Raw genomic sequence first — 71839 nt, forward strand, 5'->3', positions numbered from 1 at the left:
GGAAGGAATCTGAGTCTGTTGTGTGGAGTTCCTCATCACTTTCTCCCATCCCTCTTCCACCCTCATTTCTTTTTTCTTTTTTTTTGGGGGGGGGGATTTTTTTTTATTGGAGTTCGATTTGCCAACATATAGTATAACACCCAGTACTCATCCCGTCAAGTGCCCCCCTCAGTGCCCATCACCCAGTCACCCCATCCTCCCACCCACCTCCCCTTCCACTACCCCTTGGTCGTTTCCCAGAGTTAGGAGTCTCTCATGGTTTGTCACCCTCTCTGATATTTCCTACCCATTTTCTGTCCTTTCCCCTTTAATCCCTTTCACTATTCCTCATATTCCTTGTATGAATGAAATCATATGATGATTGTCCTTCTCCGATTGACTTATTTCACTCAGCATAATACCCTCCAGTTCTATCCACGTTGAACCAAATGGTGGGTATTTGTCGTTTCTAATGGCTGAAGAATATTCCATTGTATACATAAACCACATCTTCTTTATCCATTCATCTTTCAATGGACACCGAGGCTCCTTCCACAGTTTGGCTATTGTGGCCATTGCTGCTATAAACATCGGGGTGCAGGTGTCCCGGCGTTTCATTGCATCTGAATCTTTGGGGTAAATCCCCAACAGTGCAATTGCTGGGTCGTAGGGCAGGTCTATTTTTAACTCTTTGAGGAGCCTCCACACAGTTTTCCAGAGTGGCTGCACCAGTTCACATTCCCACCAACAGTGCAAGAGGGTTCCCCTTTCTCCACATCCTCTCCAACATTTGTTGTTTCCTGTCTTGTTAATTTTCACCATTCTCACTTCCACCCTCATTTCTAACACTTTCTGACCCTGTTGATGCAGGTCAGACCTCTGGAGGCCCAGCTTCTGCTCTAGAGGTGTTGTTGTTGTTGTTTTTTTTTTTTTAATTTAGTGAGAATATCCCTTCTAACAACATTTGTATATTTGAAGTGATACTAGTACCTCAGAAACAATCACTTGGGTCTGTCCTGCTGAACTTCTAAAAAGCTGAATTTCCAGCAGTATTCACAATATTGAGAGATGGTTCACCTTGAACAGAATGAATTTCTAGAAGCTTTACTTTGATCGTCTGAATTAGATGAAAAAAAAAGAGAATTGTTATTGAAATTACCAGATTTTTTTCTATTTATGCATTTTATTCCACAAATATAAAACTGGCATTATTTCATCATATGTGATGTTCTTCTCTGAGTGATGCTATCAAATAAACAGCTACCACTTCACTCTTAGCATGTATGCAAGAGAATTTGGAATTAACAAATACACTAAGCAGAGTTCTCCAGAAAAACCCAACCAATCAATAGAAGATCATATGTACTCGTAGAAGAGATGCATTATAAGAGTTGGCTCACATGATTCTGGAAGCTGGCAAGTCCCGAATCTTCACAGCTGATGTCTCAGGCTGGCAGGCTGCCGTGGAAACAGAAAGAGCTCATGTTCCCTTTCAAATGCTGTCAGGCAGGGGGCATGCTCTCTTACTTGACGGGAGTTTAGTGTTTCTATTCAGCCCTTCAACTGACTGGACGAGGCTCACCCACATTAGGGAGAACAATCTGCTTTATTTAGCTGGCCGATCCAACTATTAGTCTCATTCAAAAACACCCTGACAGACACGCCCAGAATAATGTTTGATCAGGATTTTAGACAATGTTTTTAAAGTCACTAATGACCTTTGAGTTAGATGCTGATGCTTCCTGAGCAGCTCTGTGTCTGCTTTTTATGTAGTCAGTGACATCACCGTGGTTCTCAGGGCAGATGGTAAGTGCTGATAACCATTTTGTGCATGTTACGGTTTTGCCATTAACTTTATTGAAAAAGGGAAATGTATTTACATTTTCATGACTCATGCACTTTTTTTTTTTTTTTTTGGAGACCTCGTTGCTACTGAAGGTTTACTGAAAAATGGAAGGCAGTAGTAAACACTAAGATAAATAGCTGTAGATTGATACCACACAGTAAGTGGAAAAGTCACTGAAGCAAGGCTGCTCCCATGAGTGTCTATGAAGCCTGGAGGAAGACGGCTGCCTTCGTGCCTGTCATTCACTCCTACTGTCCCCCACTGACCAGCCTGGTGGCCTGTGGCTTCCTGTACCCTGCAGGCCATGGCACACCTGGCAGCCACAGAAACACTGAGTCTGTATCTTCCACCACCACAGCGGGGGGAATGACTCTTGTCTGTGTGCATTTCAGCATCTAGGGGGAGCTGCATGCAGTGTCCCTGAGAGGGCTGCCGTGGGGTGGGAAAGGATTGGGAAGGCGAGGCGGGTCAGCCTTCCTCCTCTTCCAGATTTAACCCAGAGTTTAAGTGAAAACTCGTTCACTGCACACGTGACTCACACACCAAGAGATGCGACTGGGGCTGAAATGGAAGTACAAGCAAAGGGATACCGATCCGATCTTGGCTTCTTTTAAAGCAATTCTTAATAGAACTCCATTAAACAATGACACACTTGGGACAACCGGTACCATCCATGACAAACAGAATGTCTGGTCACCTTACCTCCAGGTGCTTTATTCTTGGGCTCTAAGTGATGCTTCCATCTCAGCCTGGTTTTAGGGTAGTTCCTCTGTTTGAGGTTTCCACATCTGTGTGGTGTCAGTGTCCTGGGGGCACAGGTGGGGATGCTGCCCTCGCACAGTAGACTTGGAGTCCTCCAGGACTTGCAGCAGAAGGCTGTTCAGTGGTCCTCCCTGGGGTGGGCTTGAGGGAGGGGTTGCCCAAGGGGACCACCCATTTTCTGGTCTTACCTTGATGTAGAAAGTCCAATTTTAGCTCCTGAGGCCTCCACTCCCATGGGCCTCAGGCCTCCACTCCCATACCCTTAAATCCATTTGTTCCTGTAGCTTCTTTCATTTCTGGTCCCTTGTGACACCCTATCTCCTTCCCAAATGCAACTTAGCTACCCATGAAATAGATATTGAACAAGTTCTGAAACCAGGACATCTTTGTGTTTGAGCAGGAACTGGAGGAGGCAGAGTACTTGGGGTGTCCCCCTCCTTCTTGGACACCAAGGCCCCAGGCCTCCTCTGCTTGTCCTTGAGTAATGTACACCAAATGATTTTGGAAGTCAGATGGGTATAGGGTGTTTATATCCCTTGCTAATTGTGGAGAATTTTTTTTTTTTTTTAAAGAGAGTGCACACAGGAGCAGGAGAGAGGGACAGAGAGGGAGAGAGAATCTTAAGCAGGTTCCATGCCCAGCAGGGAGCCCAATGCAGGGCTCCATCTCACATCCCTGAGATTATGACCTGAGCCTAAATCAGGAGTCAGATGCTTAACCGACTGAGCCACCCAGGTGCCCCTAGGGAGAACTTCTTGAGGTTGAAACTTCTAGCACAGGGCTGAGCCTACTGGAGGATTCCATAGGCAAGGCAGGGCAGGAGAGATTCCTATTTCCATCACATGGTCAGACCTACAACTCTGCTTTTGGCCTTGGTAAGAGGAAGGAGTGTTTCATATCTGAGAAGTTTGGTAAGATTCTCAATACCTCTTTGGGCAGAGAAAGGAAGTTTCAGGATTTTCCTAACATTTTTTCATTCATTCATTCATTCATTCATTCATTCATTCATTCATTCTTCCTTCTCTCCCCAAACATTTCTTAACATCTACACCTAGCGTGTGGCTGAAACTCCAGCTCTGACTCCAGCCCTTCCACGTTAGGGAGAAGAGCTGCCCCTGCGGGGAAGGGAGGGCCCTGCAGGCTGACTGTGTGGTCACAGGGCTGCAAGAGCCACTTTATTCCCCTCACAGCCACTACAGGGAGCAGCCATCTCCTTGCTGGAGGCCTGGCTTGTGCTAGAGGAAGACACTGGCCAGGCTGTGGCAGGAGTCCTCCTGGAGAAGTTCCAGGTCCAGTGGGGATGACAACACCTGTCTATAGCTCAGGGTCTGAGTGGCCTGAGATTGAAAGGGTTCAAAGCCTCAGGGGTCCTGCAGGTCTATCTGGGCACTGGCAGGAACAAGGATGGGACCTTGGGTATGGATGAGATGGTTGAGTCCTCATCCACGTGGGAGAAAGGCGAGGCAAGAGGGAGCTATTAATTCTTTTATACTTGATTGACCAAGTCCAGTGTCAACCACTGCTTCCAGCGTCTTGTGGACATGAGAACAGTGCTCTCAGTTTAGCTTCTTCCCAGGCTGGCCAGGGCGCCTGATACTCTCCTGCTCCAGCACCAGGGGTCTCCAGCATACAGCCTAGGCAGGAGCAGTTGCCCCTTCCACCTCCCCCCAAACACATGCACATATTCACTATCCCCACACGCACACATTCATGCGCACATACTTATAAGCATACACCCAGGCATGCACATGTGTGCACACACACATCTCACCCACACAGGCTGGAGGAGTGTTTTATGATCCTGGTCAGGCCTGGGCAGAATAGGGTGGCAGCTCTCATACTTCCCTCTGGGTCGCTGTGGATTCAGCCACACAGGAGATGTGGTTGTTAAACAAAAGTGATGTATGAATACGTTAGTAGGTAAGTGGATGAAAGGACGAATACTTTAAGAAAAATCTGAAACTTCTTTCCTTTCTCCGAAGATGTATGGGGAAGCTTATGGAACTTCTCAGATATAAATAAAGCACACCCCTAGCGGCATCCAGGTAAGATGGGAGAGTGGGGTAGTTCTCGCGATGAGGCCCCTTCCCAGCTAGGGGCTTCCTGTCTCCTGGACTTCTCCCAGAGGGCTGCGGGCGGGTGACATGCCTCCTTGGGGGTCCCTCTCTCTACCTGAATCCAGCTTGGTTTCCAAAAGTAGGCTGACTTCGCCTGGAAACATATGGAGCCAGACACACTTTGGTTACAAGACCCAGAAGGCAAATGTGGCGATGGTGAGGTGATGGGTATGAGATGGTACACTGCACGGTGGCCCATCCCTCACCAACAAGAACACGGGGAAGATGGCAGAGATGGGCAGAGCAGATCTCTGGCCTGGGAAGAGGCAGTAAGTGATAATGTCCTTTCCTCCCTGATCCTAGGGGCCACAGTCTCCTGTCAGGTACATGGCTGTGATAAGCCAACTACAACAGGATTTGTGTCCTTGTCACCATGAGGTATGATGCTATAGGGAAAAGGGCACAGATAGAAGAGTCCAGACACCTGAGTTCTAGTTCCAATTCTCTCCCTGCCTCTTGTGTGACTTTCAGGTGGGTACTTGACCTCCTTGAACCCCTTGAAAAATGGGAATAGCCAACCATGCTTCATCTCTCTCCCAGGGTGGAGGGGACCCTCCCAGGTTAGTGTGGGAGAGAGACCTGACACTAGCCAGCAATGCCCCCACTGACAGAGAGAGCTGGGACCCAGAGACAGAAGAGATGTGGGCAAGATCACAAAGCAGACTAGAGGTAGATCTAGGTTTAAAGCCAGGTCTCTAGCTTCTAGGGCAGCACTGGGTCCCCTGCCTCAGTCTAAGTGATCTAGGTTCTCACAAAAAGAAGGGTTTTTCCAGAGAGGCTGTAGGTGGCTCTGGGTCTTCTAGCGGGGAAAACAGCACGTGCATAGCAGGCTACAGGCCATCAGTCCTGCTGTACAAATTGCAGATTGGAAACAGAATTTCAGGACCTGTTCCCACACTAGCCAGAGAACCACTGTGTTAGCTGGAAGTCCTTCCTGGTGCCTGGTGTCACCATTACTCTTATCCACTTAAACCCGCTGGTGGTAGTTCTATCTTTGGCACCTAAACTCAGGCTTAGTCAACAAGAGATGTTTGCCTACCCATGGAGCACAAATTCTGTGCTGAACAGAAAAAGGCAACTTTCTTCCACCATGCAGGGAAAATCCATTTGGGTTGGATTCTTATGGGGTGGAAGACGGTTTCCAGAAAGAGAAGAGGATAAATCTGAAGACTGATTTGTTTCTTTTAATCACTAGACATCTCTGATCTACTAGGTGCTGACTGCATCACATAATACTTTCATGATTGCCAACGGCTTGTCCTCAATCAGAGTTTTCTGTCAGTGGGCACCAGGGGTTCTCTACTTCTTTGCTTTTGCTTTCTTTCCTTTATTTGCTTTGTGGAGCTTAAAGGATTCATCTTGGCCTGGCTGGCCAGTGATCGAGAGTGGGGAAGGGATAGGAGCCTTGAGGTTCAGAGTCTTCTTCTGTAGTTTCAGATCCAAAATATCAAAAGTTATCTGTATCTCATACTGCAGCAGCTCCTTCAGGCATTCTATCTGAACGTGAATGGCCTCACTGATGAGATTTTCCAACTCCTGGAAGAAACAGAGCATGGCTGGTGATTAGGGCTCTGGGGAAAGCTGAGGCCATCTGCAGATAGGGTCCCTCCCTGGGATCCAGTTCTGAACATATCAGCATCTTTTTCTGTGTTCTAGAATCTTCCATTTCTCCCACCAGCTCTCTTGGCTACCTTTCTCCACCCTACTCTGTGCTTTGAGGGGATGACTGATAAGGGCTGCCTCAACTGGCTACCTTGACTTCTGGCTTTAGGTTGAGTTCAGCCAATGGGAAGCAGTAGCTGGGAAGAGAGTGAAGTCTCTCGTCTCACTCCGGATCTGCTCTGGGTTGGCCATGGCTCTGATCCTTTACCTACAGTCACACCCCCATACCCCATAGTCCTCTCCCACAGTTCTTATTTTAGGTTCCATTGACTTTCTTTCCTTCCCCCTTCAGGCCTTCCCCCCTAAGTCCTTGGGGAGTATTGTACTCCAAGAAGATGCATCGTATTGATCCTATGGTTTTCAGTGTCTCTAGTTCAGGCACATGACCAGGGGCACACAGTGGAGGAGACTCTAGTCCATGAGCTTCACCAGGCAGGGACCAGCAGCAAAGTAATGGGGGGCTGGCAGGTGAGCTGGGAGGGGCAGGGAAGGACAGCTGTGCAGAGAAGAGGAGGGGGAGGGAAGGCAGCCCCTCACATCTGTGGCCCATTCACACATTCTAGAGTAAGGCTTCTCAGGGTGGAGAGAGGCTGTTGCTTGAGTTCTTTTGGGTCCTTCCTTGCTAGACATCTTAATGCACTAAGATTTCAGGGCGGCCAATGTGCTATTTCTCTGGGAGACTTGACTTAACCTTAGGAGAATATAATTTGTTCTGTGGTTTTAATTTCTCTTTAGATTTATTCTCCATATTTTTTATATATTTAAAGGAATAGGGCCACTCACTCCTTGGCTGACAATTTAGAAACATTTTGGAACATATAGGCCCTGTGTCTCTACCTCCACTCCATCCCCAAACCCCCCAACAGATGCACACAGTTGTGTATACACATATGCACACACTTGTCTCTTGTGTTCACAGATGGTGTGGCAGTGGTGATACAAGTGCCTGAGTCTAGTTTAAAAAATGAATTTGGACTCTATCAAGCCCTTAAGAGTTTGGCTGCCCTGGGGACATGCTAATTACCATTTAGCAAAGAGCTGGTCATTGAGACTCTGGATCCTGGAGCCTCAGTGGTCTTAAGACTAGTCAAGGGGGCAGCCCGATTTCTTAGATCCATGCTAGACTTTCCTAGGTTGTTTCTGACTCACCAGCCCCACTCCTTTGCCTACCTCATGATATCATCCACCTTGGGCTATCCCCATTGTCTGCACCTTCCTTCATCATCTTCCCCCACCCCCAGGCCTTGATGGATGAAGGGCCCTGAGAGAATCTGTGGTTCAGAGCCTAGAGTCTTCTTTTTGTGGAATCGGTCACTGATGAATGTTGCAGTGGAAAGAACTTGGACTTTGGGGCCAGCTAGGCTTCAGTTCAAATGTAAACTCTACCACTTGATAGCTTGGTGACCTTGGGTGAGTTAATGAAATTCTCTGAGCCTCACTAGTCTCATTACTGAAATGGGGACATGAATTATACCTCTCAGAAATGTTTTGTGAAACATGCGCGCAAACCCTGTGGCCCCTGCTCAGTTGACTGTCCCCTTCTCCTCCATCCCACGTATGCAGAAAATGGGGTCCTTCCCAGCCTTGATGTTTTCTTGGTAGGGATGGGCATTTATATGTGGCAGGTGAGCATCCTCTCACCTCTCACAGGCACAGCCTTACCTCTCTCTTCAGAACCCGGCTGGGCTGCCCAGGCACCTCTGAGAACTTTCTCTGTAGCTTGTGATCCTGTTCCATGTGCAGTGCCTCCTTCAGGAGCAGCATATTGGTGCGTTTCTGCACCTCTGCCGTACTGAGCTCTGCCACCTGCTGCTCTAGCTGCCAGATATCTCTGTCCATGCCCTCGGCCAGAGGGAGGGGCTGGGGTGGCGCACACACTTCCAGGTGTGTGACGGTCAGGTTGACTTCCTGGTCCTGGCCCAGGACATACTGGTAGAGTTTGTAGTGGCGGATGAAGGTGTTGTGGAAGTAGTCACAGAGGGCCAGCAGGTGGGTGGTGTTGAACTGCCCCTGGTAATCTCGGAGTTTATTCCCCAGAATTGTCACAGCCTCAGTGATGGAGCAGCCTGTGGGCACAGAGGGGCCAGACATTGAGTGTGAACTGAGGTAAAGCTGCATCAATAGCTAATCAATACAGGTGCTGATCCCAGGCCCTATGACACCAGAGCCCACATCCTACCAGCTATTCTATATTACCATTTAGTAGTTCTTAAAAGCTATGGAGTGCATCATGTTCCGCTTTTGCCTTGGCTTCTAGGAAGCTCAGCACCAATTTTATGTAGTAACTTACATTTATCTCATTTTTTATAGGATTATCCCACTCCTTACCTATATTTTGACTTAACTCTCATCTTAAAGGTTTACCTCAGCTGTAATTTATATTGTTTTCATTTCAAACCCTTTGGAAAGGAGATGAAGATGTAAAAAAGGGATTCTAGTAAGTGTGGAGCATGAGATAACTTAGAGAAACAGATGTTCAGGAAACCATTATCCTGGAGATGTGTGTCATAGAGCTAGGCATATATTATTTCTACCATGCAAACTGTCTTCTCCCATCCTCTTTCATTCACTCCTTTTACCCACAACTCCAACAAAAGCTTGGGGTTGTGCTGTGGTCAAGGAGGCAGGACTCTTCACAGCATATGATTGAGTTTTACCAAAGGGGGTGGTTCAATAAAGGGTGATGGCTAAATGATGTGTGTGCCTTAGTGGATAGACATCAGGCAAAGAGAGAAGTTAGACGAAGGACAAAGAAAGAACATGCCCTGGTGTAAGGAGACCTGGGTCCTCACACAGACACCATCCCTGAAGTGCACTGTAAACTCAATCAAGTGTCTCTTGCTCCCTGACTTAGTATCTACATCTGTGGAATGAGAACTTGGGCCAGATGACCACCAAGTCACATGTTTTGGGGATTACACAGTTTTATCTATTTAAGATAGAGACCAAGCACTGGATGCAGGAAGCCTGGCTTTCCTCCTGGAGTGGAGGCCTGAGCTGTATCTAGGTCCCCTTCCTTGTCTCTCTTGTATGATCCCCCCAAGGGACCCTGGTAGAGTCTCCCACCTTCCCAGCCAGAGGGCTCCATGCTCCATAAGGAAGGATAGTATCAGTCTTGCCCACGTAGTTGTTTGTAAACTCTTCCACCCTCCCATTCCCATTCTATGTTCATTTTGGCTCCTCACTCTTGGCTCTGTGTGGGAATATTTACCTTAAATCTCCCCAGAGTACTGAGATGACAGGGCATCACTATCTTAGAAAAGTAGTAGTAGATGGAGCGCTACTTCACTTTGAGCCTCGTTATAATATGTTGGAAAGTGTCACTTGGATTTAGACTTCAGCTCCTCCTTGAAGAGGTGCTTCTCCACTGTGCAGAACTGAAGGTTAGTGGGCTATGTTTTCCTTTTTTTTTAAGGCCAATCAGATGGCTCAGAGCCCCAAGAGAATGCTTCTGTTTCAGAGTGGTGTAGAGGGAGGGTTTGGAGGCTTGGGACAGCTCCTACCCTTTCTAGCTATGACACTTCGACCTTCATTCCCACAGATGTAAAATGGGGAATAATTATATTTAGTTGCTAGGATTGTTATAGGATCGAATGGGATGATATGTCCAAGTGCCTTGCACAAACCCTGCTACAAGGTGGTAATAAATAAATACTATAGGATGAATTAAAAAAAATAAATGCTGTAGGGAAAGAAGAGTTTGTTCTTGCCCTGTGAGAAAAGTCTCTCCTGGCCACATTTATATTTCCTTCCATCCATCTCTCTATCTATTCATCCACCCACCCATCCACCCATCCACCCATCCACCCACCTGTCCACCTATCCATCCAAACACTCATCCACCCATTCATCCAAGATTAATTTGTCAACTGTTACTGAGTGCCTATTAATTAATTACTAGGCACTATGCTAGATCTGGCAATACTACGATAAATAGATCCCTGGCCTTCAAGGTGTTCACAGGAGAGACACACAAGTAAATGTTACAGTACATGTGTAAAAAGAAACAGAATCAGGTGAAGAGGAATGTACAGTTGAGGATAGGGAATCCCCCTGAGAAGATAATGCATGAGCTACATCTGAGAGGTTTAATGGGACTGAGCCAGTAAAGAGGGAGGCGCTTCTTGGGTATAGCCTGAGTGAGAGCACTGGGGCAAGAAGCTGCATGGCATGGGTGGAGAACAAGACTGGGTTTGTTGTTGTTGGCACTCAAAGATGGAGGCAGAATATGGCAAGTGTTGAGTGGAGAAGTAGGTGGAAGACAGATGGGAGGGCCTTGAATGCTGTATTCAGAAGCCAGGAGTCTGCACTGTAAGCAGTGCAGGGTCTGCACTGTGTTGTAGACAGGTTGTACACATGGCTATGCTTGCCTTGAACTTGATCCCACTGATGGTCACGTGGTGCTGGTGCATGGCGTGACCCTGTGCAGATGGGAGTTGCTGTGGCCTGAGAATGCTAGGTCAACAGGTGTGGGCAGGAGCAGGTTTGAGTGGCAGGACTGATTGTCAGATGTGGAGTGTGGTAGCAACCTACATGACTCCCAGGTGCTTACAGTATGACACTCGAAGAGTGGTGGGGCCACTAATAGAACATGATACAGGTAGGACACTCATCTCTGACATGACCACTGCCCTCAGAGAGCATCCAGTTTGTAGAAGAGGTGACAATTACACAAATGCTCAGTCCTCAGCACAAGGCTTTGTGCTCAGTAGGGCCAATGGGTAGCTAGTGAGTAAATGGACACATTCTGATGTTAAGTGCATGATGGAACTATTCATTTAACCATCCAACAGGTGTTAGGGGCCTTTCAGGTGTCAAGAGCTCTTTCAGGTTCCAGGGAGGCCATGAAGGGCTAAGGAGAAAACACACAGAGCATAACTCTGCTCAGGGCTATACAGGCTGGGTGGGCACAGAATAGGAACAAGTGATTTTGTCACGGAAGCCAGGGAGCAACTGTCTGAGGAGATGATGAAAGAGATGAGATGTCAGAGGAGTCACCGGGCAAAGAGAAGAAAGAACGAGTAAAGCAGGCAAGGGCAACATCATGTGCAAAGGCCCTGTGGATGGAGAAAGCATGGCGCATTTGAGGAACCAAAAGGCTGGAGGTGAGGGGTTGGCAAGCTAGAAGTCAGCTGGTGAGAGATGAGATTGAGTTCTAGATGAGGTTGGGAGGTGGGCAGTGGCCTGGTGGTGCTGGGCCTCCTAAGCCCCTATGGGAGGAATTTGGTCTTCGGCCTGAGTGGTGTTAAAACAATGACCCTTTCACAACATGAGTCAGATCATGGTCTTCCTCTGTGTAAAACCTGCCTTTCCCCCCTCCCTCTGCTCCTGCCTGGCATGCTGGCATTCCCCTATTTTTCCACCATACCCTGCATACCCTTGTGCCAGGACTTGGTCTAGGATGCCCCCTTGCTGGCCATGGACATACTCTTACTCCCAGGGGGTGCCACCTTCTCACAGACACCTCCCAAACCACCCCCTCCCACCCCCTCCTGCCCATAATTTTGTTATTTACCGTAAGAAGTAAAAGTCGAAAGTTAAGTTTACTGAAAACAATTAAAAAAAATTAATTTTGTAAATTTTTTTCGTTAAAGAAATGGCAATTTTGAATGACATTTTAAGATTTAATTGCATTCCCCCTCTGGGAAAAATCAGTGAGGGAGACAAAACATGAGAGACTCCTAACTCTGGGAAATGAATAAGGGGTAGTGGAAGGGGAGGTGGGCGGGGGGATGGGGTGACTGGGTGACGGGCACTGAGGGGGACACTTGACGGGATGAGCATTGGGTGTTATGCTATATGTTGGCAAATCGAACTCCAATAAAAAATATACAATAAATAAATAAATAAATAAATAAATAAATAAATAAAGTTTTAATTGCATTGCTATTATCATTATGTACCTATATAAATTGCTTCTTTGATTATGTAATTTGACAATTACAATTTACATAATAAATAAAATACATTAAAATTATTTAGAATTACAGGTGTAACATTAAGTTGGATGCTGATAGCTTTTTATTTAAAAATTTTTAAAGGGCAGCCCAGGTGGCTCAGCGGTTTAGCACCTGCCTTCGGCCCAGGGCGTGATCCTGGAGACCCGGGATCGAGACCCACATCAGGCTTCCTGGATGGAGCCTGCTTCTCTCTCTGCCTGTGTCTCTGCCTCTTTCTCTGTGTCTCTCCTAAATAAATAAATAAAAATATCAAAAAAAGATTTAAAGATTATTACTGAGAGAGAGAGAGCGCGCGCGCATGTGTGTGTGTGTGTGTGTGTGTGTGTGTGCATGGTGGGGATGGGGAGGGCAGAGGGATGGAAGGTAGGGGCTTGCGTGGGGATCAGGACTGGATCAGGATGCTGGGGAGCCGGGAGCCATGGAGGGCTTCCTACAAAGAGAGCATTGGAGCCCAGAATGGAAGAACAGAGATTGGCAGGAGATGGTGGAAAAGGGCACTCCCAGAGAAGGGACTGCAGGGATATAGGCTGGAAGTGGGGTACAGTGTGGCCATGTACATAATCCACATGGCTCAGAGTTTCTGGGAGGAAAAGCTGGAGTCTGGGGGACTCACCTGAGGGAACAAAAGGGCTTGGTGTCTTCAGTTTGCAAAGGGGAAGCTTGTATATGTCATGTGAAAGAGCTAGACTTCAAAACACAAGTTGGGCTCTTTAACCAGAATTCACGGACCCCAAGGAAATCCAAGGATGGGCCTTGGGACTGATCGACACCTGAAATTACATCCAGAATTTCACATGACTTTTTCCCCCCCATGGGGAGTGTGTGCATAGAAAGAATCATCACATTTCTGGAAGGAAATACAGAACTCTGACCGAGAGCTGCAGAGTCACTCAGAGTTCCTAAGCCGAGAAGGGAGGGGTCAGATGGGCATTTCAGAGAAATGGTGGTGGTGTGTGGAGGATGGCAAGGATGATCAGTAAAGGAATCTCAGAGTCTGGGGGACCAGGGTGAGGTCATTGATTTCTGGTAATCAAAGCTGGACCGTAGGTTGGTGTAGGGGCGATTGTGTGTGAAACTCGTGAGGCGAATCATTTCATCTTCTCTGGGCCCCGTGGAGCTGAATGAACATAGTGGCAAGTGCCCTGTCCTTCCTCCAGCCTGGCCTGGCATAGCACAGGGCTGGGATCACCTGCATCCTCCAGATGTGGGCAGCCACAACTGCCTGGTTTGTCAAGGCCGGCCCTTGGTCTTCTAGGTTCGGCTCCTGGTGGCATGCACAGAGCCCAGGTTTGAATCAAGAAGTCTGAGGGCCCAGTCATGCTGAGCGACCTCAGCAAATGTTGGCAAGTGCTCCCAGCTGCCTGTCATCCTGGCAGGTGCTCTGTTATGGGCATGAGCTGTGGCCTTAGCCTCAGGGTCATAAAGCCCAAGGATGGACTTCATCCAGGGTCACCGGAGAAGGAGTGCCTGGGTTGGATTCTAACTTCCAGGCCCAAGACTCTTTTGACCAGCTCTGGTTTTCAGCAAAGATCATCCCAAGCTGGCTCGTGAGACACACTTTCTTGGCACTCAGACCATTGTGTATTTGCTGCAGGTTGAGAAGGTTCCAATGACTCAGAAAGCCAAGGATTAAGTCTCAGAGAGAAGCCTCTGGCTGCCGGGGGGACAGATCTGTACGTGCAGGTTGCTCTTCAATAACAGGGAGTGGCCTTCATTTGCATTGGCTGCTGGGAACTTCCTGAAGACGGTCCCCAAACCCCTGGAGCCCAGCACCTGCACGGAACGCAGGAATGGAGGAGGGCCACGGGGAGGGAGAGAGCGGGGGTGGGGTGACAACACCAGATGCTCCAGAGTCAGGGCAAAAAGGCACTGGGCTTGGACCAGGCACTCTGGCTTCCTGCCTCCCGCTGCCCCTCCTATGTGGGGTCGGGGGCTGGGTGAGAGCAGGGGAGATGTGCCATGTCCCGGAAGGGCTGGGAACAGTGAAGAGGTGCTGCTCCTCCTGGGTGGGAGTGAGGGGGAGGATCCAGGTGCCACCAGGGCCCCCTGACAAACCAGTTTGGTTGCCCCTGCCTTGGCGTGAAGGGGAGGAACCAAGTCAGGCTGCAGCCTGGCTGGCTTAACTTCCTAGCACCTGCCAGGGCTGGCCTGGGCTGGTGGGAAGCAGACAGAAGCATAGGACCCATGTCTTCACCACCATCCTGCATCCCGAACGCTGTCCCCTGCCCATCTTTCTGCTTAGGGGAAGGTTCTGCCAAACTCATATACACCAAGGTGCTGACGATAGGGACAGCTCAGAACCCAGGGTGTGCTTGCCTTCAGGCAGCAGAGGATTCTTGTTTGGGATGCTCCCACTGGGCCCCACGTGCCCTGGGTCATCTCAGGCTCCACCCAACCCCTCCTAGCTCTGTGAGGCAGGTGTACGCATTTTACCCATGACAGAAACTGAGGCTCAAGGAGTCCAGGGATTTGCTTAAGGACACATAGGTTGTGGTATGGGGAAGCCAGAACTCAAACCCCAACCTGACCCAACCATCCACTTCCAGGTAGCTGTGGGTTCTCTCTCTAGACTCTTGGAGGTGGACATTGGAAGGGGCCACCAATCCAGTTGGTCATGGTTTTCCAAAGGATGTTCTGCAATTGGTATCACATAGAAATGAATGTTCTGTAGCCAGAGACGTTGAATATATATTGAATCAAAAGAAATTAAACAGAGCCCTTAGTATGCCAGTGGGCTCGGCGAATGGCCAAAAAGGGTTGAGCGTATGCAATATTTCTCAAATTTATTTGAGGCAATTAGTTTCTCAGACCAAGAAGCATATTTCGGCAACTATTGAACTAGTCTAATCCTCTCACACTAGAGATGGGAAACTGAGGCCCTTTTCTGCCTCTGTGAATCTGACTGCTCTAGATACCTCATGCAAGTGGAATCTAAGGTAGGAATGGAGGAGGGCCATGAGGAGGGTGGCCTTTTGTGGCTGGCTTATGTCACTTAGTGTAATGTCCTCAAAAGTCATCCAGAATTTCCCCTCTTTGTCAGGCCGAGTAATATTTCATTTTGTGCATACATCTCATTTTGTTTATCTGTTCATCTGCTGACAGACTTGTTAACCCATATGAATGGGCTGCTTCTGCCTTTTGGCTATTGTGAACAATGCCGCCATGAACATGGATGTACACTTATCTGTTTAAATCCCTGTTTTCAGTTCTTGGGGGGTTTATACCCAGAAGTGGCATTGCTAAGTCACATGGCAATGCTATGTTTAATTTTTGGAGGAAACTCCCTACTAGTCTCCTGCCCACTAGGTGTTTTGTTTTTGATTTTAAGATAAACCAGTAACCACATTAAAGAAAAAAACCTACCCCAATAGCAGAATTATAAAGATTTTGTTGGTCTTTTAAAGATTTCCTGTGTTCACTATCCTGGGACTCAAAGGGCAAAGACAGGGCCACATATTTTAGATTGTCATTGGCTTTCGCCGAAGCTCTTCTCTTTGCCCAAAATGTTCCCCTCATCCGCTTAGCACATGCACCCCCCCATTGTTTCTCACCCCTATTCCTTGAGAAGTTTTTTTTTCATTGAAAAGGAAGTGTTTTTATTTTGCTTAAGTTTTTATTTTAATTCCAGTTAGTTAATACACAGTGTTCTATTATTTCAGGTGTACAATATAGTGATTCAACACTTCCATACAACACCTAGTTCTCATCACAAGGGCCCTCCTTAATCCCTATCATCTATTTCACCCAACTCCTGACCTACCACCTCATGGTAACCACCAGTTTGTTCTTTATAGTTAAACTATATGCAAACTTAAGAAGTTTGCATGCCTGATGCTAAAGTGTTTTGGCAGGAAGAACAGATGATCTTCTGGGACCAGAAGATCTCAAGGTTAATGACATTTACTGTGTGATAATTTGCAAGTTACCAAACCTCTCTGAACCTCAGCTGCATCATTGTGAAATAGGTACAGAGTACCCAACCACCTGCAATTGCTGTGAACATTAGAGAGATGTTCTGTGAGTATAGCTCAGTGCATAGGGACAGCTGAGTGGATGTCCCATCTTCTCCATCCTAGCATGCCTTGGCCATGTTTGCAGAATAGCTGAGTAAGTGGGGTCTATTAGCTGATTCATGGAGGAGGCTTTGGAGAACAGAACAGAAGTCTTCAGGCAGAAGGCTCAAAGAGACCCGTTTCAGTTCAGCAGCAGGAAGAACTTTCTAGAAACAAGAGATTTATTAGCGGAGCAGTCTAGTCTTGAGCAGGCATTTGGCTGGTGAGAGGATTATCGAATAATATGTGTGTGGTGGTTTAGTGGGGTTTGAATCAGGTGATCTCTTGGGTCCCTCTTTGATTCTAAGAAGTTATGATGATTTCCAACAGGCTGACAATCTTCCATAGCCACATCTAAGGATGCTGTGAGCACCTCGTGGCCAGCTTTGCAGCCATCTCAAATTTAGCAAAGAGAGTCCTGACTTTGGATCTTCATCATCATCCTGTCCTCATTCCTGAGTTACAAATGACTAAGTAATCCCACGGTCTTAGGGACATGGGACTGTACCTAGACTAAAAATAAGCTATTTCATACTCATGTATTATCCTCTTTGATGTTGGGGGACTCCAAGACTGACCAGCATGTCCAGCTGACCCAGGGAAGGACAGGGGAAGTTAGAGGCAGAGCATGAGGTCACTCTAAAGGGCTAGAGGTCAGGTTTGAGGGCAGTGGTACCACCTGCCCACACACAGGTGGCACATCTAGGCCAGAACACATTAGCCAAAGGACACAGCTCCTCTTCTCAGTCAGGTCTGTGCCACCCACCACATTGGAGCCATCCTGCTGGGGGTCAGGATCCCAGGCACAGGCTGTAACTCCAGGTGACCTAGTTAGGAGCCCTGCCTCCAGGTGTTCCACACCTGGTTCTTCCAGGGACTCAGCTCTTCCTGCATGCCAGCAGTCTCATTCCACTCACTGTGGGGTGCTTTCCCAGGCTTCATGCCTCTCAGACTCTCAGGTGCTCTGTGTACAGATCCCTTTGGTCAAGATGGAAGGTCACATGGCAGGGCATGTGCCCTGCTGTCAGACAGACCTGGGTTCAAATCCAAACTCCATCTACTGGAGGTGTGACCTGGGCCAAGTTCCTTCAACTTTGGACCTCAATTCCTTCATCATTAAAATAATGACTATGATGCAAGATCACAGTGAGGATTATAGATGCTACGTGCGAAAATACCAGAATCACAGAGTCCTCACTGAACCTCCCTCTGCAGGATGTGTGTTCTTTGGGGAAGGTTGGGGAAGGTTTCTATGGCACAGTCTTGGTTTCTAGCCTACTAACTGGCACAATCTCATCTGGAGAGCTGTGACTCAGTGTTACAAGCTGAATTAACATAGTGTCCCCCATAATTCATATGTTGAAGATCTAACCTCCTGTTCTTCTGGATGGGACTGTACTTGGAAATGGAGTCTTTAAAGAGATAATTTAGGTTAAATGAGGTCATGTGGGGGCCTAATCCAATATGACTGGTGTCCTTACAAAAAGAGGAAATTAGGACAAAGACACGCAAGAAAGGCTGTGTGAGGTGCACAGGGAGAAGGTGGCTGTCTGCAAGCCAAGGAGGGAGGCATCAGAAGAAACCAACCCTGCTGATACCTCCATCTTGGGATTTCTTGTCTCTGGAACTGGGAGAAAATAAATGTCTGCTGTTGAAACTGCCCAGTCTGTGGTACTTTATGATGGCCTCAGCAGACTGATACACTCACAGAGGAATCTCTGAGATTGCAATTGCCCATTTGCCCCAAGAAGTGCTCTCTCAAGATTTCAATCAATGGCCTTTGTGGAAGCTTCCACTCTCCAGCAACAAAGAAGTTGTAGTCAAATTTCCCTCCTCAGGGTTTAGTGGGAGAGGCATTGGACTCAGTCCTCCCTGGAGAAGGCTGCTGGAGAAGCTACTTTCCAAGAATAGTGATGGTACATTTTCTCTTGGCTTGGGCTGGTCCTGAATTGCTGGTGGCTCCCTGATGTGGGGTGGGGTACTCAGGGGCTGGTGGAGTAAACCCTGGGCATGGCCATTAGTGTTCTGGCAGGAAAAACTGGCACAGGGTAGCTTGGGGGGAAGTAATGCCTCCTGGCAGCCCCAGGCTGCTGGGGGACAGATAGCATGGTTGCATTTTATCCCATGGCTGCCTAGATGACATTTTCTGGCAAATCAGGAGTGGCCATGGATGGAACTACAAATACAGTGCCATGACCCACTGGGCATTCACCTGATTAGCACATCATGCCTTCACCAACTGACCATCAAGGCCCACTTCCTCACAGCCCCAGGATATGTGGCCAAGCCAGAAGGAAAAATGTTCTTCTAGCCCACATGTCTAGGGAAAGCATCAGACACAAAGCCTGAGGCAAGAGAGGCTGTTCCCCTCCCACCCCTCACCTGCTGCAATGAGCCAGTCAGAGACAGGATGCACAGGGCCTTCTGGGTACCCTAAATCTCTTCTACTCCCAGATGTGAAGTTGGAGACCTCAGGGTTCCCATATGCCCTAACACCTCTCTCCTCTCCTCTCCCAGACCCTCAACAGGGTGTGCAAAATCTGCCCACTTCCTGCAATTTCCACCAGGACAGAGCTGGCAGCTTATTGTTTCTCTGTGCTGTGTCTGGTGACTTCACTCCAGGCTCTATGAAGATAGCAGGATGGGATCTGCCCCGGGCTTCCTGCAGACTGGCAGAAGGGGTGAGGTCGACAGGACTCTCATCTGGCCTGGGGTTGAGACCAGAATATCCTGGTGAACCATTTGCCAGGACAGAATCAGCTTATGTTTTTGAATAAAGAGCAGCTCTTTCCCTCCTGGTATAAAGGCCTGATTGGGCCAGGAGATAAGCTGGGCTGGCAGCTGTCCTGTCAAAGCTCTGAATCACTGTTATATAAACATGAGCCTCCTTAAATACCATCTGCCAGCTTTGTTATCTAGTATGCAAACAGAACTCAACCATCCCTAGCCCCAGATTAACAGCAACAACAACAACAACAACAACAACAACAACAGCAACAAGAAATCCCTGGAGAAGCTCCCTTCTAAGAAGACCAACAGTCCACCTATGGACACTAGCCCTGAAACAGAAGCTTGCACGTGAGCTGGCCAACCAGTGGGATCCCATTGTCTGCATCCTGCACCCCACCACCTGTGATAGGTGGGATGTGTACCCCAGAGCAGGGGCAGGGTGGTCTGTGAGATGGGAAGGGCTACAACTCTTTTGGGACCTGACCTGCTGTCTTGCCAGCTCTTCCTGCCCAGATCCTCTAACAAGGGTAGGAATACCTGCCTTCTCCCTTGTGCTGTTGGGCAATGGCACTTCCTCACATGTATGCCCAGGGCAGGTCATGGGCATGGGGTGGCTCCATGAGGGGCCAGGCTCAAAGTTGTCTGGACCTCCATTCTGCTGGCCTGTGATTTGAATACATCTGCAGTCTTGCCTACAAAGAGGGAAAGACAAGAAATTGTGCAGATGGCGAGCCCTCTGAAGGGCAGCACACAGCAGCTTATAGTCCTGGACTGCCAGCACCTTCCGTTCATCCCACCTTACTTCCATGTGTACAGGGGAGCTAACATTTGTTAAACATTTACTATGTGCCTGTCACCACACTGTACATTTTGCAGGCCCTGTCTCATTTAATCCTCCCAGCTGCACTAGGAATTGGAACTATTATGCCCACTATTTTAGAGCTGAGGAAATGAAGGTGCAGAGAGGTACAGTAACATTTCTGACCTCACGCAGTAATTAGAGGAGGTAGGTTTTGAACCCAAATCTTCTGACTGCAGAATTTGGTGCTAATCGCTCTGCTATGCTGCCTCTAACATCACATGGATGTGTAACACTCAACGAAGTCACCCTAATCTTCTCTCTGTATATAGGACCTATCATTTCCAGGAGCACCAAGAATCAATTCATCCATCCATCCATTCCTTCATGCAGCCCTACTGTATGCTACATGCTGTGCTTGGCAGGGGGTTACAAATAGTGGGAGAAAAATTGAAATTAAGGATCTAGATTTTCTTGTTGTCTAGCCATGGCACTTTGGGGGAAGAGTTTAGATCTGAATAGAGAAGGAAAGGGGGCACTCACATGGACACAGGGGTTGAGAAACATGAACAAGACAGCCACTGCTAGCGGCGGGTGGGTGGGGGAGTGCTTGCATGCATGTGGGTGCCCAGAGAGGATGCAGGTCCAGAAATCCAGTTGTGAATGGATGGGACTGTACTTGGAAATGGAGTCTTTAAAGAGATAATTGTGAAGTACAGAGGGCCTTGGGAAGTTGCACCATGGCTGGGAGAGAGTGGGCCAAACCTGGGCCTGACGTGGGAGGCTCTGAGATTGGCTCTGGGTGGCAAAGTCTGGGGACCTAGAGGATGAGCGGATGGCATAGGGTATGGGAGTGTGAGAAGACCCTGGGCTCTGAGATCAGTGCAGGGGGGACATTTCAGAGGTGGTTGGCAGGATGAACAGAAAGAACATTTGGAAACACCCTCCAGCAGATGGAGCTGATGTCAGGTGCCCCTTTGTCACTGGACACTGGATCAGTTAGCCCCCACTAGGATTGGGCCCCAGGTAAGGAGAGGAGTTTAACCCAGAGCTGGTAGGTACAGGAAGGAGCAAAGGGTATATGAGCCTGTGGTCTAGACCTGGGTAGTGTGTCTCAGGCAATACCAGGTGGGAGAGAAAGAAAAGATCAAGGTTGGGTCAGGAACTGGGTAGAATGGAAACAGAACTAAGTAAGCAAAGGCAGGGGTTTGGGAACAAAGCCAAGAGGAACAAACCAGGCACCCTCAATGAACAGTGCTGAAGCGCTGCCTCCTACTGTAGAGGTAAGACCTACATTTGTGGATGGACAGTGGAGACCATGGGAGTGCCTGGAACCCCTGAAGAACTGGGCCAGCTAACTGCACCTCCACAGGGCTTTCCACGTACCAGTCACTGTGCCACGTGCTTTACATAAATGAACTCATCTATCTTGAACGATCTCAGGAAGTTGGTGCCATTCCTGTCCTCGTCTTGTACTAAGAGTGATCTGAAGCACAGAGAGGTTAAGGGACTCTCACAAGGTCATACAGCAGGAAATGGCAGAACCAGGACTTGAACCAGAGCTCCAGGAATGTTGAGGACCAGTCTAGCCAGACACTGGGGTTGACTGTAGAGTGAGGAGGAAAAGCCTAGGGAAGAAGGAGGCTTCAGCTGAAATTCTATCCCCTATCTCAGGGTACTCATGAACTTGGTCATGCTCTTGCAAGTGCCCCTGTACTAGATTTCTGGAAAGCAGCGTGGGCTTGGCTGCCATGGAGATGCCATCTGGGCCAGCCTGACCATCTTCAGGAGCAACAGGCATCATCCCGAATAGCACCCTGGGGGGCCCAAGGTCAGCAGGACCTTGCTCAGGTTCTAGTGTGGCTCTATATGCATGGGCGCTCTCACTGCACCCCCATTGTATACTCTCTGCAAACCACAGCCAGCCTGGTATTGCTCTCAAGAGTCGGCTCTCACAAGTCAGTTACCTGGGGGTGGAGCGAGGAACAATCTTGTCTGCCTCCCCACTTGTGGAAGCATCCCCACTTCCCAGACAAGTCTGCCAATTTCCTTTAGCTCCTGGGCCTGCCTCTGGCTGTAGTGCCAGCCCCGTTGCTCTCAGCTTATTGTCCTGCCCCACTCCCTGTGTTGCAGAGTCAGCTGGCTTAGTGCTGGCATCTGAAGAGAAAGGCCTCGGATGGTCTCTGCTGCCCTTGGAGGGAACTGAAGCTGCTTGTGTACATTTGGAGGCTGATCCCTACTGAGCACTGCCTCAAAGTGCATGCAGCCACATCTGATCATGCCATCTCTGAATCACATCACTCTCAAGTCTCAAGTGTGTGAGGTCCCCTCCTAAGAATAATAGCTAGCTCTCGCTGGGTATTTATTAGGCACCAAATACCATGCTATGTACTTTACATATGTTACCTCATTTAATCCTTAAAGCAATCCCATGGAGTGAGTGAGTGCTCTTGCTTTTTCCATTTTCTAGATGTGTAACCAGAGGCTCAGAGGTGATGTGACTTGCCCAGAACCATACATCCAGTAAGGGACCGAACTAGGATTGGAACGTTCCCTTTGAATGTTGAGCCTCCTGTTGAAATCTGTCTTCAGTGAGTCAAATTTCAGACATGAGGAGCCCACCCAAGAGCTTGTTCCTACTCAGTGTTTGTACCGACTATGTTTCTTAAATTTTGAGATGATTTAAAGGTAAGAGGAAGAATTTGTAAGCTGGAGAAGCCAGGATCAAGATTTAAAAGATGTCAGGAGGAAAGAAAGATTGGGCCAACACTGACAAGATGGAATCAGTGGGGATGATTGTGAAGTCTTGTGTGTATGCTCAAAATTGGCATTGCACAAGGGTAGGATGGGAAAAAATGATTCCCATGTGAGATTGCCTGCTCAATATAAATCAATGTGACTTTGATGTTGATAAAGTATATGCACCCATAGGCTATATAAATAGGAGCATCATCAACAGGACAGAGAAAGTGATAAAATCCCTGATCACTTCACTGATCAAATTGCAGCCTGTTTCATGTTTTGATTTGGATGACATACTTTAAGAATGCTATTGACAAACACAGTATGCCCAGAGAAGGGCAACAAGAAAGAGGGCAGTGGTGGGGAGGTAGGGGAAGAGGGTCTATGGAAATGATGCCATACTGAGAATGACAAAAGTAACTGGGTATGTCTAGTCTAAATGCAAAGTCATGATAGTCAAATTACATAAATCTCATGAAATATCTGTGGGGCCTGCATTCTGGTTCTAGAGGATAGACTTTAAGCATTCTAGTAAAAAGTACAGAAGGCAGTTACAGCTAGGTATAAATAGGAACTTCCAAATAACAGGCATGGTTGTACAAAGGAAGAATTGCCTTGGAAGGAAGGAGCACCCTGTTGCTTGGAGGGTGTCGGCGGAGGCTGGAAGAACCTTGTTGGCTGGTTGAAGGAGCTCCCTGCAGTAGAGGAAATTAAGTTTCTAGATCACTCAGATCTGGGTCATCTTCCAACTGCAAAGTTTTAGAAGTCCATAAAGTATAGGTTGGCTGTGTTGGCAAGTTATGTGATAACCAGAAATGCTGAAAACTCCAGTATGATCTAATCTCTGGGGTTTGAAGTTGGGTTTGCATCATCATTGACTGTTTTTCACGGGCTCAGCCTGTGGAAGGCTCTGATGGAAACTTGAAAGAGCCCGAGTTCCCACCTGCTTGGGGCTGACATTCTTTTTCCCGCTCGTCAGTGTTTGTTCTGGCCATGAGCCACTGCAGAGCTCAGCCCATAGGGCTGAACTCTGGTACCTGTGCATTGCTGTGAGCAGCAGGGAGCGGGACCCAGAGGGATGCCAGGAAAGCCCCAGGGGTGAGGGCTGGCTTGGGGAGGGGGGCTGAGGCTAGGCTAGGATGAAGTTTCCCAAGTATCTCTGAAGCCAGCTCAGGAGCAATGCCATATCTGGCTCAAGACTTCAGAGTTGGATCACTGGTTTGGAGGAGAGAAGTGGAAGGAAGGGCACATGAGCAGCGTAAGAAATAAAAAGAGGCTGATCCATGAGTACATAAAATGTGAGATTCGGTGCCAGCCACTAAATGGCTTGAAGCAGAGTGATGGGGATTTTATTTGTGTCTGAAGAAAATCACTGTGCAGTTCAGTGGAAGGATGTAAAAGTACAAGATTTGAAAGCAGAAAGAGGTGGGTTAGAAATGGTGGTAGACAAGTTGCTAGTGAAAAGTTGTGAGATTAGGGAGGGACATTGAGGTACTCCTGATAGGATTGGTTGTTGAGCTCTGGGTGCATAAGGAATGAGGACATTATATATGAGGGACAAGGCACTGTGTATTCTATTTGCTAGGCAGCTGTTGGAGACCTTGGTCAGAATTCCAGAGGAGGACCCCAAATGTGTCACATGTTTAAAAAAATGTACTTAAACACTTCAAAATAAAGAAATACAGAAAAGTTTCAAAAAGAGTACATAATCAAGGCAGTGTGTGGTATTGGCAAAAGAATAGACAAATAAATGGGGCAGACAGAGAGAGAACCCAGAAATAGACCCACACTAATATGGGTGACTGGCCTTTGACAGAGGAGCAAAAGCAATACAATGGAGCCAAGATATTCTTTTCAACAAATGGTTTTGGAACAGCTGGACATCCACATGCAAAAAAATGGGATCTAGATACAGACCTCACACCCTTCATAATAGTTAAATGAAATGGATCACAGATTTAAATCTAAAATAAAATATAATTAAACTTCTAGAAGACAGAATATAAAAAAACCTGGATCACCTTGGGTTTGGTGACGAGTTTTTAGACGCAATAGAAAGACATGGCCCATGAAAGAAGAACTGATAATTTGGACTTCTTTAAAATTTAAATTTTCTGTTCTGAAAAAGACATCGTTGGGAAAATGGGAAGACAAGCCACAGACTGGGAGAAAATATTTGCCAAAGACACACTTGATAAGGGACTGTTATCCAACAGAGTCCAAGAACTCTTAACATTCGACAAAAATAAAACACCCTTCTTGAAAAATGGGTAAAAATCCTAACAGACACCTCACCAAAGACTTCTCTCTTTCTCTCTCTCATATATATATATATAAATAAGCATATGAAAAGATGATCCACATCATATATCTTCAGGAAAATGCAAGATACCACTACATATCTATTAGAATGGCCAAAATCCAGAACACTGACAACACCAAATGCTGGTTAGGGGAGCAATAGGAACTTTCATTCATTGCTGGTGAGAATGACACAGCTACTTTGGAAGACAGTTTGGCAGTCTCCAACAACACTAAACATATTCTTACCTTATGATCAAGCAATCTCATTACTTGTTTTTTATGCAAAGGAGTTGAAAACTTATGTTCACATAAAAACCTACACACAGATATTTATTGCAGCTTTTAATTGCCAAAATGAGCAAGCAACCAAGATACCCTTCAGTAGGAGAATGGATACATAAACTGATTTATCCAGACAATGCAATATTATTCAGTGCTAAAAAGAAATGGACTGTCAAACCATGTAAAGACATGAAGGAAATTTAAATGTGTGTTACTAAGTGAAAGAAGCCAATATGAAAAGACTCTATGGTTTCAACTATATGACATTCTGGAAAAGGTAAAAGTATGGAGATGGTAAAAAGTCGTGGTTGAAGGGTTGGTGGAGAAGGAGGAATGAATAGATGGATCTCAGAGTATTTCTAGGGCAGTGAAACTACTCTTTGTGATACTTTAATGGTGGATACATGACATTATACATTTATTGAAATCTGTAGAATGCACAATGAACCCTAATATAAACTATGAACTTTGAGTGATAATGATGTATCAATTTAAATTAATCAATTGTGACAAATGTCCTCCTCTGGTGGGGTATGTTGGTAGTGGAGGAGGTTGTGCATGTGGGGCAGGGTTTCTGTGGGAAATCTGTATCTTCTGCTCCATTTTGTGTGAGCCCAAATCTATGCAAAGAAATACTCTACTAAAAAAATAGCTAACGAAACCATTAAACTCATACAAGAGAACAATAGGAAACCTCCTTGATATTGGTCATGACCATGATTTTTTGGATATAGCACCTAAAGTACAAGCAACAAAAGCAAAAAGTCCAAGTGGGAATACATCAGAATAAAAAGCTTCTGCACAGTGAAAGAAATTATCAAGAAAATGAAAAGGCATCTTACAAAATAGGAGAAAATATTTGTAGAGCACATATTCTGATAAGGTGTTAATATAAAGAACTCATACAACTCAATAGCAAAACCCCAAATAATCTAATCAAGATGGGCAATGGACCTAAATAGACAATTTCCTAGAGAAGACATTCAGATGCCCAACAAGTCCATGAAAATAGCCTCCATATAACTCATCACCAGGGGAATGTAAATCAAAACCACAATGAGATACCACCTCACACCTGTTAGAATGGCTGGTATCAAAAAGACAAGAAATAAACTTGGCGAGGATGTGGAGAAAAGGGAACCTTCATGTGATGTCTGTGGGAATGCAAACTGGTGCAGCCACTGTGGAGGACAGTCTGGAGGCTCCTCAAAAAATTAAAAATAGAACTATCATACGATCCAGAAATTCCACTTCTAAGCATATATGCAAAGGAAATGAAATCGCTGTCTTGAAGAGGTATCTGTACCCACTTGTTCGCTCCAGCATTATTCACAGCAGTCCAGCCAAGACAGGTAAACAACCTATGGTCCATAGAAGGATGAATGGATAAAAGAACTATATTTTTTAGCCATAAAAATATTACTCATACATAAAAAAGGAAACTCTACTTTTTGCAACAGCATGGATAAGCCATAAGGGCATCAAGCCATATACTGTATGATCTCACATGTGGAATTAAAAAAAAAAAACCTGAACTCATGGAAATGCAACAGACTGGTAGTTGCCAGAGGTGGGTAGGCAAAATGGATGAAGGTGTTCAAATAGTACACACTTCCAGTTACGAGATAAACAAGTCCTGGTGTTAATGTACAGCACGGTGACAACTGTGTTGTATATTTGAAAGTTGGTAAAAGAGTAGATCTTAAAAGTTCTCACCACAAGAAAAAAATTGTAACTATGTGAGGTGATGGATGTTAACTAAACTTAGCTTGGTAATCATTTTGCAGTATGTACATATATCACATTATTATGTTGCATACCTTAAACTTACACAATGTTATATGTCAATTATATCTCAATAAAACTGGAAAAACAGTGCAAAGAAATTTTTCCCAAACTACTTAAAGAATAAACAGCCCACAAGATGCCCCATCATCTCAGCTTGCCTTCAGATATGTTACCTAACAGAGGGCATTCATAACCACAGTCATCAGAACTGGGAGCTCACCCCTGACACACCACTACTGCTTAATCTCTAGACCTCATTCAAGTCTTCCCAGTTGTCCCTTATATACACCCTTCATAGCAAAAAAGACCCAAACTGAGGCCATGTGTCATGTTTGTGGCCACATCTTCTCAGTGTCTTTCAGTTTAAAACAACTCCTCTGTCTTACCTTGGCTCTCAGGTCCTTAATGATTTTGAGGGACTTTGTTCAGTGCCATTAATTTAATACTTTCTTGTGATTAGGTCAGGTTCTGAGTTTTTGCTAGAACCATCACTGAAGGATGCTGTGTTCTCCTTTTGCGCTCTACCAGGTGGAACGTGATTCTCCATATGTACTTTTACTGATGACGTTGACTTGGGTCATTGGATGGAGGAGCTGTCTGCCAGGCTCCCTCACACAGAAGTATTCTTTTCTCCTTCATGATCAGTAAGAATGTTGCGGGAAGGGAGTATGCAAATACCCAGTTTCTCATCAAGCATTCACCTACTGGTTTTAGCACTTATTGATGATCCTTGGCTGAATATTACTATAATGGTAGCCAAAGAGGGGCTGTTCCATATTTTTGTTTAACGAATGAATCTGCAGCTCACAGCCCAAGGGGTGGATGGGTGTGGTTACATTCTCTTGTGCCATGGAATCACAGGGAGAGATGCTCTTCCTCTTATGAAGCCAGGGCAGGGGTGGGAGAGATGCTCCCTCTATAAACTCACTTGACTGCCTTTCCCTTCCCTGCCAGCAACCTGATGCCTGTAAAGGATTCCTCCAAGATATTCAGCAGATCAAAACCTGATACGTGGTGGTTTATGTATACAATGGAATATTCCTCAGCCATTAGAAATGACAAATACCCACCATTTGCTTCGATGTGGATGGACCTGGAGGGTATTATGCTGAGTGAAGTAAGTCAATCGGAGAAGGACAAACATTATATGGTCTCGTTCATTTGGGGAATATAAATAAGAGTGAAAGGGAATAGAGGGGAAGGGAGAAGAAATGGGTAGGAAATATCAGAAAGGGAGACAGAACATGGAAGACTCCTAACTCTGGGAAATGAACTAGGGGTGGTAGAAGGGGAGGAGGGCGGCGGGTGGGGGTGACTGGGTGGCGGGCACTGAGGGGGGCACTTGACGGGATGAGCACTGGGTGTTATTCTCTATGTTGGCAAATTGAACACCAATAAAAAATAAATCTATAAAAAAAAAAAACCTGATACGTGGAACAATTTTCAGTCTTTCAGGAATGCAATGGGGAGTCAACGAAGGGATTTAAACAAAGGAGTGACATGTTTATGCCGAGTAAAAACAAAACTAAACAAAACAAAAATTATTTTCACTAAAATAAAATCCGACTCCACTCTGACCCTACTTTCAGGCAGCTGCTCCAGAGTTATTGATCTGATAGTGAAAGTCATACTAAAGTGTAAATGACTGACCAAGAGACAAACACCCAGGCTGCTGTGTGAACAGCTTGGAGTAGTGGAAAATTTTCAGCCAGTGAGATGAATATAAAGCCTCAGCAAGGACATTCAGTTTGCTTCACTTCTCAGAAACCTAGACAGAAACCTGTTTATGAGCATGTGAGGATGATAAATGTCAGAGAAAGAAAGAAAGGGGCTTCTAGCTCCTCAGAGGACTCCTGAGGCTGCAGACTGCAGGGAGGATCCTATACCCCCCATTCCCCAGCAAGCCTCGCTGGTTCCTGCCGCAGATGCCCCATACCTTTGGTTTCCTTGAGCAGCTCTTCTGTGAACTTGACCACCTCGGCCACTTCCACCCACGGGAAGCCTTTGCCCACGGCAAAAATGATGCTTTCATAGAGGGTATCCAGCAGAATGCTTCGGCGGGAGTCTCTCACTTCATCAAACTCCTCCCAGTTCAACAGTCTCCGTAGGTGCTCCCTACCTTTTGGTTTCTGCAGGGCATGATATGAGGGATGGAGAATGAGATTGAGGAATCAAGATGCCATCCTCACTGGGCAAACCACTGGGGTCTTCACAGAGCTTCCCATCGTCCTGAAGAGTGACCAGGACCATGGGTATGCTTGGGCAGAATTATGCCTTCCCTTTCTGGGAATGTACTCTTCTTTCTAGCACCACTTCTGAGAGTTCTCATGCTAGCCACTGGAGCTTCAGGTTTATATGACTCCAGCAGGCTTCAAGTCCGGACTATGGTCCTCCTTCCTCTTCCCTAAAAAAAATTTTGACTTCCCTCTGAATCTATTCTTAACTAGTTGCCCGAGTTATTAAGCTGATAATGAAATTCATACTAAAGCGTAAATGACTACAAAGACGCTTGGTGAGGCTATGCTCTCGGAGAAGAAATATGTCTTACTTGTTGAAAATTCAGGCACCTTAGCAGACCAGGGGGGTACACTTGATCAGAATCCTATATATAAGAACCCAATTCACTTGAGAGTTTGGTCCTTCCAGAAAGGTTCTTATAGGTCGTCAACAGATGTAGGAGAAGCAAGTGCCTTTTAAGGAGGGGCTAATATAAGGTGGGCAGAAGTGGATACCCACCAAAAATGGGAGTGTTGCTTCTCTGGGGTAAGAGGAGGCTTTGGCTGGGGGAACTCCTGTAGGGGAATTGATGGCAGAACTGCTTCCTGGGGGAGGTCCAGGGCCCAGTCCTCATACTGCAAAGACTCCTCTCTCACCATCTGACCCAAGCAGCCCTTCCCTGCAGTGCTCACGGATCTCCAGGTTGGTGTCTGATGGGACAACTGGTTGAGAGATCTGGATCAACTGGTGAAAACAAGGTCCCAGTGTGGGGAGGGAGACCCCACCAGGAAAGCCTCGCCTGTTGCCCACCCTCCCATCAACTCGTGGCTGCAGGCCAGAAGCGGATCCGTGCACATAGTTACATGGGGTCCTCTTGCCTGAGCTCTATAGCAGTGCCCTGACACTCCTCTGAGGACAGCCCTGTTCTGGAAGGAGCTTTCCCAAGCTCTAGGCCCTGTTGTTGGGTCTTGATTACTCCACAGACACCTCCTTTGTTCATGCCTTTCAGCTCAGAACTGGCTCTTAGAAAACAACAAAATCTGCCCCCTCCCTGCTTTAAAGCAACAACCTCCCTCCCCACTCCCCACAACCTCATACTCACAACCATATACACTGGCATACAACCCCAAAGGGTTCACAGGGCCTTGAGGCTCCTTGGTGAGGGGTGGCACCCCATGGTGACCAGCCCCAGGGACCTCCCTGGCCCTCCTCAGAATGGAGGCAGGCACAAAGCCTCTGTGCCAGGCTCTGTTTCTGTAGGCTGGGAAAACAACCTCCGAGCTCCAAATGCTGATAAACCTTTGGCCTGGCATTCCAGCTGGCACACACCCATTGTGGGCCTCACAGGAGGTGTGCTGGGGAAGGAGTCATGTCCAAGGTGTCTTTCTGGAGGAAGCACCATCGAGGGGCCACTTCTCACACACACCTCACTATTATACCAATCAGAACAAATTCCTTTTAAAAGCCATGTTTTCTCTTCACCTCAAATTGGAAGACTTTTTTTACTCCCTGGGGTGTTAAGAGTGCCATGGCCACTGCATCCAGTTGCTAGGAGACCCAGCCAGGACTGACTCAAAGTTTCTGGGACTCTGGGGGTGAGTGTGCCAGCTTTGTGAGGTCATGAAGGCCTGCTTCAAGGTGGCTTTTTCCAGGCTTTTACCCCTGGCCCCTCCTCTTCAGCTGGCCTCTGGGTCTCATCTCCTACATCTGCTCCAGGGGCCTTCATCCCTTTCCAATGTCCAACCTTTCTTTCACAGGAAGTGAGCCTTCTCATAGTTTCCTGAGAACATTCACAAATGTCCCCCATCCTATATTCTTTAACCTGAGCTTCACTTCTCTCCTTCCTTTCACGGTCAAGGATTTGTTTCTATGAAAAGTTGGCCTCCATTTGCTGTCTTCATGTCCTTATGGACCTTTCCTCCCACCAAGATCTGGTTTCATCTCATTTCTTCACTGGCCAGTAGCATCCATGACTCCTGCATCCTGACTTCACTTTGGGGTACAGAAAACAGTTCTGTGAGGGTGTCCTCTAGCTCACTGCCCAAGCATCCACATGCTGAGATGAGTAGGGAGTGAGTCTCTTCTCTTGGCTAGCTTTGCCTTCTGTGTCCTGGAGGCCCTGCTGCCCACTAATACAGGTAAGTTCTTCTTTGGCCACAAGCCATGACTCTGTACCCAGGGGCCTCCATGAGGAAAACCCTGGACACTCTCTGGAGTTGGTAGCTGAGCTATCTGGTTGTGGGGCTCCCTCTCTGGTACCTTTCCAGGCTTCCTTGTCTCTTTTGGTTTGGACCTGGCAAAGGAGTTCCTGGACAGGAGTGAGAGCTCCCATATTATAGTTCTTCCCTGAGCGGGGGAAGAAGGGCTTCCAAGCTTCCAGCATCTGCCACTTCAACCATTCAAAGGCATTTTTTCCAAAAGACCTGTGATGCCATCAGGGTCCCGTGGCCCACCTTTGTTACCCTCATGGGCATATTACCTCAGGGCCCTTTCTACCTTTCCCACCATGAGGAAAAACTTGGTTAGAGCCATTTAGTTCCACTCCTGCAAATTACTAGGGACAAAGGAATGGGAACGGGGCGCCCTTCCTTCCCATCGGGCCTTTTGGCTCCTTGTGCCAAGTTACTCATTCTCTTTTCAGCAACCCTCACACTCTTGTTAATCTTATGGAGGGTGTCCCTTTGCAGTCTGTGGTTATTTCAACATGGATCCCTTTCCATCCTCATCATCCTTAGCTGATGTAGCTTGGCTTCTTTTTATTTAATTAGTTAATTAATTAATTAATTGGTTTTATGTAAATTCAAGTTAGTTAACATATAATGTATTTTTAATTTCAGGGTAGAATTTAATGATTTCTCAGTTGCATACAATACCCAGTGCTCATTATATCAAGTGCCCTCCTTAATGCCCAACACCCAGTTACCCTGTCCCCCTACCCTCCATTAGATGCTTTCTCCTGAATGATTTCTCTCTCCACCTTTCCCTCTCTGCCTTCTCTGAAGACTTCTCTCCCTCTACTTATTCCTTACATGTTGGTGCTGTCCTTTGCTCCATCCTCATGCTCTTCTTCTTCTAGGCCACATATTCTTTTTAAAAATTCTATTATGATAGCACAAGATCTACTCTCAATATATTTTTAAGTGTACAACACAGTCTTGTTAACTATAAGCAGTCTGTTGTACAGCTGGTCTCTAGAACTTACCCGTCTTGTATAACTGAAATATTATGCCCATTGATGAGCAACTCTCCATACTCCTCTCTTTCAAGCCCCCACAACCACCATTCTACACTGACTCTATGAGGGTGACTACTTTAGATGTCTCAAATAAGTAGAATCATATGGTATTTGCCATTTTGTGAGTGGCTTATTTCACTCAGCATAATGTCCTTAACGTTCACAGGTCACATATTCTTGAGGGATTTTTTTTTCCAGTCACATGACTTCAATATCCATCCATAGCAAATAACTTCCAAATTTATGCAATGGGTGTGTCCATTCTCCTCTATCTCCAGCTTGGGGTGTGCTGATGTGCTATCTCTACCCAGAGAAAGCATGACTGGAAAGGTGTGCTACTTGTTAGGTTTGTGGGGGTGGACATGTTGCTGGTGGGAATCCTGATGCAGTGGTTTGAGGGGTAAGTCTCTGAGGCTAGGCCTACTTGGTAGAAGCTGTCCCTGCCTGTAGTCCTGAAGGCCAGCCACTGTGCCTGGATACTCTGATGCTCTTCCTTGACTTCTCTCCCAAGTAACATTGGACTGGGGCTCCACATCCCAGACCCAAAGCCCCTTCACATCTCCTTTCCCACCCCTCTCAATCTTCTTCTTACGGTTGCAGCTCTCTTTGTGGCACCAGAAACTCAAATGGGCTTAGACCAAATGCGATTTTATTGTTACACATAACTAAAATGCCTTGGGGGATGTTTAAGATAAAGCTAAAGTTACTCCAATATGTATTCATTCTCAGGATCTTCCCTGAGATTTCCTTTACCACCCCCTTCATTAAAATACACTTTTCACTCCCCTCACCTGTCTAACTCTCACAGATTTTTGCAAAACCCAGCCTGCATGTTAGGTCTTCTGGAAAGTCTCTCAGATACTTCTTCTCCAGGCTGGTTAAATGTCCCTTCAACTGCTCAAGCCAGCAACATGTGGGCAATGCCTGACTTCTTCTCCCTCTGTTTCTTCCCAGACACTCCAAGCTTTACCAACTTTATCTTCTAAATATTTATTGAGTTCCTTCTCTTCTCTTCATCCCCATTGCTACTACCCAAGGATAGCCCCCATCAATTCTTGCCCCCACTTCCTTCACCCATTCTCCCTACTGTTGCCAGAATAAGCAAACAAACAAACAAATCTGATTATGGGCTGGAAATTGGCAAGGAGGAACTTGCTAAGGCAATCATAATGTTCTGCATCTTGTTTTTGGGGTGGGTTACTTTGTCATATATCTTCACTTAAGATTTTTATTCTATTTTTTTTTTCTTTTTTTTTTTTTTTATTTTTTTTTTCATATTTGTTTTTTTTTTTTATTGGTGTTCAATTTACTAACATACAGAATAATACCCAGTGCCCGTCACCCATTCACTCCCACCCCCCGCCCTCCTCCCCTTCTACCACCCCTAGTTCGTTTCCCAGAGTTAGCAGTCTTTACGTTCTGTCTCCCTTTCTGATATTTCCCACACATTTCTTCTCCCTTCCCTTATATTCCCTTTCACTATTATTTATATTCCCCAAATGAATGAGAACATATAATGTTTGTCCTTCTCCGACTGACTTACTTCACTCAGCATAATACCCTCCAGTTCCATCCACGTTGAAGCAAATGGTGGGTATTTGTCATTTCTAATAGCTGAGTAATATTCCATTGTATACATAAACCACATCTTCTTTATCCATTCATCTTTCGTTGGACACCGAGGCTCCTTCCACAGTTTGGCTATAGTGGCCATTGCTGCTAGAAACATCGGGGTGCAGGTGTCCCGGCGTTTCATTTTATGTAAATTTATATCTTCTCCTTTCTCTACACATGCAAATACACACATAAAATCAGACTATGTCAGTTTCTTGTTTCAAAACTTTTAGTGGTTGCTCTTAGAGTAAGCCGCAAAGCCTTCAAAGCCCTATGATGATCTGGATCCTTCTTCCTTGTCCAGCCCATCCTGGCAGCTCTGCACACTTGTCTCTGGGCTTCATCCATCTGTACTTTTCCAGTGTAGGGCCTAGATGGTGGATGGCACTCAGTAACTGTTCACTGGTTGAATAACTGGAGACATCACGAGGTGATATTGACAGGAGGAAAATAGGTTATGGACCTACCTATCCACTTGACTCATTGTGGCCATACTCAGTGTTCTTTAGTTAAACATGGCTTTCTTAGATCTCCCCTGAGATCCAAACAAAAGCCACAGAGTCTGGCACTCTTAAACTTAATGGTATTTATCGTTTGTGGAATGAATATGTGTATGTCAGCTCATTTATCTTAAAGGTCTGTTTGGTTATAAGAATGATTTAATATACTTATCAAGCAATGCTAAAGAGTGTTTTCAGTTAGTAAATAATGAAAGGTACATTTCAGGAGCTTTAACTATCTCTTTTAACCCTTGCAATTATTCCATCGGATAGACATAATAATGATCATTCCCGTTTGGCATATAAGGAAACTGAAGCTTAGAGAGATTAAATATCTTGAAAAACTAGTATTGAAACCCTAATCTGAGTGCCTGAGTGGCTCAGTGGTTGAGAGTCTGCCTTCGACTCAAGGTGTGATCCTGGGGTCCAGGACCAAGTCCCCCATTGGGATCCCTGCAAGGAGCCTGCTTCTCCCTCTGCCTATGTCTCAGCCTCTCTTTCCCTGTGTCTCTCATGAATAAATAATCTTTTTTTTTTTTTTAAAGAAAGAAACCCTAACCTTAACACTTGGTCATGCTAATTACTATCGCAGGATTCAAGAGTTTTCTAGATAATATCTAGACATTTGGGTTCACAGACTCCAGTTAGTGCTCAAATAGAGTTTATATAACTTCTCACTTCAGGCTACAATATACACTATAACCTGGAGATTTCAAATACCTTTGAATGATTCAGGGAAGATCTGACCATTATTTTTATTTTTATCCTTTATCATCATCAACAACTTTTTTTGTAGCAGTCACCATGTTACATGTTAGATCCTCAGACCTTATTCATATTATAACTGGAAGTTTGTATCCTTTTACCAACCTCTCCTTATTTCTATTTCCTCAACCCTAGCCCCTGGCAACCAACAACTTTTAAACTCTTTGTTTCTATGAGTTTGACTTTTTTCTCTCTTTTTAAGATTCCAGATATAAGTGAGATCATACAGTATCTGTCTTTCTGTGTCTGGCTTTTTTCACTTAGCATAATGCCCTCCAATTTCTCCATGTTGTCATAAATAGCAGAATTTACTTCTTTCTTAGTGTTGAATAATATTTCATTATACATACACACACACACACACCATGTTTTCTTTATCAATTCATCCATCAATAGACACTTAAGTTGCTTCTATGCCTTGGCTATTGTGAATAATGCTGCAATGAATATGGAGGTGCATATATCTCTTTCATATCCTGTTTTATTTCCTTTGAGTACATACCCAGAAGTGAAATTGCTGGATCATATGGTAGTTGTATTTTTTTTAAGATTTTGTTTATTTATTCATGAGAGACACAGAGAGGCAGAGGCAAAGGAAGAGGGAGAAGCAGGCTCCCCATGGGACTCAATCTCAGGACCCCAGGGTCATGACCTGAGCTAAAGGCAACGTTCAACTGCTGAGCCACCTAGGTGCCCCAGTAGTTCTATTTTTAATTATTTGGGGAACCTCCATATTCCATAATATTGATCAACATTGTTTTTATCACCTTTATCATCATACTAAGACATGATGGCAGATATTCAAAATACAAAAAGGTATACAGTAAGGCAATATTTAAAAATATTTAATATTACATATTTAAATTAAAACTTTAAATGTTTTAAATATTTAATATTTAAAAATATTTCATCTGGAAGGGAACACAAAGATATTCTTGTCTATGGCCTTAAAATTCCAGATAATGGATAGAGGCCCAGAGCAAAGGGAACATCATTGGTTAGGTATAGGACTCCAGACTGGAACTCAAGCCTCTGACCACATAGTGCCATTTAATCTACATCATATTACCTATCTGTGATGGTTAGTTTTATGTATCAATTTGACTGGACCCTAGTATCCAGTTATTTAATCAAACACTAAGCTAGGTGTTGCTGTGAAGGTATTTTGTAGGTATGATTGACAGCTATAATCAGATGACTTTAAGTAAAGGAGATTTCTCTTTATATTGTTGGTGGAGCTCTTCCAGTCAACTGAAGTTCTAGAGAGAAAAATGGAAGTTTCTTGAAAAAGAAGAAATTCTGCTTCAAGACTGCAGCATCAACTCCTATCTGAGTTTCTAGGCTGTCAACTTGTCCTATAGATTTTGGACTAATACACTGTAATCACATAAGTCAATTCCTTAAAAAATCTCATAATATCTATCATCTATCTATCTATCTATCTATCTATCTATCTATCTATCATCATCATCTTCTTCTTCATCATCATCATCATCTGTCAATCATCTATCAATTTACCTACTATCATCATTATCAACTATCTATAATCATCATCTATCTATCTCTTCTCTTGGTTCTGTTTCTTTGGAGAACCTTGACTGATAATGTACCCTAAGGGAACTTACATGGCACACATAAATTTTGTTCACATATATACAGCATAGGCACTTTAAAGAAAATACATAAAGTTAAAAATTTTTCTAAAAAATGCAATCTACCTACTAAGAATATATAGGGTAAGGTGAAAGCAGTCTAATAGGATAGTTGATAGATTAGTTATGAGCTGCTGGTTTGTGGTGTCAAGAGAACTCGAATTTCTTCAGAAGAGATACAGAGAATGCTGGTTGTTCCCTAATACTTATCCTCCCTATTTGCATTACTAACAGAATTCTCATGTTTGGGGGAAGGGACAGCACTATGTTCAGCTAAAAGCTTCATATCTTAGACTCTTTCAGCTAGAGCTGACCATATGATAAAGTTTTTCCCCAATAAGATATAAGCAGAAGTTTCTAGCTGGTATATCATAGAAGGGTTTTAAGAGAAGCATATGCACCCGGAACACACATTTTTTTTTTTGGTCTTTTTCTCCTTTATTCTTCTTGCCTAGAGCATAGATGCCATGGCTGAAACCTCAGAAGCATCTTGGACCATAAAAAAAAGGCTAATCAAACCAACACCATCAGTTACCTACTTCTAGACTATTCTTTGGATGACAAAACCAAACCTGTTGGTGTTTAACCCACTGTAATTAAGTGGCTGGTATTCACAGTTCTAGTAATTCCTCCTGAGGCCGACCACTGTACCAGGAGTGGGATGTTGCAATTAACAATCTAATATTTGAAAGTGACTGAATTAAGAAAGTATGTCGAGAGATAGTAATATATCAGATATCACAGAATAAAAGCTACATGATATATTTGAACGCATTTAAAACTGTCACCTACTGTATCTTGAAATGTATACCACATGCCAACCATAGGTATGGCATCAGAGAATATGGTAAGAAAAATCCAGACTTATGGCAGCAAAATCAGAGATATAAATTCAGGCTGAAGTAGGACAATCTAAAAGCAGAAATGAATAAAAATACTGATTTTCTTAGGGATATACCCTTTGCCTACAGTCTACCATCTATGTTTGCTGAGAGCATTGCAATATTTTTACTTATGTATCTATTAAATATGATGTTTTAAAATAATGGCAAAATATGTGTAAGAAAGTTTAGCACTTAAATAATTTTCAAGCATACAGTTCAGTGACATTAAGTGCATTCACATTGTCATGCAACCATCAGCACCATCCATCTCCAGAACTTTTTCATTTTCCCATACTGGAATACTATATTCAGCAAACAATAACTCCCCATTCTCTTCTCCCCCAAAAGCCCTGACAGCCACCATTCTACTTTCTGTCTGTATGAATTCAACTACTCTCGCTACTCATATTGAAGGTATACAGTATCTGTCCTTTTGTGACAGGTTAATTTCATGTAATGTCCTCAAAGTTCATCCATGTTGTAACCTGTGTCAGAATTTCATTTTTAAGGTAGAATAATATTCCATTGTATGGATAGATGACATTTTGTTTACTGATGGACACTTGGGTTGTTTCCACCTTTTGGCTTTTTCAGAATAATGCTGTGAACATGAGTGTCCAAAGAGATCACTGTAATTTGAAGTCTTACGGGATTAAAAAAACCAACTACTTCTATACTTCAAACTGAATAATTTATAAATAGTGGCTTGAAAATGACAGCCACAGTAAGAAAAGACTGCTGTGCCATGAGGCAAAGGCAATGATCACTTAGTAAAGATAGGATTAAACCTTCCAAATGGAAATTATTGTTAGAGATTACCTCAAGTCAGTAGTACTATTTTATGGGCTAAGGTATTACGCAGTGGCCCACAGAAAAAGGCAAGCAGCTCTAAAAATTAAGTCTAGATAGGATCTTTGGTTCTGTGGGTTGTTTGCACATGGAATCAACAGAAACAATTAGAACCAAAGTTAGCTAAGTTTTTAATATTACCATTGAAAGCCTAATCTTACCTGAAACATTTCATGACTAAAACTAACTATACCTCCAAACCCAAACAAGTAAGAGGTAAGCTTTAATGGCTGAGAATTTCCAAGAAAAGTCATCCTTCCAAACACCATTCTGAGATGGAGCTTGGAGAATAATGGATAAGAAAAGGTTCCCGGAAGGGAGAGCAATGAGGAAAATACTTCAGGGAGATTCTTTCAGAGGTTGAAGCAACTGGCCAGAAATATAGTCCATGGCCAAGACCAAGAGTCCACACTGGTTCTGTTCCAGAGTACTCCAGAATTGCTATGGATCAATGAATGCTGTGGGTTTCCCATTATTGTCTTTTGTTTGTGGGAGTTTTAAAGACAGTTATCTTCCTTTTCTGTCATTGCATATGGAGGATGCTGGGGCAGACTCTTTGACTTTCAGTTTTTAGAACTTTGGACTATAGTGACCACATTTAGACATGATAGAAAAGAGAGCATCACCCTTAGTGGGCATGAATATGAATACGAAGAATGGTATTTATGGATGATGGGTAGCTCAGGGGGTGGATCCTGACAGATACACTTTGTGGTCCGTCCAGTATTTATTCTCTCTTAGTCCTATGAATAGGACTCCAATTCTTCCAAGGGAGGAATGTACACAACTGAAAAATATTTCCCTGTCTCCTTTGCAGATTGGACTGATTATGTGACATAGTCCCTGGATAGGTTTTCTGGGCTTTGGAAAGCCCATTCACCCTTTATCTCCTTCTTTCTTCCAATTGGGAATGTAGAGATGATCACTGGAGCACTAGCAGTCATGTTGCAAGCACGTGAGTGAGAACTCCATCCTGGGGTCCCTGATGATAGCCAAGGCTACTGCACCAGTGACTGATTACTGAACTCTGGACGTTTTATGATATGAGAGGAAAAAACCCACCCGCTTTTTAAGTCACTATTATTTGGGTTTAGAGTTGTGTGTATCTATACTCAATCTCTCAGTGCTGCAGAAACTAATTTCTGAGGTCCAACCTGGGTCAAACCAGGTCATGAGATGGATCAGGCAATGGCGGTTTCTTGTTCACAGAAATAAAGTGATTTGCCAGAACCAGGAAGTGGGGGCGTTTAGGTTGCAGGATATCTCCTCTGGTCACCAATGTGCGTTGCACGTCCTACTTCCTGTCAGGGCCCTGAGAAAGGGACAGTCATCAGTCATCTTGGGAGACTTTTCCAGGGCTGGGGTGGTGGTGGGGTGGGCAGGAAGTCTGTTCATTAACATAAAAGGAGCTCCATTACAGACAAATTTTTATGAGAAGTCAAGGGTCTACCCTGTTGTAGACACTACTCAGAAGGTAAATTTAGGCTTTGTGAGCATGCAACCTGTTAGGCCTTAGCTTCCCTGGGAAAGGACCCCTGCAAGTGGGATGGGGGAAGTACACAGCAAAGAAAGGCCATTTTTAGGACATAATAAACCTCAGCATATTTCTAAGCAATCATTCATTCATTCACTCAAAAAATGTTTATGAAGAGTGTATCCATTCTGCTACAAGTGTGAGATACAGAGATAACCTATAAAAATCTTCTATGATGTGGCCCTTGTTCCTAGCACTGACTTGGAGCATGCTCTTTCTTGGAGATTTTGAACCTTTTCTTGCTTCTGTCCAGAAGGCTCTTCTCCCAGGTACCTGTTTGGCCAGCTCTTTCCACTCAGGATGTGACTACACGTCACATCCTCAGAGATGCTTTCTTCTCACTCTCTGTACCCTCATCCTGCTTTATTTTCCTTCACAGCACTTATTACCACCTACCATATATTTATTTGCTATTTGTTTGTATTTTTTTGTATTTGCTGTCCCACTAGAATGTAATGTCCATGAAAGGAAGGTCTTTGCTTTGCTCACTGCAGGGACCATGTGCCTACAACAGTGTCTGAGAAGACATTTCATACATATTAATTGAATGAATAAACACAGGCCTTGTCCCCAAGATGCTTGCAGTCTAGGAGAGAAGCAGATCAAATCACAAAGAGTGCTAAGTGTAAGGACAGAGCACTCAGGAGGCTGGGGGGAAGAGAGGAAGGACACCCAGTCCAGACAGGAATGGATGCCTGGAGAAAAGGACTCTGTGGAGACAGAGAGGACTAATGGGGGACTGAGGGTCAGGGCAGAGAAAGAGTATGGTGTCTAGTAGATTAGCTATGTGAAGCAGGCTGGTGAGCCCTTCTTCCCCTAAGTCAGGAGAAGTGGGTGGATGATAAAACAAACACAAATACCATATGAATTCACTCAAATGTGGGATTTAAGAGAAGGAAAGGAAAAATAAAATAAGACAAAAATAGGGAGGCAATTCATAAGAGACTTAATTCTAGGAAACAAACAGAGGATTGCTGCAGGAGAAGTGGGTGGGGGATGGGGTAACTGGGTGATGGGCATGGTAAGGTGAGAGTATAGGGTCATGATGGAAATTGACAAAGGTCTAACTTCAATGTAGGAAAGAGAAATGTGGAAGTTAGCCTTAGGGCCAGGGGAGAGATCATTTTGGGGAGAGATTTTTTTAGAATAACTTAATGGGCTTCTTTGGTTGTGCCAAGATGGCTCTCAGGGAATACTGGGGCAGAGGGCAGAAGGCTACATAAATGGCTCTGCAAAAGAAGTGGATAGGACTTTTAGTATTCAACCTCAAAAAGTGGGGTCCTATTGGCAATGAAGAAAGTAGTCATGGCAGTTAAGTAGACAATCAACCTCACCTGCCCCAACAACAAAGCCTTTCTGCCTGAGGATAATAAAATATTTGCTGGGGAAAAAGAAGGGGCAGGGCCTTGGATGTAGAAGAGGTGAGGAATCTGGGGACTCTAAAGAGGACCTTGAAGAAGAGGGTACAACAAAGCAAGTGGGGCCCAAGGAGAGGGTGTAAGGACCAAGGCCTTTGGCACACAGGGATGTGTCAGAGTCGCTTTAAAGTGTCCTCCCTCCTGACATTACCCTACCTGCCCTTCTTTGCCCCCCAAATCACAGACATCTATTATGCACAGTGGTCTGGTTATGAAGAAACACACTTCTGTTTTTTTTGTTTTTTGTTTTTTTTACTTCTCTCCTCATTCCTTTTTTGACACTTCATGCTCTTTCTTATCGCTTTAATAAAATCATTCCTTCTCTGGGCCTATGCTATTGTCCCCCAAAAGTACAGTGTAATGGTTAGACACAAGGAGGCTGATACCAAGCAGCCTGGATCTAAATTCTGGTTCCATCACATACCAGCCAAATGACTTTTGGAAAGTTAACCTCTCCAAGTTTCAGGTTCCCCATTCAAAAAGTGGTATCATAATAATACCTACCTCATAGAGTAGATGAATTGTCATTTATTGAATACCAATGAATGTTGTACACTTTACAAGTACTCAATGAGCCAACACATACCGTCTGAAATTTGTTTTGTGTTCCTTATGTTCTACGTTGGCATGAAGAATCTGGATCAGCCAATGACTATTGTGTTGGACAATGTCTCTTCAGACTTATTAAGATTACCTAGGCTAGCCAAGTATGACAGTTAATTTTACGTGTCAGCTTGACTAGGCTAAGGAATGCCCAGATGGCTGGTAAAACATTATTTCTGGAGGTGTCTGTGAAGGTGTTTCTGAAAGAGATTCGCATTCAAAGTGATAGCCTTAGTAAAGCAGATCACCCTCCCTGATGTGGGTAAGTGCCATCCAATCTGTCGAGGGCTCCAAAGAACAAGAAAGTAGAGGACAGGAGAATTTGTTCTTTTTGTTTAAGCTGGGACCTCCATCTTCTCCCGCCACATCAGGGCTCCTGGTTCTCCGGCCTTCTGGCTGAGATTGGAACTACACCACCAGCTCGCCTGGCTCTTCAGCTTGCAGATGTGGGACTCCTCAGCCTCCATAGCTGCATGGGCCAATCCTTTATAATCTCTGCACAGCTAGATCTTTCTATATTCTTATTGATTCAGTTTCATTTGAGAAATTTGACTAATACACCTAGCTTTCAAATACAGAGTGATCTCCGTTCTGGAGCCCACATGTATGCGCATCTGATTGGATTGAATCCCACATCTGTCAGCCAGAGGCAAGCCTTGAGTGATTTTGTTTGCAGAACTGATCAGTCATATTGATATTGAATGTACATTGCCTAAGTTGTTGCCCCTTTATGGCGATGGGCTCTCAGTCCCAATCGTTTCTGCAGGTGGCTCTTTCACCTCCTTAAATTCCAGTAAGGAAGCCACCAAGTTTTAGGTCACGTAGTTCATTCTGCCTCCAGGCAACCCTGCACCTAAACGTGAATATTCTTTTTTTTTTTTTAATTAGAGATTTTATTTATTTATTTGAGAGAGAGAGAGAGAGAGAGAGACTCTCTGTTGAGCAGGGAGCCTGATGTGGGACCTAATCCTGGGACCCTGGGATCATGACCTGAGCCAAAGGCAGACGCTTACCTGACTAAGCCATCCAGGCACTCCCTAAATGTGAATGTTCTAAGAAAAAATAGTTTTCTTCCCTCAGAAAGGGTGGATTTGATAATTCCAGGCTTCAATAGTTGCCTAGAAGTGTTGTCAACATAAAGCCAAAATGATCAATTCAGTCTCAAATGAGTAAGTGGGATCCCTCAAGATTGGTAGAGAAAACAACTGATGGATGGGTTTACTCACCAGTCAGTTCTTTAAAGTCTTCACATATCTAATTCCTACCTCCTGCAATAACACCCTATTTCCTTTTCTGATTTATTCAGGTAGATGGGAACCAGCCTGACACAGGGCTTGAGCTTCCATGGAGCACCCCCCTGCCATCACAGGCTGCTGGAGGCCCACGCTGGTGGCTGGAATCAGGCAGGAGCCCCTGGTGCTGGGAGGACTCCCCTGAAAGCCCATGGGGGCTGTGTTTAACAGTCTTGAAGAGTGTACCCTTGGGCAGAGAGCCAGGAACAATCTGTGTAACTCACTAAGCTAATTATTCTCTCTGCAGATGGTGTCCCCCACTAATCCTCTCTCGGTTTGTCATAATCCAGTTCTGTTCTGAGGAGAGCTGCTGGGTGTCTGGCTTTCGTGCAAAAGGGCTGTCTGCTTAAGCGAGGAGATAGGGTAGCTGCTCTGTGGGACGGGGGTTCTGGCCTCTCAAGTCAAGGAGAGTGGCTGCAAGGACTGTCCAGAAGAAGGCCACCAGCCCTGTGGCCCCAGGAGGTTGAACCAGCTTCAGAGAGTGGGGCAAGCATCTAAACTGGCCTGACACTCCTCTGCTGGTCATTTTCCTGGGGCTCAGAGGGCTCAGAAGAGCTGGCCATGCCCTTTTGCTTTGCAGAGAACGGTGAGTCTGTAGGTCTGTATCCTTTGGGGTCAGCCATCCCTGGGGTAGAGTATCTTGTTTCTGGGAAGTCATAGCCAACAGGGAGGCGTTTCAGCCTGAGACTCTGGGAGGGACGTCTTGAGCAGGATACCTGTGGTGATGCAAGATTGGGTCTCTTTCCCCAGCCTGCTGGGTTGTCTGGTGGTAGGTCATGTTTAAACACGGTGCTGCTGAGATTCAGGTTCCTGCTCGTTGATTTACAGGATGTTAATATTATAGCCTGTCTGGTTCTCCCACCTGTCCCGGGAGAGGGAACAATGCAGTCACTGAAGCCAGAGAGGGAGAAATCCCTCCTGAGGACCCTCCCTCAGGCTCTTAGAGTGGGGGGGGAGGGGCTGCCCCTCCACTCCTGCACGGTGAGGATAGCCCATGGTGGGATGGTTCAGGGATCACACTTGCTTCTCAGATAATCAAGGCTTTAAGAAAAAGCTATAAAGAGCCCGGATGAATATAAAGATTGGCAGGGAAAGGGGTTGGGAGTCCCTAAGAATTACCTCATTGCATTTTCTCTGCTGGTTTCAGGATTAGCATCACTGTGTCCATTCCTACAGAAGAAAGTGGGGCATAGAGAGATTAAATTATGGGCAGCCCCAAAGTCAAACCCAGTTTCTACCTCCTTGTTGCTCTTTTTACTGTCATCGCTGGGTGAGACAGATGCTATCTTCTGGTCCCTGTTTACTGACAAAGAGACTGAGACTTGAGGTAGCTGGATATTTTGCAGAGGGCACACAGCCGGTGAGGGCAGACTCTTGACCAAGTACAGTGTGACTGCTACTAATTGCCTTCTGTGCCTCAGTTCTGCATCTTCCCACAGGGCTCCACCCTAGTGCTGACTCATCCCCTACTTGGAGGAGGAAGTCCACTCGATAGTATGGGGAAGGGGGTGTAAATCACTGTCTCTCAGTTGTGTAACCATGGAGGAGGCATGGGAAGGCATGTGGGCCCTTCCCATAGCCCAGAAGTGCACCTCAGACAGTGAGAATATTGAATATCCTCTGTGAGGGGTGATTCCTAGAGAAGTATAACCCACATCAGTCTGTATTTACTCTCTTAGATATATAAACATCATCCAGAAATCCTCTTATTATGGTGACCTCAGATGGGTCTGCTTTCCTTATCTAAGCTTGGGGTAAAGAGGAGAGCTGGTTGCCATTTCCAGTACCTATGTGCTTAAATGTATGTTTGTGTATTTTTGTGTGGGTATACATGCCTATATGTGTGTGTCTATGTGTGTAAAAGTGTGTATATGTAAATGTGCATGCCTGTAAGGTGTGCATATGTGAATGGGTATTTCTTTGTGCATGTGTATGCATCTTGGTACGTGTGTGTGTGTGTGTGTGTGTGTGTGTGTGTGTGTGTGTGTGTATGCTGCTGCAGGAGACTTGGAGATGCGGAGAGACCACTGGACTAACAGTTACAATGCCTAGACCTGCTCTGGATGGCTGCCTGGTACTTCTGCTCTTTGGGTCTTGGTTTTCCAGGTGGAAAGCAAGCAGGATGGGGTAGAGGAGCCATCTCTTCTTTACAGGGTGATAGCCTACACACGCAGTGTTCCGCAGCTTTCTCAGCTCCAAGTTAAATAACCCCAGTCCCTATAACCTTTCCCTGTAAAGCACATTTTCCAATCCTTTAATCAACTTGGTTATTTTTCTCTGAACTCCCTCCAAGATACCTATGTCATTGGATAAGTATGTCGTATAAATTAGTCAGTAAATCAATCTGTCAACAATATCTCTTAAGCAACCACCCTGTGGCTTGCAGGAGGTGCCGGGCTGATACAATCCAACCACACAGGAACAAAAAGAGTTTTCACTGTGGCTCAGACCAAGGGTTCATTTGTCCAGCAGTGGCCTGAGGCACTGTGGACATGTTGGGAGGATATCGTTTCTTCTAATACCATCATCTTTGAAGATCAGGGCCGTGCCTCAACATCAATATCTGAAAATGTTTTAAGTAAACATTTAAGGGCACCTGCTCTGTTTAGAGCTCTGTGCTAGGCACCTTGAGGGTTATGAAAATGAGTGTGATGCTGTCCAGGACCACTGGGAGGAAAGTCAGGTGCACAAGGTAGAGAGCAGGGTGGGTATGGAAGCAAAGAGGGATAGGTGTGTCCTAAGTGAGGACCTAGCCAACCTCAAGATTGCAGATAGGACATCGGTGTTCTATGTGAGATGATTTGAAAGCTTTTCTCCCAGATGCAGCATGATCAATAATAAAGTGAAGTAGCCAAAAGAATTCTGAATTTGGAGCAAACCAGACCTTTATTTGAGTAATGATTATAGCCTTCATTAGCTGAGTGAACCTCAGGCAAGTTAGTTAAGGTTTCTGAATCTCAGATTCTTTACATGGCAGGATAATACCAACAAAGAAGGATTGTTTGAGCTTAGACAACATCACATTTGTAAAGTGTTTGGTGCATGGTAGGTGATTGGTATTATAATCTCTCTTCCCCTCACAACTCATTAAGGATCAGTTTCTTGAAAGTCTTCATCTCTTCCGAATGGATATATATTGCTGGTCATACCACTAGTTAAGTTTCTAAGTTCTGTAAGTTGATTATATGATGTGTACAATAGTATCATCTCTGCTTATTGATCCTAAAATAATTTTATTCAAGGTTGGAGGGCAATATTTTATTTATAGTATAGCATATGCTTCATGACTTTATAGCTTGAGATCAACAGCTATGGTCTCATCTTCTATTGTTGTGGTTGGGGGTACATATTCTTTTTTCCGTTAGCATCAACTTTTTGTATGAGGAAGAGCACTTGGCCCTTGACTGAGACCCCTGGCTAACCTGGCAGGGTAACTTTGGGCAAGTCACTGAAAAGACAGCTGTGGTACAAAGCAAATGCTTCTCAAATGTGAGTGTGCATCAGAATCACCTGGAGGTCTTAGTAAACACCAATTGCTGGGCTCCATCCCAGAGTTTCTGATTCAATGAGTCTGGGTGGAACCTGATAATTTGCATTTCTAAGATATTCCCTGGGGACACTGAGTCTGTGGGTCCAGGGTCTTCACTATGAGAACCCCTGATATAGGAACTACAGCTTTGGAACTTGATGGAGTTTGGCCAAGTGAGTTGACCTTTCTGAGCCTGCTTCTTTATTTATAAACTTCTACCTTGCAGATTAGATTTAAAGATAATAATTAGAAAAATTATGATGAGCAAAGCACTTTATAAACTATAAAACACAATATAACTATTAATGGCTTAATATTTCCCATCAGCTTTAGCTTACTCACCTGTAAAATGAGGATAATAATAGTAATTTTTATGAAGATGAAGTGAGATGACTGATATAAAAGCAACCTGTGAAATTATAAAGAAATATGGAGTTTTGTTTTTATAACTTTCTTAAGTTTCAAATTCCTTATCCGTGATATGAAAAGTTGGCCAGTGGGTTCATCTTATGTACCAATCTTGGTCATGTAGTAGCTCATTATTCTACATGTGGATAATGCAACCTTCTAGTTAATACCTGGCTGCTGCTGTCCTGTGTCCTGTTGGCTCCTTTGGTCAAAGCTACATGTTGGGCCACTGTTACATTAGATGCTTCTGGCTACAAGAAACAGAATACTAGCTAAAAGTGGTTGTTTCATCTCACAAGAAGTCCAGAGGCAGGGTGATTTCAGGGTTGATTAACTCAATGGCTTGACCAAGTTAAGACTCAGGGATTCTTTTGGCCTTCTCTTCATGGTCACATGGTGGTTGTAGCAGTGCCAAAGATCACATCCACATATGAAAACAATCAGAAGCAGAAAGAGATGAATCCTTCACTTGCATTCCTGTTCATGTAAAAAAAAAAAAATTCTTAGAAGCCTCTTATTGGCCAGGGTTGTATTGCATGCCCTATGATGAGAAATGGAATTGCCGGATTGGTTTAGACTAGTTAATATTCAACTGCCATGGCTGGAAGAGGCTCATGGAACATGTGGTCACTGGATCAGGCCCTCTGTCAGCAAGTGAGAAAGTCACCAAGTGAGAAGGGGGCGGGGGAGGGTGGGTGGAGACCAGCAAAGTCTCTTTCTTTCTTTCTTTCTTTCTTTCTTTCTTTCTTTCTTTCTTTCTTTCTTTCTTTCTTCTTTCTTTCTTTCTTCTTTCTTTCTTTCTTCTTTCTTTAACTTGCACATCTCCCCACAGTGTTACGAAGTTTTCCTGTAGCTGGGGTCGCAGCTGGAAGGGGCCCCCAGCACAATCCTGAAACGAGAAACTGAGCTCTCTGGGAGTCAGGGGGAGGAACTCAGCTCCCTGTCTTGGCAGTGAGGTTACTGGTCTGGAAGGTCAGGGAAAAACCACAGCCTTGTGGACTCAGTTGCCACAGAATCTTTCCTAGACAAAGTGCTTGACCCTGAGAATTCAAAAATCAGCACCACAACATTACTACTGTATGTGGCATTTTCTCCTGAATCTAGCATAGTGCTAGTGGCTAGAGGATGTGCCTGACAAATACCTAAGTGCCTAAGAAAGACACTTTAATTGCCACAATTAAAATAGTTTGGTCAGCAGTGGGTTTGGGGAGAATGAATGCTTTTATAGTGGAATAGAAATATTTTGCTGGCATTCTGAGAAAGTCAGGTCTGTGGATTTAAAAAATCTAATTCTTCTTCCTCTGTCAGAGCTTTGTGAATCCATTGGAATGGTTGGATACAGGGGTTTTCTGAGGGAAGGGCAGACTCCCACCAAGGTTCTATTCTAAGGCACAGGCTCATGTCTTGGCCCAGGGATGGCCACACAGCTCTGAAAGGAAGCAAAGTAGGGAGGGGAGGGGATGGCCACAGCCCTCACTGCTCTGGCTCCTCATATCTATGGGTGGATGCCCTTGTTTCTGAAGCTCTCCATTTAACTCCTATTAAGTATTGTGGGAAAGCTATGAGGCTGATATCCCCAGGGGAGTCTCTACAGGAGATATGTGCAGGATTGAAGAGGATAAACACTGAGAAGGAAGATTGTGTCCAATTCCCCTGTGTGTGTGGTATCTGTCCATGCCCAGCAAAAATGATTTCTCTAAATGAGTTCCTACCTAGAACTCTAGCACAAGAGTTGGATAATGGCAAAGCCAAATGGACCTTATTGCTCTGTTTTGAAGGTCTCATTTTACTGGCAAAGACAAGGAGGTCACTTCAAATAAGACAAAGAGCCCAGAGCTTTGCATGTCAGGGTCCATGCGCGTCCCATCGTTCCATGTGATTTATTTTAAAAGCTTGGAGATATGTATCCGATCCATCCAGGAGTAAGATGTTGTGACTACTAGATTTCAGAGCTGTGGTTCTCAAATCTGTTTGTGGTGAAACTGCCTGAAACATTTAAAAAACACAGCTCCTAGAGGAGGAAGGCTGGAGACTTACGTTGAAAAACAATTAGCAACTAGCAATTAAATCGGTTACTATCAAAAGAAGAGGAAATAGCAAGGGTTGGTGAGGATGTGGAGAAACTGGAATCCTTGTGCACTGTTGGTAGAAATGCAAAATGATGTAGCCACTGTAGAAAACAGCATGGCGGTTCCTCAAAAAATTAAACATAAGATTACTGTACAATCCAGCAATTCCACATTTGGGTATATACCCAGAGTGATTGAAGTCAGGGTTTTGAACACCCATGTTTATAGCAGCATCATCCACTATACCCAAAGGATGGAACAACTCAAGTATATATAAATGGGTGAAAGCATAATGAAAATGTTATATATATATATATATATATATGGAAATTCTGTATTCCGTACTGAACAACATGGATGAATCTTGAGGATGTTGTGCTAAGAGTAAAATACGCTAGCCACAAAAGGACAAATACTGTATGGTTTCACTTATATTAGATTCCTAGAGGAGTCAAATTCATAGAGACAGAAATGGTGGTTCTATCAGAAATGGTAGCATGGTGGCTGCCAGGGTCTGGATAAAGGGGGAATGGAGAGTTAGTGTTTAATGGTGACAACAACTGTTTTGAAAGATGAGGAGTTCTGTAGGTGGATGGTGGTGATGATTGTACAACAATGTAAATGTACTTAATGCCATGGCACAGAACACTTAGAAATGGTTAAAATGGTATACTTTATGTTATGTATACTTTGACACAACTAAAAAGCGCAGTAGCAGCAACAACAATGAAAACACGCTCTCAACCATAACAGATTCGGTTCTTTGGGAAACAGAATCTGAGAGGCAGGTTAGGGTACTGAGGCTTATAAGGTAGTGGCTTGGATCAATCTCCACAGAGGAGAGAGAAGAAACAGGACAGGCAGAAGGAGAAGTGGGCTGCCATGGAGTCTCAGTGGAGACTCAGCCAATTTTGCAGGGAGTTCTGAAAATAGACAGCTCTTTACTGCTGTTCCAACTTGGGGTGAGATGACAAGGCCTTTATAGCTGGGGATGGATCTGTCTTTGGATGTGTGACCCTGGGCAAGGTTGTCTTCTGCTGAAGCAATTCCTAAGGGGGCTGAATGCTGAGGGCTGTCATTTGATAACACATGCAAAGTGCCTATGAGCGTGAGTATAGAATAGTCTTCAACACCCATCCTTGAATCTTCTCCCCAATCTTTGTAGCATTTTCTGAAGAAAGCCTTATCTCCTTGTTTTGTATGTAAGGCATACAGCAGTTAAGTCACTTGCCCAGCCATATAGCTAGTAAGTAGCTGAGCTTATTTAGAACTCCAATCTCCTGGGCAGTCCGGGTGGCCCAGTGGTTCAGCACCGTCTTCAGTCCAGGGCCTGATCCTGGAGACCCCGGGATCGGGGCTCCCTGCATGGAGCCTGTTTCTCCCTCTGCCTGTGTCTCTGCCCCCCTCTCTCTCTATGTGTCTCTCATGAATAAATAAATAAAATCTTAAAAAAAAAAAAGAACTCCAACCTCCTGAGTCCAGGGCTCTGTCCACACCTGCCACCTGTAGATGCAGGAAATAGAGGCTCTGCCTTGGATGCTGGACATTAGAAGGGCTGGCCCTGCCACATATCCATTGACACTCATTCCTAGGGGACAAGAAGTCCAGAGGGAGCGGGGGATGTGCCCCACCTGGAGCGTATATTCTTCCCTTCCTTCTTGACCATACACTTGGGTCAATACTCAGGATTCCCTGGAAGTTCCTAGGGCCTGTGTCATCTCTTCTCCTAGTCCATGCTCCCAAGGCTCCTAGTAAAGTATGCAAAATCCTTCAATGGCTTGTAAATAAAAAACAAGGTCTTCACATAGCACACAAGAAAAAACCACTCAGAAAACCAGTAATGGTATCCATGGTATCCATGCTTCTGGGTTCAAACCCCGGCTTCCCTTCTCAGCTGCTGCCTGTCTCTAGGCTTTTAAATCTCCAATTTCTCCATTTTCTCCACCACAAAATGGAGATGATAGTGATGAGTCCTATGTGGTGCATGGGGATCAGGTTGGCAAGGTAAGTGACCCATAAATGAGTGCTGGCACTATGAAGTCCTCATCACATCCCAGCAACATTGCTGAGTCTGACTCACCCTTTGCTTCTCCTGACCCAGCCTTATCCTCCTCACCTGTCTCTAGACAAGACTTTAAGCTCTGAGGTGCAGAGATGGCTTCTGTCATGTTCTTTGCAGCGACCCCAATGCCCAGCCTGGGATGCAGTGTGTATCTGCTAATTGACACAATGAAGATGGGGCAAGGTGGACTGCAGGGTGTTGAAAGAATCAAAGTTTTCTGAGCGAGACAAAGTGCAAGCAGGAAGGTGGAGAAAGGCCACATCAGCAGGTATCTCCTGAGTCCACAGTGTGGTATCTGTGTTCACTGGTAACCAAGATAAGAATGTGTCCTCCATCTAGCCTAGTTGTGACATGGGAGCTGTACTCCCTTGCACAATGAGAAACAGTTTGTGGGTTATATCTCTGAGCACTGCCAGAGCCCATCATTTACTGGTGTCTCATTTCACAGTTGGAAACCTGGAGGCCCAGTGAGGAAGCAGAGGCCGAAGGCTCAAGGGCACATCACTGCTTCCCTTCCTGGAGGCCTTCTTTCCTGGCAGGATGTGCCCATCCCAGAATGTGTTAGCAATGATTCTCTAGCCTGGCTGTGCTTCAGAATCACCTGAAGTGATGGCTCATACCCATTCCCCACCCTCAAAGGCTTGGATTCAGTTCTAGGAAGCAGTGTTTGGAAAATCTGGGACTTCAACCAAAACCTCTGGTGGTTTGGATAATTTGTTGTTGAAGACTGATGTTTGGGAACCACTGGTTTGGAGAGATCTTTATAGAGAATAATTTAAGATTTTATTTCTTATATTTGTTTTTTTCATTCCCACAATAATGTAAACATTATAGAAACCCAAGAGATCTGGTGTTACAATAAATGGTCATTAGTACAAAAATCAGTCAAATGGGTTGTTAGTGCTGTATAAGCTAAAAGACTGCTTGGCTGAAATTTTCACCTTTATTAGCAACAACATGTATTTATGCAGAGTCGGAGAAAAGTGGTTCTCATTCCTGGGTATACATTAGAATCCCACAAGGAACATTAGGAAAGTGCTGGTTCAGTAGGGATCTCTGAGGTGGGGCTCTAGGTAGAGTCTAACATGCAGCCAGTTTGAGAACCCCTGCTATGGCATTGTCAGAGCTCCTCCTAGTCTCCAGCTTCATGGCATCCTCAGGGCAAGCCTGTGATATAGGCAGGGATTTGTTTTTATTTTATTCATGAAAAAGGATGAAAAGCTGAGGCCCAGAATGCTGAATGAACCAGCCAGAAGCTAGAGAGGGAAAGAGCTGGTTCTTTGTTTAATAGATGCTGTAACCTCACCTTGACCCGGGCAACTCTTAGTAGTCACATTTCTCCGTACAGTTGGAAGAGCAAGGGTGAATCTGACTTGCATGACCTATGTGCACAGGGGCGATCTGCTGTGGGCTGCCTTTCTCTATAAGCTACAATTTGGGAGAGCCATTGGCTTTCTGTAGAAACATAGACTTTTAGGATGGACAGCTTCTTTATTTTTTAAGAGGTTTTATTTATTTACTCATGAGAGACACACAGAGAGAGGCAGAGACGTAAGACAGAGGGAGAAGCAAGCTCCCTGCAGGGAGCCTGATGCAGAACTCGATCCCAGGACCCTAGCATCATAACCTGAGCCAAAGGCAGGCACTCAACCACTGAGCCACCCAGGTGCCCCTGGATGGCTTCTTTAGGAGCTGCTTTGTCCAGCCTCCTCATTTTTTGGAGAAGAAATCAGAAGTTCAGAGATATGGCATGAGATGAGACCCCTGAGTCCTTATTGCCCCACTGAGATAGCATGTCAGTCATCTGGCCTGTCCTGAGCCCTCCTATAATTCCAGTTGCACAGACCTTGAATTGGAGCTTGGATCCTCCTGGAGGATTTCTTAAGCCAAGGAACAGAGTATAAGCTTTCCTGGAGGTCAGAATTGGGCTGGATGCTCTCAGGACCCCGCATGGCCTTCTCACATCCCAAACTTGTCTCTGGCAATATGCCCCTTGTTGACAGATTCTGAAAGCTTCTGCTACCCTTCTTGACCACCTCCCAATCTCCTCCCACCCATCCTTGGCCACATTTGCCAGAATGACACAGGCTGTACCCAGTTTTATTGCTCGTAAATCAGTTTCTTGTAACATACCAGTTGCTTCCATTCTCTGAATTTCCATGGATCCGTCAACATGTTCCTGAAGCTGGGTGCTTTGCCACACACCACCACCTGCCCAGGTGAGAGGTAGCCGGCAAGCCCCCAGGCAAGAAAGGAGTGTTTTTCCAGCACCCACGTTAGGTTCTTGGCTGAACCAGGATCCTTTCTATCCTGGTGCAGTGACTGGCTTTTCTTTCCTAGGCAGGAAAGACAACATTCTAGCTTTTTCCAGAGTCTTCATTACCTTGTTACCTTGAAAAGAGACAGACTGTTTTTTTCTCCCAAAACATTAACCTGAATGTTTTCCCTTCCTTTCTGAGAAGCCAAGAATGTGTCATGACTGATCCCTGAATCTTTTGGGAAGCACACAACAGACTAACCACCACCCTATGGCAGCAGCTGGATTAGCAACCATCAGAAGAGGAAGAAATACCATCCAGCATCTATAGGGTTCCAGGCATTTTCACATACACGCTCTCATGTAGAACTTGGGGTAGTTTTTAGTTTATTTTTCAAATGAGAAAACTGGAGCTTGGGCTACTAGTTAATTTACTCCAAATTATATAACTAGTAAGTGGGGAAAAACCCAAAATTTGACCATACCTGTGTAACCATAAGCTTCCCTGTGCCTTACTTAAAGCTCTGCATTTTAAAAAAAAAAATAGAGAGAGAAATAGGGGCACCTGGGTGGCTCAGTCGATTGGCTGACCAACTCTCAGTTTCAGCTCAGGTTGTGACCTCATGGGTCATGGGATCGAGCCCTACCTCGGACTCTGGCCAGGGAGTTGCTGGAGGATCCTTTGCCTCTGTTCCTCCCCCTATTCATTTGCATGAGTGAACTCTCTAAAATAAAGTTTTAGAGAGAGAGAGAGAGAGAGAGAGAGAGAGAGAACCTCTGTGACATTCCTCTTCAAAAATATTTTTAAAAGTTGATTATGGTTTTGTTAGAGCCAATGTTCGCCTGCTTATGCCTCCTAAAACACCTCACTTTTTTCTTATCTTTCCCTTGAGTTACTGAGCATCTAGCTCAGGGGACCCTGGGTATATAGACAATTCTTGTGTAACCAGGATACACCTGGGCTGCCTAGTGGCATTTCACAGTATCTTGGGCAGAATCAGAGAAACTTGTTCTGAAATTTAAAAAATAATTTTCAAAAACCAAATATTTACTAAAACCTTCCTAAGAGGCCTGAAGGGGTCCTTTCACAGCAAAATATCCAACAGAACTTCTCTGTCTTCCCCTCACTGCCCAGATTTTTCTAGTTTTTCCAAAAAATATTTTCTCTCAGGATTTTGCTTTTTTTCTCACTTTCAACTTCCCAGTTATTTTTGTTTTTTCTTAAGCTTCTTGAGAGTCTTCTTTTCTTTTTTTTTTTTTTTTAAGACTTATTTATTTGAGAGAGAGAGAGAGAGAGCAATAGGAAGAAGGAAAGTGAGAATCTCCAGCAGACTCACTGCTGAGTGAGGAGCCCAATGTGGGGCTCAATCCCAAGACCCCAAGATTACGACTTGAGCTGAAATCAAGAGTCGGACACTCAAATAACTCAACCACTCAGGTGCCCTGAGAATTTTCTAATATAAATAAATCAAGGCCTTCTCTGCTTTTTTAATTCTGCACTTACTCTTGCCTCTGAAACACAACTAAGCCCCAGGCCAAGTCGCCTTTCTACTGTGGGGGCGTAGGTATGGTTGGGACTGGATAGGGGGAGCTGAGGAGCTGAGGGATGTGGTGACTTGTATGGTATGCCAATTAGGTTAGATTTGACTACAGGTAATGGAAAATCAAGTTTCAGTGGCTTAATTGAAAAACTCAGAGGCAGTCCAGGGCTGGCATTTCCATGGCCATTGGCATCTAGGCTCCTTCTATCTCTTATCTTTAGTACTGGATTCCATCCTGGTGGCAGAATGGTGCCTGTAGCTCCAGTCATGGCATACACGTTCCAGGCACCTTGAGAAAGGTTTCCTAGAAGCTCCTCCCAATGATTTCTGCTTAAAACTCTTTAGTCATTCACATCTGAAAAGGAATTTGGAAATTTAATTTTATTAATTAGACATATTGTACCCCCTAATATGTAGGATTTGGGGAGTAAGAAGAAAGGAACAGTGGATATTCAGTCTTTGCCACACATGGTAATGATTTTGATCACTCTCAGGACTTTTTAAAAACTCCTTTTTTAAAAATTAAGTCTTTTATTTTGAGGTACTTGTAGATTTGTATGTAGGTGTAAGAAATAATAGAGACCTGTGCCCTTTGCCCAGTTTCCCCTAATGGTAACATCTCATAGTATACTGACACAACATGTCACAAGATGTTGACATTGATACAGTCAAGATATAGACATCTCTTGCACCAGAAGAATCCCTTATTTTGCCTTTTTATAGCTACCCATTTTCCTCCTTAACTCTGGCAACAATTCCTCTGTTCTCCATTTCTATAATTTTGTCATTTCAAGAAAGGTAGATGGATGCAATGAGAGTATGCAACATTTTGCATCACAACTTGTGGTGTGCATCAATAGTTTGTTCCTTTTTCATTGTTGAGTCATATTCTATGGAATGGATGTACCACCAGCCTGTTTAAGCATTCATTCATTGAAGCATTCTGAGCTGTTTCCAGCCTTACGAATAAAGCTGCCTTGAATACTTATGTATAGGCTTTCGTGTTAAACTATGTTTTCATTTCTTTGGGATAAATGCCCAAGAGTGCAATTCTTGGGTCTTATGGTAGTTGCTTGTTTAGTTTTATTAGAAACTGCTAAACTCTCTTTCAAAGTGGCTGTGATAATTTACATTCCTACCAGCAATGTAGGACTGTAAAATTTTGGCCATTCTGACAGTTAGGTAAAGATTCCTCATGGTGATGTTAACTTCCATTTCCCAATGGCTAATGACTGAACATATTTTCACGTGCTTATTTGCTATCCATGTCTTATCTTTGGTGAAGTGTTTTCTCATGTCTTTTACCCATTTCCTAATTGTATTTTTTGTGTGTTCCCTGTTGAGATTTCTTTATATATGCTACATACCAGTTCTTTGTTGGACTTGTGATTTGCAAATATTTACTCTCATTCTGTCATTTGTCTTTTTATCTACTTGATGGGGGTCTTTGCAGAACAAAAGTTTAAGATTTTGATAAGGCTGAATTTAATCAATTTCTCATGTGTTTGAGTTAAGAACTTTTACATAGGTCCTGAAGATTTTCTCTTATTTTTTTTCCTGAAAGTTTTATTATTTTGTTTTACATTAAAGTCTGTGATTTTGAGTTAATTTTCGTATACAACATGGAGTTTGGGTTGGTATTAACTTTCTTTCTTTCTTTCTTTCTTTCTTTCTTTCTTTCTTTCTTTCTTTCTCTCTTTCTTTCTTTCTTTTCTTTCTTTCTTTTTGCTATGGATGTCTAATTGCTCCAGCACCATTTACTGAAAAAACTATCCTTTCTCATTTTGCATTTTGGTAAAAAATCCGTTGAACATTTTTGTGTAGGTTTACTTTAGGGTTCTCTATTCTGTTCCATTCATCTATGTGTCTAACCCTCCACCAATAACTTTGGGGGGCTTTTAAAAGAAATTTTTTCCCACTAAAATTAATGTATTACATGATAGAATATTAAAAATACCCAAAACTAGTGTTTTTTAAAATTACCTGTATATATCATCACCTAAAAACAGAATTATAAACATTTTGGAATAATTTCTCTCTCCATGTTTAAAAATATTTTTATTGTTCTGGTTTTTTTAAAATCTTTTTAAAGATTTTATTTATTTATTCATGAGAGGCAGAGAGAGAGAGAGAGAGAGAGAGAGAGAGAGGCAGAGACACAGGCAGAGGGATAAGCAGGCTCCATGCTGGGAACCTGACGTGGGACTCGATCAAACCCTGGGCCTAATAAGACAGTGCTAAACTGCTGCGCCACTCGGGATGCCCTTGTTCTGGCATTGTTCTTTTTTTCTAAAAAAGATTTTATTTCTTTATTTGAGAGTGAGAGACTAAGAAAGAGAGAGAGAGAGAGAGCACACAAGCAGGGCAGAGGGAGAGGGACAAGAAGACTCCTGGGTGAGCAGGGAGCCTGAAGTGGGGTTCGATCCCAGAACTCTGAGATCATGACTTGAGCCAAAGGCAGATGCTTAACCAATTGAACCACCCAGGCACCCCTATTTTAACTGTTCTCATTTTTATATCATTCATTAGTGTAGATAGGCTAGGTTATGCTGCAATGGCCAATGACTCCCAAATCTCGGTGGCTTAGTCCAGTGGAGATTTATTTCTCATTTACAAAAGATTTTTCAGGCAACCTTTGAGGCTATTGCCATTTAAGTGGTGGGGTCCTAGATGCTTTGATTGGTTCTGCTGTCCCAGCTTGAGGCTTCCATACTCACTGTGTCAACATAGTAATGACATGTGTCATGTCTGTCCGCATTTCATTAGCAAGAGCTGGTCAGAAAGGCCACCTAATTGCAAAGGATAGAAAGGGTGGTCATACAATCAGGAAGGAGGAATATGACAGAGGATTTGGTGAGCCATGGCATTGTATCTGCTCCATATTGTATGAAAAATGTTGCATTTTATTTTATGGGTTAATATTATAAGAGTTTTTTCCTGTTTCTTATAAATTCTTTTAAGATATTTGAGTGATTTAGGGATGCCTAGGTGGCTCAGTTGGTTAAGTGACCGACTCTTGATTTCAGCTCAGGTCTTGATCTCAGGGTCATGAGTTCAAGCCCTGTGTTGGGCTCCATGCTAGGTGTGGAGCCTACTTAAATAAGAAATGAAAAAGAAAAAATTAGTGATTTACATCATAGAAAAAAGTCTTGGTATTATATGAAGTAAAATTTCTGTTATTTGGAAAGTTGACTTATGCAAAATGGCTCATTTTCCAAATAAGTGAGGTATATGAGACCTCACTGTCAAAACAATATTATTGTTGAAACAAAGGGAACAGGCTTAAGCTATTCAAATCGTGCAGCTTTCCTTGGCCAGTCAAAGGCTCCTGTTAACCTCACTCCAAAATCTTCCAGTTTCTGTAGTTTCTTTCCTATGACTGGTATCATTCTGAGGGAGCTTTATTTTTTGTTTTGCTTTTAAGTATTAAAGTAGAACCAAAAGACAAATGAACAACAACAGCAACAAACCCTGACCATTCAGAACCCTGTAATAAATGCATCTCCTGCAGCATTCTGCCAACAGAATCCCCTAAAAAAGAGGGAAATGCCACAGGAATTCTTTTGCCCAAGGTGTTCCTTCTACTTAAAATGCTTTTCATCCATCTTTACCAAGTTAAATTTTAGATTTGTTATATAGTGGATACCTTGATGCATTGGTAGTCTGAGTACAGTTTGGCCAAGCTTTTCCTGTGGCAATGCAACAGAAAGGCTTACAATTAAATGCATTATATGGTTTCATTCATACGGGGAATATAAAAAATAGTGAAAGGGATTAAAGGGGAAAGGAAAGAAAATGAGTGGGAAATACCAGAGAGGGTGACAAAACATGAGAGACTCCTAACTCTGGGAAATGAACAAGGGGTAGTGGAAGGGGAGGTGGGCGGGGGTTGGAAGGACTGGGTGACGGGCACTGAGGGGGGGCACTTGATGGGATGAGCACTGGGTGTTATACTCTATGTGGGCTAATCAAACTCCAATAAAAATATACAAAAAAAAAATAAATGCTCAAATAGCATGGTTTCTTAAATAAATTGAAAACATCATCAAGATAAGTCAATCAGAGAAGGACAGACATTATATGGTCTCATTCATTTGGGGAATATAAAAAATAGTGAAAGGGAATAGGGAAAGGAGAAAAAAATGAGTGGGAAATATCAGAAAGGGAGACAGAACATGAGAGACTCCGAACTCTGGGAAACGAACTAGGGGTGGTAGAAAGGGAGGTGGGCGGGGGTTGGGGGTGACTGGGTGACCGGCACTGAGGGGGGCACTTGATGGGATGTTATTCTATATGTTGGCAAATTGAACACCAATAAAAAAAATAAATTGAAAAAATAAATAAAATGTACCGAAGTTAACTCATGTGAAGTGCCTGGCTTAATGCCTGGCACAAAGTTAATACTCAATAAGTGTAAGTTCCTTCAAAAAAAAAAAAAAAAAAGAAAAAGCAGAGAGAAAGAAGTAGGTCAGGTTAACACACTTAGAATAGTATTACCTGAATCCTAAATAACACAATGTCCATATGTCCTTATTTCTCTATCTCTGCTGCAGTCTTTCCTGCTGATGATGGGGTTAAAAGGACCAGAACTGAGGGTTAGCAAAGGGCCTCAGCAAAAGTAACATGGGTTTGCTCTGTCAGAAAGCAGAGGCAAGACTGCCTGGCTGTAGCTCTTCTATTAATCTGTTGAGCAGCTAATGGGTTTAATCTGTGTCCTTCTGTCTGGTGAACTCCTTTATTTGCCTCAGCTCTAGTCCCAATAATTTCAACTCTCAAATAATTTGAATAGAAACTTTTATCTAATATTTTAAGAAAAAAATCAAGGGAATGAATTATTTCAATTCTTCCTTCAAATTTTCACTTGTATGCGAAACTGTCTTAAGTCTCTGCTTAAGTTCCAGCATTCATGGAAAGTTCTTATTTCAATGCTTCTGTTTGTACTTTTATCATTAAGACTAACTAAACTATTTTACTATTTGGTTAGACCTCAGTGAGAATCACTAATAGAGCCACCTATAAATAAGTGGAAATGTGTTTAATTTGCATAGGCAAGCTTAGCTCATATTTTTGTATTCACATGTGTAACTCACATAAACCATACCCGAAACTAACAAAATATTACAAAGCAGGTGTTGTCCAATCCTTCTTTCCTGTCGTGGACTTAGGGAATATTGCCCAGGTCTGTATCTGCTCTGGCTTCTGTGGTCACCAGCTCCAGGAATGGGTGCCATTGCCTGCTCTTGCTGGAGAGTGGACCAGGCCCTGGGGCTGTAGACAGGAGGGTGGAGCCATCCCAAGATTTAGTTCCTTATCAGGAGGATACAGAGTCCTGAAAATCCCCCCACCCCCAGAGTTCGTATTTCCTTTTGGATCTCTGAGCATCTTTTGATCTTGAAACGAACCCATTTTTTCCTCTCTCTCTTCCTATTTCCCCCTGTCTCTTTCCCCTCCTGTCTCAACCAACTTAGGGAAATAAATGCCTATATGGGAGATAAGTTACTACAAATAACAGCTACATTAACTCTTTCTTTGCAGGAAAGCTCAACTGAGCACATTAACTAGAGCGTATAGCACATTATCAAGTGGGTCAATTGACTAAGGAGGAGTTCTTTGGACTATACTCTTTACTGCTGTTTTTATTCCTCTATTTAATACCAAAAAGACCTAGAAGAGTCTTCTGGTTCCTGTATAACATCATACACAGTAAATTTATCACCTACCTGGCTTGATTTCAGTATAGTAGAAGAGTACTAAAGGAGATGTGCTCTCCTCAGGAGGTGGTAGAAGGCATAGTCACTCAGATTCTGTGATAAGCTGGGGTGGTTGGGGAATGTGAAGCTGACACCTCCGTGTGAGCATTGAGTTTGGATCCAGATTCAAAATGCTTTCTCCTTACCTGCTCCTCAGGCCCTAAGCAGGCCCTTCTCCAATCTGGGCCCTGATCTTTTGCTCTGAATGCTCTCCAAGGATAGCTGAGAGCAGGTGAAAGTGCTTTGTGTACCACAAAGAGCCTCCCCTAACAGGGGCCTTTTGTCATGACTTGAGTTCCTAAGGCTGGTGGCCTGGGAGCTGTCTCAGGGAGCCATGTGGACAGACTGACCCTTGCCCTGGTCACTCCTGCTCCATCTGGGCAGCAGGCAGCTTCCCAAGGGGCATCTGTGTCCAGGCAGCCTGAGTGACAACAAGGATAGGTTGGTTCTGACCTGCTGCAGGCATCAGGCCCAGCTCTGAATTACCTAATCCCAACTAAAAGCATTTCTGATTGCTTGACCGCTGACCTCCTGCAGCTGGATTATCAGATGTGGCTTTGGGGAATAGGCTTGTTTATAATGCCAGAGACAAAGGGAGGAAACGCAGAGCAGTTAAAACAACAGTCCTTCCTGTTGCCCCAGCGCCTGTCATCCAAGGAGGTCATTATGAAGCAGGCTCCTTGGGGCTGGCGGGGCCCTGAGATGCAATTCAAGGGGGAAGGGGAAGAAGAGAGGTATTGACTGTGCAGGGCAGGTGTTGATGTGTCCATGTTACACAGGAGCAGTGACCAGGTTCAGATAGGTTGATTTATTAGTCCAAGTCAAGGCTTTACAGCTGCTAAAGGGTAGCACTAGGGCTTTGAGGGGACGGGGTCTGGCTGACTGCAAATCTGCCTCTCTTTCCTTTGCCTCATGTTGCCATCTCCATGTTGGACAAAGCAACCCTTTACCTACCCCAAATTCCCCCAGTACCCCTCTTCAAGATCCAGACATGAAGCATCCTAGAGTTCTTATTATAGACTCAGAAAAGGTGAGCACTCGGGACCCACAAGCATCACTGAGTCCAAATAATCCATTTTTTACAGATGAGAAAACTGAGGCCCAGAAAGATGAAGGAATTCCTCCATGCCCACACAGCACTTAACAGAAGAGGGCAGGTCATCCACAAGGAGTTGTTGATTAAATGACAAAATTAATGGTAGAGCTGGACATGAGCTCAAGCCCCATTCCTGTCCAGTTCTCATTCTGTGCCAGCCCCTTCAAATGGACTTCTGTTCACAGGTCAATGCAATGGCCTGACCTGGGATAACTTCTCCTGCTGCCTCCAAGCATTCTACCCACTGGCCTCCAGCTGATCCCGAGTTTCCATTATTCATGCTTTTTAAGTAACTAATATTTATTTTGCAGTAATCTCAAGCCTATTGAAAGGTTGCTGGAAGTGTACATAAAAACACCCATGTTCTCCACCATCCCTAGTAGGCACCCCATCACCTTTACCAATGGCTCCTTCAACCAACAACTCTATGACAGGTTCCCCACCTGGGAAGAGAAGTGTGGAGGAGATGGGAAGCTCTTAGTGTTAAGTCAAAGGGTTTTTCCTTTTTTCAGTTTCATGGTTGCCCAGAGAGTACAGCATTAAATAACTCTGTCCCAAGAAGTTACCTAGTCTTTTTTCTTGACAACATCCAGGTTTTGGTAGATATTCAGTAGGTTTTTCCAGAACAAAGGAATGAATTGGTCTCATAGAATAACATAGGTTTTGTTAATTATGTTCTTTTAGAGCATCTAAGAGAAACCAGAAAGTACGTGAGGCATTGGATATCTAGAGGTGGGTTGGGGGAAACAAGGCATGGTATGGTGAAAAAGACCCAGAGATTAACACGAAGGGTTTTGGATGCCTAGAAGGGGCTCCTCTTGGAGAAGGCAATAGAATCATGGGCTACTGGGCCTCAAGGGTCACTTGAAAAGCACCTGGGCTTCTGTATCCTACCCCACTTGTACCCAATGAGGTTAACTGACTTCTTCAAGGATGAATGTTAGTCCATGGTGGGATTAAGATGAAGACCTAGTCTTCTGACTCCTAAGCCTTTGCCTGTCTCTTCCCATTTCACAGTTCAACTGCTCTGTGCGTTTATTATTATTGGCTGATGTTAATTAGCAAAGAGGAGACAAAAAGCTTACAAACACTCTACACATTTTCACTTATGCATAGCAGAAAGAGTGACTAAGAAGGCCCAATAGTACCTAGGACCTGGGTGGATGCTTTCCTGAGGGAGGTGAGTCCCTAATTCTTGGTGAAGAGGGTCCCAAGGAGACTGGAGAGGCCATGTTTATTGGTGCCCCTTGAGGAGGGGAAATCCCATTTGAGAGTTGGTGAACTCATACAAGGTGAAAGAGCCATAATGCCTGGAAATAGATGAGATGGGACCCTTTGGCCTGGTGGGTTCTGTGTAGGGGCTTCAGTAGTAAAATATAACAGCTACCACCAGCCTGTAAACTCGATTCCTTCTGGGATGTCGCCAAATCCCTTGGATGGTCTCCTAATCCAGCAACAGCCTCGGGGCTTACTACTCTTCTCCAAGCTTCTCTGCTAAACCCAGAGCCTCCTTCAGCTCCAACAAGCAGTACCCAAAGTCAGTAACTTTGAGGATAGACCTGGAAGTCATGAAACCAAGTTCTCCTCATGCGGCAACATTAGACCCAACACTCCACTTCCATGCTCTTTAATTTGGTCTTCCTCAATCATTGCAATCACAAAGAATCAGTTCACATGCTTGTAGAAACCTTGAAGATGCCGGTGAAGATGAGGTTATATAGTAGAATGTATCTTGTTCTGTGGTCCACGTTCTGAGCATCACAGTCATGGTTGCTGCTGCTTCTTGGATAATGGGAAAGCATATATTCTGAACTATTTGCATAAGAGTGAATGAGTGGGGTGTCAGAGAGGAGCCAAAAGGTACCTTTTTTCTTCTGTAGGTGTTCTGTGGCATGAGTACTCTACCCCATTTCATGCCCCCATCATCTCTCTTTCTGCTCAGACAACTGCAGTGTGGTTCGCCTGACACTCTGAGCCCTATTTTCTCTGCTTCAGGGATCTGAAGCTACCTCAGGCCTGCAGTTGGGAGGCAGTGTGAGTTTAGGAACCTGGGTAGGCCTTTAGCCACGCTTCTTTACAGTAGGAGGGCAGGATGTCTAGAATCATGAAGATCAGATTCCCTTTACATTTATCAATCAATTTTCTCATCTGAAAAAAAGGAGGGAGGGTAGAAAGGAATATTAGTTTTTGTATTCCTCATGGTACAATGTGAAGATTATCTACAGTACTATGAAAATGCCTTATAAGTAGTGACCCACCATGAATTATGGTTACTGAAGTTTGTGTGAACCCTGATAGAGGTCTGGAGAACTCTTTGGGGTAACTTGGGTTACAGTCTAGAGGTTTGAAGCCCCTCTAGCTACTCTAGGTTGATATCAAATTCAAAGATAAAAAAATGACATTTTGCTTCTCTTCTAGGACTGTGGACTCCTCTGAGCAGGCTTATTACTTCCTAGAGACTCTCTGGTGCCTGGCACTTAGGAGAGTTGTAGAGAGGGTTTTTGAAGCTGAAATGCACTATGGTCTCAGGCATGTTATTGGTGCCCTGCCCAGTGTTTCCTTTGGCTGAAAGCTGATGTAATTTGGGATATTTGCGTTGTCAAATCTCTGTCTGCCCCTCCACATATATTTTTAGATTTTTGACTTCTATGGATTGCCTCATAGATTTCCTTGCCCTCTGACTTCTGGTTGGGTTTGGCCAATGGCAGGTTGAGAAGATAGAGGTTGGGCTATTTGTTTTCTTGTCCACTGCCAGACCACAGCTTTGGCAATGTCTGCATTTTTCTACTCAAGTCCATTGGGTACTTGCTCTGTAGCTTTACCTCTCACTGGTCCAGCAATTCTCTTTCCTCCTCTCAACCCTTCAGGCACAGGGGCAATAGCAACTTCCCACTGCTGTCATCTCATAGGCACATCACCATTCTTTGTTGGACACAGAGTGTTGGACGCTCTACCCACGTTTCTTCCCTAAACTCTCACAATCAACCCTTTGACTATGCCCTGTGTTTCCCAGGGGAACATTGACTGGCCAAGATGGATACCGTCAGATGCTGACCCTCACTTTCAGAATGTCTCCTGGGGTTCAGTGGATCCAGCTCCAAGCTCCTGGGGGGCCCAGCCCAGCATAACAGTTAAGCAGAGGAAGTGGCTGGGATGCCACTTACTATACATCAGTATTAGCCCAAGGAGAAGCGAGTACAAACTTCTAATTATTTTAACTCTGAGTATGGGCTGAGGAGTCTCAAAGACTGTTGAGGTTCCAAATAATGTCAGACCATCAAAAGGTCCTCAAATTGCTTTTAAATTCTAACATTGACCTCACCGACTCTATGTCTGGTCAGCCTCAGGTTGAGAATCACATGGCCATTCTGTCCAATGAATGTTCATTTATTTATAGTAGTGCCCCCTTGTTCACAAGGGATGTGTTTGTTCTAAGACCCCCAGTGGATGCTGGAACTGTGGATTGTACCAAATTTTATACATACTACATTTTTCCCGATACATTCATACATTAAGCCCAATAGGAGATTAACAACAATAACTAATAATAAAATTGAACAATTAAAACAATATACTGTAATAAAAGTTATGTCTCTTTCTCTCTCAAAATACCTTATTGTCTTGTACTCACTTGTTTCCTTGTGAGGATGTGAGATGCTAAAATGTCCACATGAAAAGATGAAGTAAGGTGAATGATGCAGGCACTGTGATGCAGTGTTGGACTACTACTGCCTTTCTGACAATATGCAGAAGGAGTCTACTTCTGGATGGCTGCTGATGGTGGGTAACAGAGACCACAATAAGGTTGGAGGAGGGCAATTGCCTTCATTTAGGCACACAACAGACATTTCCTGAGCACCTTCAGTGTGCTGTTCTCTGTGCATAGCTATGCACTGGGAACCCCAAAACAAATGGCCTAGTTCTCACCCCCAACCATCTCCTAGTGCAGTAGGAGAAATAAGTCGTGGGCACATACTTCAATGATGCAGTCAGCACGAGAAATGAGGGCTGAGAAATAGAGCGCTGCAAGAGTTCAGGGAAGAAAGGAAATCAGGAAGAGATAGGGAATCATCTCCCTTGGATTTTGGGGGACGATAACCCCATAAATCAATATATTGCATTGTATAGCCAAGAGACAATTGTTTACCAACAAGCTAAGTCAAAAGGGATACCTAACCTTTATTAGTGTCCTGCTATGTGAGCAATGGCTTCACAATCATCATCTTAAAACTCCTGGTAAACACTATTATCCTCACTGTGCAGGGAAGGAAAAAACTGAAGAAACTGAGTGGTTGCCCAGCAAGTTCTAGATTCAAGGTTTGCAGGTTTGTAGTCTCTTCCACCCTCCATACATCACAGAAAAATTTATCCATTTCCTGGAGGAGAAAAGAAGGTTCTGCCTGCATCCAATGAAGGGTCATAGAGTGGAGAGTTAGCTAGTTGTTGCTAAACCCAAGCAGGAAAACAGGGATTGCCTACAGTTCTTGCATCCCAGGGTTGCCACAGTTTCTTTTATATCATTTGTCAGAACCAAAGTGTGATGAACTTTAGGTGTCACTTTGGGCTAAGACGGTATCCAGATAGCTAGTAAAACATTTCTGGGTGTATGTGGGAGGATGTTTTCAGAAGAAAATAGCATTTGAATCAGTAAACTGAGTAAAGAAGATGACCTTCACCAACACAGGGCAAGCATCATTCAATCCACTGAAGGCCCACATAGAACCAAAAGGCAGAGGAAGGGAGAACTTATTCTCTGCTTGAACGGAGAACTCCATCTTCTCCTGTCCTCAGACATCAGAACTCCTGGTTCTTGGGCCTTCAGGCTCTACTAGGACTGATATCATCAGTTCCCCTAATACCGTCAGGCCTTTGGACTCAGACTGAACTTATACCTCTGGCTCTCCAGGGCCTCCCCCTGGTAATGGTGGACAGTAGGACCTCTCAGCCTCCAGAATCTCCCGCACCAGTCCCTCATGATAAATCTCTATATTTCTCTCTACATACATTCTGTTGGTTCTGTTTCTCAGGAGAACCCTGACTACTATACAGTCGTGGGATTGTGGGAAGAGAAACCACCTGGCCTGTATTCCTATGCCTCCTCCTCGGCCTAGGTCTGTCTCCTGTCTTTGCTCCCTTTCCTTCCTTAGTAGGACCTGTCCTCTGGTGGCCTTTTGAAGACTCCTCCCCCACCATCTCCCACCATGTGAAACATGATGACAAAATGACAAAAACATTCTCAAGGAAACGAGCAGTCCCGCTCATGGAGGCCACCGTAAGTGTCAGAGAAAGCAGGATTTGGAATTATTCATTCTACTTCCATGGACCGATTCCAGATCTGCTCTGTGCTAGTTTCCCCCTTCCTGTTTTTGAGTCCAGACGCTTGCAGTCACAGTGTCTTCCCCAAGGTGCAGTCTTTAAGGGTTTGTTGTCCTTGGTTTTCATTTCATCAAGGATGGGCTGCTTCTCTTCAGCCTTCAACCACCCCTCAACGGATTGAGGCACCCTGACTGAGAGCCGCGGTGTTGGCGGTCTGAAGGCTGCAGGAGCCTTGCCTCTGTCATTTGTGACCCAGAGGCCAAGGGACAAACAAACTCTGGAACTGTGCCGGGCCTCGGATTTCTCTTTTGTTCAGTGGGGTTTCCCACGCTCTCCCTTGTAGGTTATGGTAGGAACAATGAGATAATATGTATGTGTGTATTATTATATTTGTATATAATGTAAATATATTCTTGTATATATTTAAATATATATTACATATATTATAAAATCACTTTATTAATTGAAAAAAGCTTTACATATGTTGCCTTAAAGGGTTCTTTTCTTCTAATTTTATGTTTACAAGGGCATTTTATGTCAGGATTATCTATAATAATCAGTAAGAAATACCTACCCATAGGATATTAGCTAAATATATTTGGTAAGTCTATTCAATGGGATATCACAAAGCTTGTCTTTACATTAAACTTTATTTTTATTGAAGTATAACATGCATACAAAAGAGTATATAAATCAGGAGTGCAGAGACAGCTATACTTAGTGAGTTGTCACGAGCACCAATGTAACCACTACCAGCTCAAGAATCAGGAATTATCAGCACTCCAGAGTTGTCCTCAACTGTGTTCCAATCTTCAATCCCACCCTCCCCTCCCCCATAAATAGAATCACTATCCCCTAACAGCATAGATTCATTAATCATATTCTGAACTATATAAAAGATTACTGCATGATTTCCTATGTATGATTAAGGGTTCTTTAGGTTTCATGAACTCTTGCTGAGCTGTGGTTGTTTATTCATTACATATTTCAAAGCAGTGTCCCCTGCCCATTTTGTTATTGTGTGTGTGTATGTGTGTGTGTGTGCAGGTACTGTTGCCATGACAATATCCTCCCCACAGGCCCTCTGATTCATCCTGCTAGTTGATCTTGGGTAATCATAATGCTCCTGCTCAGAAGTCCTCCCTGGTTCTCAGTGTGCAGCCACTTTATATACAACCCCCGCTCCCAAACCAGCAAATGTCACCACTCCTGAGAGTTGGGTGTTCTCTTCCTTGACCAAGGCCCCACTCACAAAGTTGCTGCAAGCCTCACCCTGCTCTGTCACATATATCTTCCCATCCCCGGAAGGCCCACTGGGAAGTCCTGTTCAAATTCTCTGTCTCAGTGACCAGTCTATGAATTTCTGTTGTATTTAGACTTAACATCACTTAGGCTGGCCTGCAATTGCCAATTCAATATTGTCCAGGTGTTACTCTAGGTTAGTGATTTTCAACACTGGCTGAAAATCACTTGGGGAGGTTTTGTTTTGTTTTGTGTTTTTTTAAAGAAATTGAAAGTCACTTCTAAATTCTAAAAAATTGTTTGGGCCTCAGACCAAACCAAAGGTTCAGAATCTCTGAAGGTGGAGTCTGGGTATCAGTACTTTCAAGAGCTCTTTAGAAGTTATGGGCTGAATTGTGTCCCCCACCCCTACCCAATTTATGTGTTGAAGTCCTGACCCCAGTACCTCAGAATATGATTATATATACAGGGTCTCCTAAGTGGTAATTAAGCAAAAGGAGGCTCACATTAGGATGAGTCCTAATCCAATATGACTGGTGAAGAGGAGGACATTGGGACACAGACATACTCAGAGGGAAGACCACGTGAAGACACAGGGCGATGATGGCTATCTTTAAGCCAAGGTGAGAGACCTCAGGAGAAACCAACTCAGCCAAAAATTTGATCTTAGACTTCCAGCCTCCAGAATGATGAGAATGTAAATTTCTTTTGTTGAAGCTGCCCAGCCTGGGTACTTTGTTACAGCAGCTGGGGCGAACCCATATATTAGGTGATTCTATTGCATATCCAGGGTGCAGCATTTGCTGGCCCCACTGATCTCCCTCCAGTTCCCACCTCCCGGCTGCAAAATTGGCTCCTTGAGGCCAGTGGTGGATCTGTACATTTGATTCCCTTGGCATAACAGCTATTGACCCATCAGTAACTAATGGCTTATTATGTCATGGAACATGGGCTCCACGTGCATCTCTTCACAGTGGTTTTTACTTTTTATGCCCCCATCGTACTTGTGGATGGTTTGAACATTTTTTGAATGATGATTTTCTGCTTATCATCTTGGCCACTTTCACATCTTCATAGTTTTCCATAAAAGCCCTTTTTCTCTTCCAGGGAGCTTGACCTGAGTTGGCATGTTTAATATTTTCTCTTATTTTGAGTAAACATCTGACTTTTCTGACCTTCTTTATATGGCATCTGCTTTTGATCTATTGGTGTTGAATAACTGGCACCTGCGCTAATGACTTGTCACTTCCAGTAGGATTTTAAATCTTATTCAGGGATGCCACTGACCATACTAGCTCCCTTCTCTCTGGGGTTATCATTCTGTTTACTCCTTCTGTTGTATATGAAGATAAAAAACCTTGCCAAAGGGATTACCCACCTCCACATACCTTTGGTTGCTCAAGATCATCACACCCAGGAGGGCTTTTTTTTTTTTTTTAGATATGAACCATTTGAGAACCACTGGATTCAGAGTTTGGAAGTGAACATAGGTATCATTTATTGGTGGGAAACTGAGGCCCAGAGGTGAAAAGTGATCTGCCCACAGTCAGACAGCTAGGCAGTGGCCAAACCCATATTTACAGGCTGCCTGTCAAATAGTGCAGAGCTCTTTTCTCTGACCCACATTGCTACCTTCTAGATAGGGATTTATTTTCCTCGGAAACAATGTGGGCACAAAGTAAAAACAAAATGCTTCATTCTCCAGAACTTGTCTTGAAGTTTTCTTTCTCTCAATCTGTCCTTTATAGCCCTCAAACTTTATATCACATTCTCTTTTCTCCACTTGAAAGCCAGCAATGGCCCACGCTGTCATCACTGCCAAACCTTGTTTCTCCCCCTGCCAAGTCATTGCTAGCTGGCCCCCTGTGCAGGTGCAATGGCCTTATAAGTTCTGTAACAGGAAGAAGGTGGAAGACAACAGCTTCAGGTCAACTTTCTAAGGGGCTAACTCAGTTGTTGGTAAGTGCCTTTGCTTTCCTACCTTATTCCTCATGAAATTTGGATGGGTGGCAAAAAGAAGTGTGCAGAGCTGGAATAAAGCAAGACAGAACTCTGGTTCTTTGCTCTCTAGACTCTGCAAGTGAATGACACTTCAATAGCAAAGGGCTTTTGCCCAGTCCAGCCCCATGACTGAACTCTGAAAAGACCTCTTTTTGGACACCTTACCCTTATTCCACCTGGAACAAGTCTTCATCAAATTATTTTGGGCAGAGTGTGGGGACTCTGATGTTCACTTTTCTGAGATACTTAGGTGTCTTGGGGTATAGACATCTAATACCATGCAAGAGCTCAGGGACTGGCAGTAAAGTTGTGGTAGGAGGTCTTAATGAGCAAGGAGCCAAAGAAGTAGACCATTAGTGCTGGGCTGAATGGATTCCAATCAAACTGCTGGCCAACAGCAGCCATCTTGTGACCATAAGGAAACTTAAAGAAGGAAATTGGCAGCAAGTATAACAGGGCAGAAAAATGAAGTTGTCAGGAATACTCTTTACTAGCTCAAGAGTGTCTACCTCTAGAAATCTTTCACTTGAGTGATAAATAGACAACTATCTGGTTTAAATCATTTTGGGAGGAGAGCCTCTGTTTCTAGTAGCCAAATGCAATTTCTGATACAGCAGTCTTCTTGGGGTGACTCTAGTTGTCTAAAAGTTGCCTCCTAAGCTCAGCTGAGAGCAGCCTCAGTGTCTAAGGAAGGTCCTGGCCATTTTCAGTGCCCCTAATTCTGTCTTCTTAGTCTGCCCCAATGACATCTATCTTTTCGTTCTCTCCATCTTCTGCCCAGCTCCTTCCCATAACTTTTTTATTTGATCTTTACGCCATTGCTTTTACCTGAGATTGTATGTTTGTTGGACCTTAGTTGATTTCTTGGCTGCTTGGGATGATGGGTGGCCTAAGGATGTGTGCCCTGTCTGTGTGCCTCACAGACCGTCCCAGTTGTCTCTAACCCATAGAAGCTATTGGACTTGCATTATTGGCTGTTTGT

The 71839-nt window shown here is 44.3% G+C and overlaps 1 protein-coding gene and 1 long non-coding RNA gene across 5 annotated transcripts; one reads left to right on the plus strand and one right to left on the minus strand.

Annotated features, from left to right (window-relative positions):
- Window positions 1-5868: 5868 nt before the first annotated feature.
- Window positions 5869-30863, minus strand: C25H8orf74 (chromosome 25 C8orf74 homolog). Of its 3 annotated transcripts, none has more exons than XM_038573663.1 (4): window positions 30723-30863; window positions 28960-29152; window positions 8029-8432; window positions 5869-6240 (listed from the first exon to the last, which is right to left on the minus strand). In XM_038573663.1, exons 1-4 carry the CDS (start codon window positions 30768-30770, stop codon window positions 6004-6006), a joined length of 882 nt encoding a protein of 293 aa, XP_038429591.1. In that variant the 5' UTR covers window positions 30771-30863; the 3' UTR covers window positions 5869-6003. The 3 variants fall into 3 exon arrangements, with proteins under 3 accessions (XP_038429591.1, XP_038429592.1, XP_038429593.1); XM_038573664.1 differs by lacking the exon at window positions 30723-30863 and adding an exon at window positions 30343-30481; XM_038573665.1 differs by lacking the exon at window positions 30723-30863 and adding an exon at window positions 29897-30141.
- Window positions 30864-30912: 49 nt separating this feature from the next.
- On the plus strand, window positions 30913-52818 carry LOC111092382. 2 transcript variants are annotated; one of them, XR_005378611.1, is made up of 3 exons: window positions 30913-31378; window positions 51694-51922; window positions 52103-52818. It is a non-coding gene; the product is annotated as an uncharacterized LOC111092382 (long non-coding RNA). The 2 variants fall into 2 exon arrangements; XR_005378612.1 differs by having other exon boundaries at window positions 51772-51922.
- The last annotated feature ends 19021 nt before the right edge of the window (window positions 52819-71839 follow it).

The sequence above is a fragment of the Canis lupus genome, chromosome 25 (genome assembly GCF_011100685.1).
Source record: "Canis lupus familiaris isolate Mischka breed German Shepherd chromosome 25, alternate assembly UU_Cfam_GSD_1.0, whole genome shotgun sequence".
Lineage (NCBI taxonomy): Eukaryota > Metazoa > Chordata > Mammalia > Carnivora > Canidae > Canis > Canis lupus.

Coding starts and splice junctions, on each gene's coding strand:
- C25H8orf74 (XM_038573663.1), bottom strand. CDS start 30,770: ATGGCACTCTTAACACCCCAGGGAGTAAAAAAAGTCTTCCAATTTGAG. Junction 29,153..30,722: donor AAAAAGTCTTCCAATTTGAG/GTGAAGAGAAAA, acceptor CATGCCCTGCAG/AAACCAAAAGGTAGGGAGCA. Junction 6,241..8,028: donor GCCGGGTTCTGAAGAGAGAG/GTAAGGCTGTGC, acceptor TGTTTCTTCCAG/GAGTTGGAAAATCTCATCAG.